The 72089-nt window shown below is 34.5% G+C and overlaps 5 protein-coding genes, 1 long non-coding RNA gene and 2 pseudogenes across 7 annotated transcripts in view; 5 read left to right on the top strand and 3 right to left on the bottom strand.

Moving 5' to 3' along the window:
• LOC120121394 (protein FD-like) overlaps positions 1 to 10349 on the top strand; it is an 11829-nt gene extending 1480 nt beyond the window's left edge. Inside the window, exons 2-4 of the mRNA XM_039140780.1 lie at positions 9340 to 9996; positions 10109 to 10186; positions 10281 to 10349. Coding sequence (XP_038996711.1) covers positions 9340 to 9996; positions 10109 to 10186; positions 10281 to 10349 — 804 coding nt within the window. The remainder of the gene's footprint in view (positions 1 to 9339; positions 9997 to 10108; positions 10187 to 10280) is intronic.
• A 5293-nt stretch (positions 10350 to 15642) lies between these two features.
• LOC120121294 lies at positions 15643 to 28633 on the bottom strand (annotated as a pseudogene).
• Positions 28634 to 36581: 7948 nt separating this feature from the next.
• LOC120126301 (protein FREE1-like) lies at positions 36582 to 46599 on the top strand. 2 transcript variants are annotated; one of them, XM_039144551.1, is made up of 11 exons: positions 36582 to 36594; positions 41461 to 42505; positions 42802 to 42888; positions 43013 to 43144; positions 44346 to 44477; positions 44595 to 44660; positions 44751 to 44861; positions 45389 to 45481; positions 45591 to 45624; positions 46184 to 46254; positions 46342 to 46599. In XM_039144551.1, exons 2-11 carry the CDS (start codon positions 41537 to 41539, stop codon positions 46417 to 46419), a joined length of 1773 nt encoding a protein of 590 aa, XP_039000482.1. In that variant the 5' UTR covers positions 36582 to 36594; positions 41461 to 41536; the 3' UTR covers positions 46420 to 46599. The 2 variants fall into 2 exon arrangements, with proteins under 2 accessions (XP_039000482.1, XP_039000539.1); XM_039144608.1 differs by lacking the exons at positions 36582 to 36594; positions 46184 to 46254; positions 46342 to 46599 and adding an exon at positions 45939 to 45971 and having other exon boundaries at positions 41385 to 42505; positions 45591 to 45644.
• Positions 46600 to 54895: 8296 nt separating this feature from the next.
• Positions 54896 to 56378, bottom strand: LOC120126559. Its single transcript, XR_005516467.1, has 3 exons — positions 56192 to 56378; positions 55115 to 55123; positions 54896 to 54907 (listed from the first exon to the last, which is right to left on the bottom strand). It is a non-coding gene; the product is annotated as an uncharacterized LOC120126559 (long non-coding RNA).
• Positions 55108 to 57739, top strand: LOC120126467 (GDSL esterase/lipase EXL3-like). The gene is made up of 5 exons (XM_039144664.1): positions 55108 to 55375; positions 56676 to 56806; positions 56897 to 57130; positions 57202 to 57457; positions 57540 to 57739. Exons 1-5 carry the CDS (start codon positions 55108 to 55110, stop codon positions 57731 to 57733), a joined length of 1083 nt encoding a protein of 360 aa, XP_039000595.1. The 3' UTR covers positions 57734 to 57739.
• A 2012-nt stretch (positions 57740 to 59751) lies between these two features.
• LOC120121196 (GDSL esterase/lipase At5g63170-like) lies at positions 59752 to 61086 on the top strand. Its single transcript, XM_039140642.1, has 5 exons — positions 59752 to 60019; positions 60093 to 60223; positions 60302 to 60523; positions 60598 to 60853; positions 60926 to 61086. The coding sequence occupies exons 1-5, from the start codon at positions 59752 to 59754 to the stop codon at positions 61084 to 61086; spliced, it is 1038 nt and encodes a 345-aa protein (XP_038996573.1).
• Positions 61087 to 62475: 1389 nt separating this feature from the next.
• On the top strand, positions 62476 to 63096 carry LOC120126201 (SKP1-like protein 1B). The gene is made up of 2 exons (XM_039144478.1): positions 62476 to 62864; positions 62981 to 63096. The coding sequence occupies exons 1-2, from the start codon at positions 62562 to 62564 to the stop codon at positions 62999 to 63001; spliced, it is 324 nt and encodes a 107-aa protein (XP_039000409.1). The 5' UTR covers positions 62476 to 62561; the 3' UTR covers positions 63002 to 63096.
• Positions 63097 to 63242: 146 nt separating this feature from the next.
• Positions 63243 to 66121, bottom strand: LOC120121093 (annotated as a pseudogene).
• Between the last annotated feature and the right edge of the window lie 5968 nt (positions 66122 to 72089).

Below are 72089 nucleotides of genomic sequence, written 5' to 3'. Positions count from 1 at the left end.
TTTTGGATTGAGTGGAATTTGATGTTGTTTGCACAAATTAATGATTGAGGCAGGATTGGGAGTTGATATGCAATTGAATTCCGACTAAAATTTGATGTTTTGAAGTAATGTAGTGATTTAGGGAGAAAAAGATAGAGCACGGTGGTAAAACTAGAGAGGAGAGGGTTTGAAAGAATGAGGTATTTGGAGAGTTTTTAACAGACCCCGTATAGGGTATCGGTACTATCATGGGGGTATCGATACCCATTCAAGGATGGTATCGATACCTATTACAGGGGTATCGATACCTATTCAAAGGGGGAATCGATACCAGTCTTAGGGGTGTCGATACTCTATGCACAAAAATGTCAAAAATTCGTTTTAAACACTCAAAATGTTAAATAAATTAGCTCTAGTGGTATTGACAACTCATATATTGAAAATTAATCATGTTTAATTAATCAAATTAGTCATTAAGCTACATTTGAACATAAATTTAATTTACACCAAAGAACATAAACTCCCCCTAACTAATAGCAAAGAATGCAATAAAAAATTATTATTATAAGCATCTTTCATTTATTCTTAAAAGTGCTAAAAATTATTTTAAACACTAAGTGAAGATAGGTCAGTTAAACCTAATTCTCTACTAAGTGTCCAAAATCTTTCTTTGTCTAAAGGTTTTGTAAAGATATTTGCTAATTGGTGCAAAGTATCAACAAATTCTAGAACTACATCTTCTTTAGCGACATGGTCTCTAATGAAGTGATGCCTTATTTCAATGTGCTTAGTTCTAGAGTGTTGGATGGGATTTTTAGTGAGACAAATAGCACTAGTATTGTCACACTTGATAGGAATGGTACCTATTTCAATTCCATAATCAAAAAGTTGTTGTTTCATCCATAAGACTTGTGCACAACAACTACCAGCTGAAATGTATTCTGCTTCAGTGGTAGATAATGCAACACAATTTTGTTTCTTTGAAAACCAAGAAATCAGCATATTTTCAAGGAATTGGCAAGTACTAGAGGTGCTTTTCCTATCTAATTTGCATCCTCCATAATCCGCATCAGAAAAGGCATGCAAGCTAAAGCTAGAGTCTCTAGGATACCAAAGTCCTAAACTAGAAGTGTCCTTAAGGTATCTAAAGATTCTCTTAACAGCTAGTAAATGTGATCCCTTAGGGCATGATTGAAATCTAGGACATAAGCAAACACTAAACATAATGTCCGGTCTACTTGCAGTTAGATAAAGCAAAGAGCCAATCATTGACCTATATAATTTAACATCCACACATTTACCTCCTTCATCTATGTCAAGCTTTGTTGATGAGCTCATTGGAGTGTCATGAGGTTTCCCATTTTCCAGTCCAAACTTCTTGAGCATGTCTTTGACGTACTTAGCTTGATTGATGAAGATGCCATCTTTTCTTTGCTTGATTTGGAGTCCCAAGAAAAATGAGAGCCCCCCATCATGCTCATCTCGAATTCACTTTGCATTAGCTTAGAAAATTCTTGGCAAAGAACATCATTAGTAGAAACAAATATTATATCATCAACATAAATTTGAACTACTAATAAATCTTTACCTTTATGCTTTAAAAACAATGTAGTGTCAACCTTCCCTTTTGAAAAACCTTTTTCGATTAAAAAATTTGACAATCTTTCATACCAAGCTCTAGGAGCTTGTTTTAAACCATAAAGCACTTTTGTCAATTTAAGAACATGATTTGGAAATTTTAAATCTTCAAAACCTTAAGGTTGTTCCACATACACTTCTTCTTTTATAAAACCATTTAAAAATGCACTTTTAACATCCATTTGATATAATTTAAATTCATGAAAACATGCAAATGCTAATAACATTCTAATTGCTTCCATCCTAGCTATGGGAGCGTATGTTTCATCATAGTCTAAACCCTCTTCTTGAGTATACCCTTGAGCAACAAGTCTAGCCTTGTTTCTCACTATATTACCACTCTCATCAAGCTTATTTCTAAATACCCATCTAGTACCTACAATAGACTTATTACTAGGCCTTTCAACTAATGTCCATACTTTACTCCTCTCAAATTGATTTAACTCTTCTTGCATAGCCATAATTCAATGTTCATCATTTAATGGTTCTTTAATATTCTTAGGCTCTATGCATGAGATAAATGCAACATAATTGCAAATATTTCTAAGAGAGGATCGAGTTGTTACCCCTTTGGATGGATCACCTATAATCTCACCATCCTTGACATAGTTTTACTCTCTTGGATAAGATACTTCCCTTTATTCAATGGTTGGATTCTCGAGAGGATTATGAATTTCCTCATCTTTCGTTTCTTCCTTTGATGATGGTTTATCAACGTCATATCTAACGTCATTTGTATTTATAATACCTACATCATCATTCAAACAAGAATCCTTCCTCGGAAGGAAATTATCATCGAAAACAACATGTATAGACTCTTCTACAACTAAAGTTCTTTTATTAAATACTCGATAAGCTTTAGAATTTAAGGAATAATTTAGAAAAATTCCTTCATCACTTTTAGCATCAAATTTGCCAAGATTGTCTTTACCGTTGTTTAAAACAAAACATTTACATCCAAAAGGATGAAAATAGATAATGTTAGGCTTTTTATTTTTAAAAAGTTCATATGGAGTTTTCTTCAAAATAGGCCTAATCATTACTCGATTAATAATATCACAAGCGGTATTTGTGGCTTCCGCCCAAAAATATTTTGGCAAATTGTTTTCACAAAGCATGGTTCTAGCCATTTCTTCTAAAGTTCGATTTTTTCTCTCAACAACTCCATTTTGTTGAGGGGTTCTAGGTGCTGAAATATTATGGCTAATACCATTTGAATTACAAAAGTCAGTAAATCTAAGATTTTCAAATTCAGTTCCATGATCACTCCTAACACTAGTTATAAAGTAACCTTTTTCGTTTTGGATTACTTTTGAAATATGATGAATTTTTCTAATGCTTCATATTTAGTACTTAAGAATAGAACCCAAGTATATCTAGAATAGTCATCTACCAAAACAAATACATATTGTTTTCCACCCAAGCTAGTAGTTCTAGATGGCCCAAAAAGATCTAAGTGGATCAATTGTAATACTCTACTAGTTGATACATCATTAATGGATTTAAAAGAAACTCGCTTTTATTTTCCTTTAGTACAAGCATCACAAATTTTATTATTATCAAATTTTAGTTTAGGCAACCCTCTTACTAAGTCTCCTTGAATTAGCCGTTGCAAAATACTCATACTAGCATGTCCTAGTCTCCTATGCCATAACCAACTATCATGCTCATCCTTAGCAACTAGTCATAAATTAGTCATATCTATAGAATCTAAATGCACCATGTAAATATTTCCTATTCTATGACCAACAAGCATAATCCTATTAGATGTAATGTCAATGACTTTACAACCATTAGTTTCAAACATGACATTGAATCCCTTATCACATAATTGACTAATACTTAAGTGATTATGTTTTAATCCATTCACATATAAAACATTTTTAATTTGTATGGAAGAGGTATTACCTATGTTACCTATACCTTCGATGTGACCTTTTGAATTATCACCAAAAGTCACTTCTACTCCATTTTTGGCGTTAAGCTCTATGAACCGACTTTTGTCCCTGTCATGTGTCTTGAGCATCCACTATCAAGGTACCATGATTTTGAATTTATTTCCCGTGCCTTGTAGTAATGCTCCTTTTCCTACAAACATAGATTAATTTCTAATTTTTGGTACCCAAATTCTTTTGGGTCCATATTCATTAGTTTTCAAAATCCTAGTCCCCTTAGGTATCCATTTGTGTAGGATATCCTTATCTTTAATAGTAACGAGTCCTTTAGGAACCCATATACTTCTAACGATTTTTCCATTAGAGGTTCTTCGGGGACCTCTATGATTGTAGTTTTTAAAACTTTTTTTAACAAAGTTGGATTTTTAATTTTCTCCAATTTCAAAACGTTTTGTTCCAACTTTATAAAAAGAAGCTTTAAGATCATCAATTCTCTTTTGATGATCATCATTGACCTTTGAAAGTAAATTTTGCAAATCCGAACACTTCCTTGGAAGTCATGAATCTCTTGAGTTCCTTCAAGAGCTTGACCATCTCTTCTTCTTGTTCATCATAATCTTCACCCACCTCATCACTTGAATCTTGATAGCTTTCATTGGTGGATTTGAAGGCAATGCCTAGATCCTCATTCTTCTTCTCCTTCTTCTTCTTTTTCTTGTTTTTCTTCTCTTCTCTTTCTTCATCTTCCTTCATCATCATCTCATGAGTGAGAAGGGAACCAATTAGCTCGTCGAGAGTGAGAGACTTTAAGTTTCTTGCTTCGATAATGGTCGTCTTCTTCGATTGCCACTCCTTTGGAAGATAGTAGATCATCTTCCTCACAAGCTTTTCATTTGGGATTACTTCTCCATATCCCTTGAGACCGTTGACAATCACAGAAAATCTATCCGTCATAGCTTTGATGTCTTCATCGGGTTTCATCTTGAAGTTTTAGTAGCTATGGTTGAGAAGACTTTTCTTTGATTTCCTCACTTCGTCGGTTCCTTCATGAGTGACTTGGAGCTTATCCCAAATCTCTTTGGCACTGGAACAAGATAAGATTCTTTCATATTCATTTGGGCCTAAAGCACATAATAGAATATGTATAGCCTTAGAATTAAGCTGGAAATATTTTTGCTCTTCTCTACTCCAATCGTTGTACTTACCGGGTGGAGAGGAGTAACTGTCCATGATTGAGTTCCAAGCTCCTAGATTGTAGGATTGAATAAAGTACATCATCTTATTCTTCCAATGTGCATAATTTGCTCCATTGAAGAAGGGTGACTTGTTGACCGGTTGTGAATCCATAATAGGATATTCTTCAAGATAATAAGCACCTGAGGAAAATGTCATTTCTTTGTCGATTGCATCGGGAATTGGTAGAGCTTCTTCGATGATCGTCTCAAGGTGGTTAAACCTTCTTAATGAGTTAGGCTTTGATACCAATTGTTGAGTTAATCGATCGATGGAATTGGCCAAGAGGGGGGTGAATTGGCAATTAAAAATTTGGTGGAAGCTTTTGTAGAAAATTAAAAGTAATTGCACAGCGATTTAGAGTGGTTTGACTTTCTCAACCAAAGACTACGTCCACTACCTTAGCTATCCACACTAAGGATTTTCCAACAAATTCACTAATTTGTTCTTTCTTTTAAGGACAAAGAGTAACCTTACAATTCCCTCAAGAATTATACCCCAATTCTTGAGCACACTCTTTTTCAAAGAGAAATACACAAATTTACAAACTTACAAGGAAATCCTCACAAGGTAAGATGTTTGCACAATTCTAGAACAAGAAAAGAACACTAAAAAATAATTACAAATGAGCACAAATGGTGTTCTTGAAAAAAAAATGAATATTGAAAGGAAAATTGGCTTGAATTGCACAAACTTGGTATTTGATGCTTTCTTTCTTGTTTCTCTATGATTTATTATTGATCAAAGGCTTCAGAACTTGTTTAAATACTCTCTCAATTGATTCTGAACGTTGGGGATGATTAGTGGAGTCAATGGAGCCGTTTAAGTATGAAAACAATTAATAAAACAGTTTGGAGCGTAGGGGGTATCGGTACTCCTTCATAGGGTATCGGTACCTGTAGTGTAAAATTTAAATATTTCGACCGTTATATGTCTTAGGGTATCGATACCATATGAGGGGTATCGATACCATTTCATGGGGGTATCGATACCTATGGGGGGTATCGATACCATTCGAGCATTCTGTTATTTCTCGGAACCAAAGTGTTCACAAGGGTATCGGTACCCTATAGGGGGTATCGATACCATACTAAATAATTCTTATTTTTGGCTCTAATATGGCTCGAAATACTTTGTAAAAACTGTTTCAAAAATATTTTAAGATTGAAACTTAATTTTACACTTGAGTAAGGATTGAAATAGACTTTCGAAAACTTAGAGTAATAATTTTCATATTCAAATAATTAAAAATCTTAAAAATGATTAACCATTTAATTTGTTATATCAAAACATCAAAATGTTTTCAACACATTCTAAACCTCAAATTCCAAAATACTTCAATTACATGCCCAACCCCAAATTCATAATCCATTCTCAAAATCTACCATAACAAATTGAACTTAAAGCAACAACCCTAAACTCTCAAAACATAACCCTAAATACTAAATTTCCCCACCAATTAACTCAACATAATCAACAACAATTAGTTCATTTTGGGTCTATAACAATAAGTGATTATGTTGGGTTTAAGATTTAAAAGTTAGATTTAACCAACTATAAGTGAACAGTACTCAATTCGGTTCGAAAAAATTATTTTTCGACTTGAATTGATTCAAAAAATTTGATACAAATTGACTTTGAGTTGTAATTTCATAAACTCAACTTAAAAAAATTTCAAGTTAAAATCGAGTTGTAAAATACAACTCGAATATCTCAAAATTTTTAGTAATTAGTGGATTAATTTTTAAGTTTGAGCCAAGTCTCTTGACTCTATATGATATATGTATACCACATATGAAAAAATATGAAGAAATATATGTATTGTATATGATCAAATAATATTATAGTATTATAAATATTTATAATTAAATTTAAACAGAAACTCGAAAATTCAATTCAAGTCGACTTGATTTAAATTTTATAAACTCAAATCGAAAAAATTTCGAGGCAACTATTTTATAAATTAAATTGAATTAGAATCAAATAATATTATAATATGATAATATTTATAATTAAAATTTAAACAGAAACTCAAAAATTCAATTCAACTTGATTTAAATTTTATAAAATCAATTGAAAAAATTTCAAGTTAACTATTTTATAAACTAAATTGAATTAGAATCAAATAATATTATAATATGATAATATTTATAATTAAATTTAAACAGAAACTCAAAAATTCAATTCAACTTGATTTAAATTTTATAAACTCAATCGAAAAAATTTCAAGTTAACTATTTTAAACTGAATTGAGTATTTAGGTCTAACATAACCTTAAACCCTAAACCCTAAATAATCACTTATTGTTCACTTATTGTTGGTTAAATTTTTTCAAAATGGTTATGTTTTGAGGGTTTAGGGTTACTGCTTTAAGTTTAGTTTGTTATGATAGGTTTTGAGAATGAATTATGAATTTGTGGTTGGGTATGTAATTGAAGTATTTTGGAATTTTAGGTTTAGAATGTAACTGAAGTATTTTAGAATTTAGGGTTTAGAATGTAATTAATAATTATGTTGTAAGTTTTAAAAGTTGGGGGACCTAAATGCAAGCTCTTGAAAAGTTCAGTGACATTTATATAATTTACCCTAACGGTAGTGAAACGTTCGTTACGTCGGGACCATATTGTAAACGAACTAAATGTTTGGTGATTGTATTGCAAGTTTTAAAAGTTAGGAAAACTAATTGCAAGTATTTAAAAAATTCAGTGACCATTTTTATACTTTACCCTAAAAATAAATTTAGTTGATGCTTCCAAGTATGAAAATTCAGTCAAATGTCAAAATCAGCATCAACGCCAGTGTCTTTTATTATAATTTTTTCTGAAAATAAAAATTTTCAAGTTAGGAAATAAATGAGTTAAAGATTGAAAAAAAAAGATTTATATGTACTATCAGTTGTGCATGTGATGACAACAAATTGTGGTCACGCTCGCACGTACAGATATAGTAAAGATACCTTAGTACTAGGTCAGACCTTTTCCACAATATCTTAGTACTAGGTCAGACCTTTTCCACACAGACAAAATAATACACATAAAAGAAAAGATACATCTGTCGAATCAAAGGCTTTTTTAATATTAATTCTCAGGTCTCTTAAATTTCACATTCATTCAACCAAGGACGGAATTAGCTTGAGGGATGAATTTTTTTTTAAAAAAAATTCAATTTTAAAAAGATAAAACATATTATTAATTAAAAATATAAAAAATATATAGAATATATATTAATTTGAAATTTTCAGAAGTCTCTATCCATCTCACTTCAAAAGATCCTTACATTTAACTGAAACTTTTGGTTTTGGAAATCAGATTTGAGCTATTGGATTCCAACTTGATTGTTTGAACTAAATCAAATCAATGGATTGGATTAACCCTTTAGGTGAAAAAGGGGTTGATCCAAGACATCGTGGATGTCTAAGCATATATTATTTTCCCATCTCAAATTATTTACATATAACATTAACCCTCTAAGGGAAAAAAGCTCATTTGTTTTGTTTTTTATTCAAGTTGCTCATATATAAATATACTAGTATATATATGAGTTACACTCTATTATAATTTCATGTATTATACCTAACAATTTATTTCAGTATATATGTTTGAAAATATTAATATACTAGTATATATATTAGTTACAGTCTATTAAAAATATTGTAATTTTATATAAATTTTTAGATTTCGTTTTATTTAAAAATTTATTTAATCAGAGTTGGACATGCGTCATTTTAGTAATAAAAAACCATTAACATTATTTTAAAATTTTCTTATTTACTCACTTTTCAAAATGTACATAGACTAAACTATATATATATATATATTAGAAAAATATTAATTTATTCAATTTTAAAATTACAAGGACTTAAAAAATATTTAAACTAAATATTTATATTTTTAAATATTCTTTTGAATGCTATAAGAAAGTAAAAAAAAACGACGCCTATTGGATCAGGTAGTGATTGAACTAGTAGAGGAAGCTTGATTTCTCCGGCCAAAATTTATATTTATTTAGGTAAAAAATTTAAAATTTCTTTCTTTGTTTCTTGCATCGCTACTCTTCTATTTTTCTAATATATTTTCTCATCTACAATAACGTATTAGTCTTGACTAATCGTCAACCGTTAATTTTTTTTCATTACCTTTTTTATAATGTGAATTATATTCTTTTAATTAATTTTATTCTTGGTCAAATTTTATGTTGACTTATCCATATTATAGATTCTTGAATTTAATATTGATAGACATTCAAGATCACTAAATATTTGTCACGATTGAGTTATGATAATATCAAAAAATTTCACCGTCAATAATTGTGTTTATTTATATATATTATTTGTCCAAATTATTTGATTACATTTTTAATTCTTTATTTGTGTAATTTTTTAATAACTAATTTGTATACTTTAAAAATGTTAAGATAAACATAATTAACTTATATTTTTATATATTATTTATGTATTTTTCAGAAATTTATTCTTTATTTAATAAAATTAACAGCTTAGTTAAAAGAAAACTATATATGATTGAAAAACGGTACACAAGTATGCCTTAAAAGGCTCAGACCATAGGGCAGGCCGGTAGACGTGTCATCTCTTCAGTCTGATTTTCTCATCTCCACATTCTCCGCTCTTTCAATCTCACCAGGTATAAACAACACTAATAGCACCTCATGGGGTCTCTCTACTTCACCTTCTAAATCTTCCTTTTTCCTGCGTACGACACATCACCGTCTCCGATTAGCCATAAGATCCATGGAGGAAGTGTGGAAAGATATTACTCTCCCCTCACTTAAAGACCGCCCTGCTGTCTCCACCACACCCAACAATCCTAACTTTCCCGACATCATCCTTCTAGACCATTTTGCTAGACCCATCAATAATAAACAAACTCCAACCCTAGGAACATTACATGTCTCCAATGACATTTCTCTTTCTCAAGGATCCGCGATTTTAGGCTCCCGACCACCCACTCCCGCCACAATTTTGACCTTGAATTCCTGCTCGGACTTGCGGTACGTCGACATCGGTGGCCCTTTGAGGTCCAGCCCAACACTCAACGCTCCTACCGGTTTTGCTGCAGCTCCATCTTTTGGTTCTTCTCACAACACTAGTGTTCATGGGTTTGATTCTTCGCCAGTTTTCCCTACTTTTGGCAGAAAAAGGGCTCCAGAAATTAATGAAAAATCCAACGATATGAGGCATAAGCGAATGATGAAGAACAGAGAGTCAGCTGCTCGGTCAAGAGCCAGAAAACAGGTGTGAATATCTATTTGACTCTTTTAATCCCACACATTACTATGCTCGGATGTATGTATTATACTTTTTGATGACATGCTTTGTGAGTTCCTTTGATGTTTGAGTATCCAAGGCTTACACAACCGAGTTGGAGCTTGAAGTTGCTCATTTAAAGGAAGAAAATGCTAAGCTTAAAAGGCAGCAAGAGAAGGTGATGTATTAATAAATGTAGAGGCAATTCTAACTCAGCAGATATCCAGTTGGATGATACTATAGTGGGATGGGTTTGGATTCTTGTTTTGCAGTCGTTGTCAGCTCCAGATCAGCCGCCAAAAAAGACTACCCTAAGTAGAACTTTAACAGCTCCTTTTTGAGGAGAGCAGTGGAACTAAGAAGGCAGCCATTTTCCTTTAAGTTTATCAAAGAATGACTTTTCAGTAATTTTAGGATCCGAAGCTGCCAAGCCAATTGAGCCGATTGTGGGTGTTTTGTTGTTCCTTTTTTAATCATATTTAACAATATCCTCTCGAATCCATCCTCTTTGTCTTTTTGCACTTTATGTTTGCTTTCTCTGCGACCAATGAGGTTGAAAAAGGCATTTAGGGGATTTGGTTTTAAAGATTACTTTTCGGAATAATATTATTAAAATGTAAGATTATAGTGTTTAGTTGAAGGAATATAAGATTATTTAGATGTATATTTTACTAAATTATCCTTGTGATATATTTTTTTAAAGTTAAACTTTAATATTAATTTATAAATATTTGAATGAAAATTCATAAAAGTATTTTAATCGTTATATTATATAGCTTTTAAGGAGAAATTACATTTAATATATAATTAATATAATTAGTGTATTAAATTTATATTTTTAAATAATGTTCATAAGTATCATATTATTTATATAAAATATAATATAATATAAAAATAATATTATGGTAGTAAATTATTATTTTAAATAATTACATTTTTCATCCCATAAAATTATAAATAGTAAAATATTGAATATTAAAAATATAAAATATTTTAAATTCTCAAAATTATTAATATTTTAGTAAATCAAAATATTTGTATATTATTATTATTTTTATAATTTTGAGTAAAGTATTAAAACAATAAGAATTTAGAAGGATTATTATAAAAAGAATTCATTAGTCCAAGGGTATTCTTGTCCAAACTGGTGGGAACGTAAGATTACGTAAGAATTTGGAGGTAATGGCATTCTCACAATTTTAACAAAATAATGCTACTATTGGGAAAAGAGTATTCTCAATAATGTAAGATTTCTTGAACCAAACGTGGAAATATAATTTCGAAAAAAAAAACATTCTCCTTGATAATATAAGATTCCGCGAACCAAATGCATCATTAAAGGGAAACAACCTTAGCTCTATATTTATTTTCCTCATTAAGATGCGACATGATTGGCTAAAATTACTTAGCTTTGCCATCATTTTTATTGCCAAATTACATTAAATACTCCTCCAATTATACTAGATATATTTTAGTCTTTTAATTTCTAAAAGTTATAAAATAGTTATTCAAGTTTAAAATAATAAATTGATTGTATTTATAGAAAATTAAGGGTAAATAACATAAAATATAATAAAATCGGAAAATATTAAAATATTATTATTAATTATCACACTATTTCTATTAATTTCTAATCAAATATTTATCATAAATTTCAATTTCGGATTATTCGAAAATTCAAAAAAATTGGGTTTTTAGATTTTAGGTAATCTTTAGCCGGATAAATGAGTAATCTACCAACCCATTAAAACTTTAACCCAATAAAAATTAAGATATTTAATTATTTATTGTGTGTGAATAATTTTATATATAAACTATAGTAACGATATCAAATAAATTAGATTAAGTCACAAAATATAAAGTTTAAAATTAATTCATTTGCCAAATTAAATTTTATATTCAGATTTAAATATCTGATCTTTTGATAAGATATAAATTATTATTTTAGGTATCCAAAATTTTAGATATCCAAATTTTCATATCTAAAGTTAAAACCTATAGCTATATGATTAGCGGGTAACAGTGATTATCATATATCTACTATTTTTCTAACCTTAATCTCCACGAGTCCAATCAAAATTGGCCATACAGAGCGGCACAGAGTAGCTGAGGCCCTGCCCTAGTGCATAAGTGGCTAATAAATACAAGGGGAGTGGGGATCAAAGCTTCACCAATCAGGCTGCTGATTAGGTTTTAGATTTAATATTTGTGACACCTTACTGTGGTTGATATTTTTATTTCTCATCTTTTAGTAAACAATCTCTGTTTGATGACATAATTAGTAATGACCATGAAAAGGATTTTGCCCCAAATGGTTTGGATTGGAATATCACATGCATAAATAATTGGAGGCAGAGGCTGGTCCCATGGCTTTTGATTTCCATACTTAATATTACCTCAGCCACTACGTTGTCTCAGTTATTTTAATTTCGGGTGTATTATAAAAATACTAGAAAGCAAAAATGGTACATTTTCAGTTAGTTTAATTCGGTTAAAAATAAGTTTGATTGTTTTATTTGGTTTTTAAATTTAATAATGAAATACATTTATTCAATTAATAAGATATGAAAAGTGAATCTAACTGAATGCATAACTCTGACCAAATAGTTGCTTACTCGTATTTCTTCATCCTTTTTATGGCCTTTTTGTATGATAATACTCGTTAATGTAACGCTTTGAACCGAGATGTAATAAACACAGTGCGCTAAAATCCCACGAATATGCAAAGTTACATCATATGATGTATTAGGAGTGTTTACCAAATGAAAGTATGGGTGTTGAGAAGAAACAGAGAGAGTAGGGATGGGAGAAAGAGAGACATTACTCTCATCTATTTTATTAACAAAACTTGTAATACCTTCGATTAAGGCAAGTTAATTTATACACTTGGATAGACAATTAGAATCAGTTGAAATGAGTGGTTTCTAACATAACTGATAGGAGATGATAGCGGATTGTAGAACATTTTTGACAAAAAAAAAACTTAGCTAAAATTAGGGTTTTTGACGAAAATCTTTCTGTCATAGAATTGAACAAGAAGATGATAGTTAAAAAGACAATGACAAGCAAATAATAAAAATATAAAAAGATAAATAAAGATGATAAAAGATTGAGTTGAAAATTCTCCCTAATATGTATGAATGTGACATGAACTAGGGTATGTGAGATGAGCTTGGTATGAACCGATGATGATGGTATTGATAGGAATTTGTCATAAGCACTCTCCTAGTCGCAATTAACTATGCAACTGTTATAACAGACTCTAACCGACCCTCTTAACCGTAATGGAAAGGCAACTCGGAGTGTGAAGATCTCCCTCATGTTGAATTAACATAACTTCGTGATGAAGAAAGCTTTGAAGGCACAAGGTAATCAACACTTGCAAAAACGTTTTCACGTTGTATTAATAATCAAGGACAAATTGAGTTACAATAGTGAATGAAGCCTCCTTTACATACTAGAGGAGTTCTAAGGTCTTAAGCAACAAATGAATAAAATAACAATAAACTAAAAATAATGTTTTGATCCTATCCTAGTTCCTAATAAAATAATAATTAACTAAATATAATGTTTTAACTCTATTTTAATTTCTAATAAAATAATAAATCAAATACTAAAAGATAATGTACATCTTATATAAAATTATATTGTAAAATCTCGTATTAATCCCATATGAAAATTTATGTATGTGTTATATTCGCTAAAATGGACAAATCTTAAGTTTCCGACATTAGATGATGTGATATATGTATTCTATTTGTATGCATACTTTATTATCATTATGTTTCGTATCAAGCTATTAACCGATAATTATTTTGAATTTAAACAAAAACTTTAAAACATGATATTATTAGTACTAATGCAATGGATCCATGAGAATTGTTTTATTGTCGAAGTTGTTGGTTTTGGCATTCATTGTCCAAACCTAGCTATTTCCCTGTCTTAATTTTTTTCCACTAACCCTTCGAATTGGAGGGAATTGGAATCTAATTCCACCACTTTTCCACACTTTCCCATGTTTGGTTCAAGTTTTCCGAGGGAATTGGAATCCCTCGTGGCTTCAACTTTCTATCAAATGAGGGAAAGTGAATTTCATCCAAAAATAGATAGAATTCAATTCCCTTGTTGGAGGAAATTGAAATTTGACCATACTACTCTCATCAATCTTTTGGTAACTTATTCATATATTGAATAATTTTTTATTATTATTTCAGGTCGGGTTTCTAATTCATATATTCGGGTCTGGTTGGGTGAAACTTTATTTTGGTCGGGTCAGGTCGATTTTTTTAAGTGTGATATTCGGGTCGGGTCGAGTTCGGGTTTAGGGTGAAAAATACCCAACCCGAAAATATATATAATTTTACCTTATATATTTAGGAATAATTACAATAATACCCCTCTATATATATTTTTTCAATTAAGTCACTATTTTTATTGAATAAAAATAATTTTTATATTATTTCGGGTCGGGTCGGATTTCTAATTCATATATTCGGGTCTGGTCGGGTGAAACTTTATTTTGTTGGGGTCAGGTCGGGTTTTTTAAGTGTGATATTCGGTTCGGTTCGGGTTTTTTTAAGTGTGATATTCGGGTCGGTTTCGGGTTTAGGGTGAAAAAACCCGGACCGACCCGAAAAAAAAATATAATTTTACCTTATATATTTAGGAATAATTACAATAATACCCCTCTATTAATTGTTTTCAATTAAGTCAATATTTTTATTGAATAAAAATAATTTTTTTTATTATTTTGTGTCGTGTCGGGTCAGGTTTATAATTCATATATTGAATAAAAATAGTTTTTGGTATATTTTTTTGTAACTAATTAACATACTCCGATTGAAATGTATCGAAATATTGCTCTATCTTTTGGTAACTTATTAACATATTTTAATTGCGATGATTTTAACTTATTATGTTTATTAGCATGATTTTTATAATTTATTGAAATGAATAATCAATCAATAAAATGAAAATTTAATATTTTTTAATTTTTTATAATATATAACTACATGTAAGTTGTAAAACAAACTAAAAAAAAGTAAAAAAAAAATAAGGGTAATTATGTCATTTTACATTTCTGAAATCAATTTCATCTGACATGTCTGCGAACCAAACATAATATGGAATTGGATTCCAATTCCATTTCCTACCAACCAAATAGAATATGGAATTGGATTTCAATTCCTGACAGATTCCAATTCCTTCACATATTTCAATTCCCTCGTAAACATTCTAACGAACCAAACGCCACCTTACAATTTCCTTGTCTAACATGTTTTCATCCGGTAACTAGACCTAGCTATTTACATACATGTTGCCACGTACTATTTGCATTGAGCTATTTTTTTAAAATGTTTGAAGCTATACTTAGCTTTAAAGCAAAGGAACCAAAGAGGGAAAAAAAGGCATTTTCTCTTAAAAAAAAGAAAAAGAATGGTAGTAGGTCTTCGATTTACTGGGACTAGTTGGTTGCATGGTCGGGGACGCGCATTTTAGCACCCCATTGCCTCTTTCGTTCCGATGCATGTTCAACCCGAATAAGATGGATCCCATGTTTAGATTTTTTCAAGCCTATAGTTGGATACATTCATGGATATTGTTTACGAAAGAGGATGTCCCCACCTTTGTGTTCTAGTTAGTTTTGTAGATAATATACATGAGGATTAATGTCTGCAAGAATGTCCCACAAATCATGCCAAATCAGATTCCCTGCAATAATAAAAATGGAAAGCAATGTGATTTGGAAACCATGAAATTACCTGCACCACAGAATGGCTATGATAGCCGAGAAAAAATCCAAGTGGGAGGCCAACAACGTAATAGCAGAACAAGTTTACATAAGCTACCAGGGCTAGCCGACCTCCTCCCACAGAAACACCTGCAATTGCAACATTCGTCACTCGTTTGGGTGATGTTGGGGTTTCAATTCAACTGCTCAGTTGATATAACGGGCTGAACATTGTTCAAAACCATGGTTATATCAAAAAGATGAGCCAAATTAACGAGTCACGGCCTTTTGCATCTCATCTCTATACTATTCGTAAAGATGACAACAAATTTGTTTCGCGTAGCCAAGACTGCCAGCGCTGAAAGTATTCCTATGAGAAGCAACTGTATTACCGTGATTATCACCGAATATTTCGCGACTCTCGGATGTGCTGATCCGAGCTCATTCGACGCTCTCACACTGAAAAGGACCAATCAAGTTCAACATCAGTTCTCCAAATGGGAAAGGTTTTTTACATCAGAAAGTTGTTGGGTTTTCTTTGTTACCTTATAGCTGCATTTATTCCTAAAAATAACATGCCTTCCCAGCCATTGATGTTCATGCTGAAACATTGAGTTGAAATGAAGCTCAATTAATTAAAAACAAATGAGAGATTTAGTGTAATGATTTTAATATCAGTACCAAATGGAAAGAGAGCCAACTGCAATGACTGGATCACCAAGGTGACCGGTGAGAACAATGATCATCATGAAATACCAAATCTCTAACTAAAGCATCACAGTCGAAGCTATAGAAAGTTTGGTGAAATCCAAAAGATCCTTCAAGGTTAACCACGATAACCCGGTCCAACCAAGCCAAACACATACACAAGTTGAGCCAGGGCAACCAACCAAGCCGAGATGGTGTAAGCCACTGCTGCATCGATGGTACCCAACTTGAACACGATAATGAAGAATTAAATTATCATGATATGTTCAACGAAGGTGGCAAGGTGAATCCAGGCCAAGACCCCATCCTTTCTTTGTGCCTGTAGGAACTTTTGTGTTGAGAAATTGATGGCTAATGAGAACATTTGAGGTACAACTTGCATGGTGAAATCTCTGGCAAGATCTGCAATTTCAGTCTCTTGTTCGAGGAGTTTCAGGAGTAGGGTAGCATATAAGTAGAGTGTTGTGGAATACGATAAGAAAACATGAGTTACAACTTATCTCGATTTAACAAGGAGAAAACAAGAACAATTTTTTCTTGATAAAAGGAGAAAACAACTTAATAGAAACTCTATAAATTTCTCTAGTATACGAGAGAAGAATGGAATGATTTGGGTATGCAGAAATGGCAAATGACTAAGCTATTATAGTTGAGTTTTAGGGACTTAGTTTATAAATATATTAAAATTTAGAGACTAAATGAATGATTTTGCCTTTCTAATAAAATTGATTCCATTACTGCATTTGTTTGAAAACCTTCATTTACACCAAACAATGCATTAATACACTTAAAGTGCTTTTAAGTTTCAACAATCTCTCACTTGAAGATTTGATTGGAATAATCATATATTCACACAATTCTTTCTACCTTGTACCATTCATGTTGCTTACGTCTCTAACAGGCCACAAGAGAATCAACACCAAGCAAACTTATCAGTGTTAATTGTCTTTGTCATAAAATTTGTTATGTTGTCATTGGTATTAATTTTTTGCATATCTACCGTCCCTTCTTCCACTTTCTCACGAATGAAGTGGTATTGGACCCGAATGTGTTTTGTTCTTGAGTGAAAAACAGGATTCCTTACAAGATGCAAGGCGCTTTGACTGTCACAAAACAAATAGACATACTCTTGTTTGCGCCTGAGCTCCTCCAATAGCATTTTCAATCAAATTGTTTCTTTACTAGTTTGTGAAGCTGCTACGTATTCTGCATATGTTGTTGATGCAGTCACAATTGACTGCAGTTTTGAAACCCAGCTTACAGCTCTACCAGCAACTTCGAACACATATCTTGTAGTAGATTTTCTTTTTTTCCAAATCTCATGCATAGTTAGAACCGATATACCCCTTGGGTAAGAAAGTTTGATCCTTCGTAACATAATGCAATATTTGAGGTCTCTTTAATGTACCTCAGGACCTTTTTCATCACATTCCAATATTTTTTCCTGGATTTGCCATGTACCGACTAACCACTCCCATTGCTTGTGTAATGTATGGTCTTCTTCATATCGTACTGAACATTAAACTTCCCACCTCTGATAGATACGATACTCGAGACATCTCCATCCTCTCTTCTTTACTGCTAGGACTCAAACTGGAGGATAGTTTGAAGTTAATATAAAGAGGAGTAGAAATTGGCTTACAATCTTGCATGTTGAATCGTGACAAGATCTTCTTCAAGTAATTATTTTATGAAAGTCAAATCTTCCTATTACTTCTATCTTAGTGAATTTACATCCCTAGAATCTTGTTTGCTAATACCAAGTCATTCATTTCAAATTCCCTAGCCAATCTTGCCTTCAATTCTTCAATATGATCTTTGTTGGGACTTGCAACCAACATGTCATCCACATACAACAACAATATAACAAAATCTTTATCACCAAACCTCTTCAAATAAGTACAAGGGTTTGCATTAAGTCTGTTGTATCCAAGGCACATAATGAAGGAATCAAATCTCTTATACCAACACCTCAGTGCCTGCTTTAAACTATACAAAGATTTGTTCAACCTACAAACCAAGTTTTTCTTTTCTTTTTCTTTAAACCCTTCAGGCTGGAGCATATAAATTTCTTCTTCAAGATCTCCATGAAGAAAAACTATTTTAACATTTAGCTGCTCTAGATGTAAGTTCAATGTAGCATACATTGCCAAGACTACCTAGACTATTGTGACTGCTACTTTGGCCACGTTCTGTTGATCTCATTCTCGTCACTGTTAACGCCTCTACTTGTTGCAGATTCACTTGTCTGTCTTTCTTGCTCTTGCGTCAATTTTCTTCTTGTAGAATAACAGCTGCAACATCATCGAATACTAGACTAGTAACATTACTACTTGTCAAGTTGAAAATGAGTTGATCATACAAATCAGGTAGACTTTGAAGTAGAAGTTCAACACATTATTTTTCTTCTATTATACAACTTAAAGATGTAAGCTTAGAAAATAAAGTATTCAACGCGTTTAAGTGCTCTGTCACTAAAGTAAATTCTGACATCCGAAAAGTGTACAATTTCCTCTTAAGGAAAATTTTATTGTGCAATGATGTGGCCTCATACAATTTGGTGAGATGATCCCAAATCTCCTTGGTCTTTTTCTTCTTCTCAATGCTTAACAATATTTCATCTGCTAATACTAGATGAATGTTTGTCATAGTATTCTTTCCCATCTCATTCAATTTGTTATCATCTGTAAAATTTTTTGGTCTTTCACTGATAGCTGTTAATCAACTATATTTCCTCATGATAGCCTTTATCTTTAATCTACATAGTGAGAAATTTCTTTCATTGAACTTTTCAATATCAAATTTCGTTACCATAACTTTTATCACAGATAACTCCCACTATTTCACTATTTGACATGTATCGTTCTCTGAAACCTTTGAAGAATGTGTAATACCTTTCTAGTTTTTTATATTGGAGTATCTACCTTTTAGTGGCAACCACAAAGACAATAAATATATATTACACACTCAAATCAAGCTCTGATACCAATTGTCACGGAATATAATCGTTGGATAGAGCAAAATCCTAACTAATAATTTGAGAAAATAAAGATAAAGGAAACAAATTTTACATGAAATACTCCTAAATAATATATGATAAAAACCGCGGGCAAATATAAAAGAATTTTACTATAAGAAAATCGGAGTCTTAACTTCTCTCGATGATGAGTATTCAGAATCGTTTATATTTGCTCGATATTTCTTCGATTTTGTGGGTTTATTACTGCTGATTTGGTTGTGTTATGCCTATTTTTTATGTAGGTTCCTACTTTCCAGAATTAGTTACAAAACGGGTGCATTCTGCATTTTTTTATTATTTGATTATGGCTGGAGACATGGGCACGACTCTAGGCACGACACGGACTGACGTGGCGGTTTCTAGAAGGTCCAGTCAGTGACGGTTTCTAAAAGACTTCCTCCGCGCGCCTTCTAGAAGATGGACGAGCAGAGTTGCATTAGGAGACTAGTTTTGAGTTTGAATTTAAATTAAATAATTATCTTTAGGATTATTTTATTTTATTTTCTTTGTTTATCCTTAGGCTTTGAGAGGCTATAAATACCCACTTGAGGTAAGCCTAAACTCATCACTCGAATTACAATATTCTTTTTTCAAGTTATTGACGGTTATAAATACCCACTTAGGCTTTGAGAGGCTATAAATACCCACTTAGGCTTTTGTCAAGTTATCCTTAGGCTTTGAGAGGTTATAAATACCCAAGAAGGAATTGAGATCGAAATTGACGGTTATTGAAGCAACAATCCGAGTCGGTCGCCACGAACTTAAACGGTAGTTGATCTAAGATAATTGATGTTGAAATAATCAATTTTCGAAGCCGGAATCAAAGATTGCCTTGGGTATTCCGTATACAAGATAGAGTCATGGGGATTGCCCTTGTAGATAAAGTAACCAATGTGAACCTCGAAGAAAAAATCTAATTCGATGATCAAAAGGAAATTGAGTCAAAGCGAAGATTGAGGCTATTTTTACCGTATTTATTCACAATCTTTATCCTCTTATTTTTACTTTTATTGCTTTTATTTTATTTAATCATTTTTATTACTATTTAAATCTCATATTACAAACCCCTCATTTTACTATTTTTCGCCTGGTTAAAGCCATTCAAGCATAAATTTATGATTTTCAAAGTCCCTGAGAATTCGACCCTTATTTCTCTATAATATGTATTCCCTTATTGATTAATTGAGAAAAAAGAAATTTGTTTGACATCAAAATAACGGTTGTCAAATTGGCGTCGTTGCCGGGGACTTGGCCAAAGTTACTAATTTTTGTTTGCTTTTGATTTATGACCAGGACTAATCTGGAAGCATTAGTGGAGTACGACCCAGAGATCGAAGCCAAATCTAGGAGACTCTACGCACAGCGCTTCGGGAAAGAAGAAGACAACAAACAAATCCAGAAGAATAATCAAATTCAGGTGATACAAATCCGATGGCTGAACCGACTATCCGGGAGTTAGCCACGACACCCACTGAGCAAGAACCTTTGTGCATTGATTTTCCCCAAGGAGAAACTCCGTATCAGTTGAAAACTGGCCTTATTCATCTCCTCCCTACATTCTGCGGATTGCAAAATGAGAATCCACACGAACATCTCATGGAATTTCATATGGTCTGTTCCAGCATGAAACCACAGGGAGTAACCGAGGATAAAGTCAAACTTAGAGCTTTTCATTTTTCGGAGTGGTTATTTTATCTTCCCCCTAATTCTGTTACTACATGGACTCAAATGACTTGACTTTTTCTTGACAAGTTTTTCCCTGCTGCGAAATTAAGTGAACTACGAAGGAGAATACTTGGAATCAAGCAGCTTGATAGAGAGTCATTCTACAACTACTAGGAGCGGTTTAAGAAGTTATGTTCTAGTTGCCCACAACATGGGTTAACCGAACAAACACTCATTCAATATTTTTTATGAAGGATTATCTCCCCTGGAAATGAAGATGATCGATGCTGCCAACGGTGGAGCCTTGGTGAATATGACTCCTACTGAGGCAAGGGACTTAATATCCCGATGGCCGCAAATTCCTAACAGTTCCGTGCAAATAATGAACCTTCTCGAAGGGTTCATGAGATAAGTTCGTCTTCCTTAAAAAATAAAATAGATAAGTTAACTGAAGTCGTAAACTCTCTTGTTGTAGGAAAGACGAGACAAAACCGATTATGTGGAATATATGCATTACCTGATCATCCGACAGATGGTTGTCCACTGATTCAAGATGACACAACAGCTCAAGTCAATGAAGTCATGAATTTTCTAGGACCTCCTCAAAAAGCTTACAATCCCTACAACAATACATACAACCTAGGGTGGAGGAATCATCTGAACTTCAGTTATGCTCAGAACTCAAGACTGAATCAAGGTTATCAAGTGAGACCACATCCACCACCACAACAGCCGTAGAAGACATCATTAGAGTCAATTGTCGAGAGGTTAGCACTTTCCCAGGAAAAATTCCAGAATCGTACTGAAGCCCACTCACAAGAGATAGACAAGCAGATAAGCCAACTAGCTCAAACCGTAGGCCAATTGGAATCACAAGGTAAGCTTCCATCTCAAACTGAAGTAAACCCAAGGGAGAACGTCAGCGCCATCACTCTTCGGAGCGGTACAATAGTGGTGCCACATGTTCCATCAGACAAAGCAGTCCAAAATGAGAAGAAGACTGATGATTCAGGATCCCAGGAAGAGAATAACGAAGAACAAATATACGAACCTACGCCATCTCCATATGACGTGCCACCACCATTTTCATCGAGGTTAGTTAAAAAGAATAAAAAAGATGAGGAAAAGGAAATATTAGACGTACTTCGGAAGGTGGAAGTTAACATACCTCTCTTTGAGGTTATCCGAAAGGTTCCAAGGTATGCCCGATTTTTGAAAGATCTCTGTACGACTAAAAAGAAGCTTACCAGGATCGAGAAAGTAAACTTAGGAGAGCACGTCTCAGCTATTTTCCAATGGAAGTTACCACCTAAACAAAAAGACCAAGGTATGTTCGCAATCCCTTGTAAAATTGGTAAGTTTGAGATAAAACGAGCAATGTGCGATCTTGGCACATCAATTAATGTAATGCCTCTATCTGTTTATAAAATGGTTACTAACGATCCTTTGAATGATACAAAGATCTCGATACAACATGCCGACATGTCAGTGATCTATCCAGAAGGACTCTTAGAGAATGTATTAATAGAGGTAAACGACTTGATATTTCTCGTCGATTTTTGTACAATCAACTTAGAGAATGATCGCACAAGCACGTCCTCTGATATCCTGCTGGGACGCCTTTTTTTAAGCACTGCACACACGAAAATTGACGTGAGAAGCGGAATCTTAACCATGGAATTTGACGGTGAGATAGTTAAATTTGACGTATATAAGGAAATGAGATATCCTGATGAAGTGGAAAGTTTAAATTCTGTCGATTTAATTGATCATTTGGCTGATGAATTTTTAAGGAGTAATTTTTCCTTTGATCCATGCAGGGAGCTAGATGATCAAGATGAAAACGTGAATTTTGACCATACTGAATTGAATTTGATTTCTTCTAAGCCTAAAGTCTTACCTTCTGTTTTGCAGGCACCCGAAGTCTAGCTAAAACCTTTGTCGGATCACTTGAAATACGCTTTCCTCGAATCAAACAACACTATGCCAGTAATCATATCAAAAGGATTATCCGAGGGGGATGAAAAGGACTTGATCACGGTTTTGCGCCAATACAAGGAGGCTATAGGATGGACCATCATTGACATAAAAGGGTTGAGTCCATCAACTTGTGTACACAAAATTAAAACCGACGTGAGGGTCAACACCGGTTAAATCCACCAATGATAGAAGTGGTAAAAAAGAAGATACAAAACCTCCTAGATGCATATATTATATATCCAATTTCGGATAATAAATGGGTAAGTCCGATACACGTAGTTACTAAAAAAACATGAGTTACTGTGATCAAAAATTCTGAGGGAGAACTTGTACCAACTCGAATTCAGAATGGATGGAGAATCTGCATTAATTACAGGAAGTTGAATTCTTTAACTAGAAAAAAACCATTTTCCTCTTCCATTCATAGATCAGATGATAGAACGATTAACTGGTAAGTCTCACTATTGTTGTCTTGATGGGTTTTCAGGGTTCTTCCAGATTCTAATGGCACTTGAAGATCAAGAAAAGATGACATTCACATGTCCCTTCGGTACCTTTGCTTACCGACGTGTGCCTTCCGGAATTTGCAATGCACCTGCCACATTCCAAAGGTGTATGATTAGTATTTTTATGATTTTATTGAGAAAGGTATTGAAGTCTTCATGGACGACTTCACTGTTTACGGTAATTCATTCAATGAGTGTCTATTAAACTTGAAAAATGTGTTGCGTCGGTGCTTAGAATTTAACCTTGTTTTGAATTATGAAAAGTGTCACTTTATGGTTGATAGAGGTTTAATTCTACGACATATTGTTTCATTGGTAGATAAGGTGAAAACTGATATAATACATTCACTTCCTTACCCCACTACGGTGAGGGAAATTCGTTCTTTCCTTGGTTATGCACATTTTTACCGTAGATTCATTAAGGATTTCTCTAAGGTGGCGCAACCATTGTGTGAGCTATTACAGAAGGATAAAGCACTCAATTTCGACCAACAATGCCAAAAATCATTCGACGTATTAAAGGAAAAGTTAGTTTCGACACCTATAGTCCAACCTCCAAATTGAGACTTTCCCTTCGAAGTTATGTGTAATGCTTTGGATGGAAGTGTTGGAGCTGTGCTAGGACCAAAAACCGTGAAAGAACCTCACGTTATCGCTTATGTGTCCCGTACCTTAAACTCCTCACAACGAAATTATTCAACAACCAAAAAAGAATTATTCGCTATTATTTTTTCATTAGATAAATTTAGATCATATCTTCTTGGTACTAAAGTTGTTGTTTTCTCTGATCATGCAGCCTTGAAGTACTTGCTCAGCAAAAAAGAAGCAAAACCACGACTATTCCGTTGGATCTTACTCATCCATGAGTTTATTTGGAAATCAAGGATAAAAAATGATGTGAAAACATAGTAACCGATCACTTAAGCCGGCTCCCAATCACTACAGTTGATCCCCCCGTTCATAAAGAATTCCCGGAGGAAAGCTTGATGATGGCGCAAACGTCAATACCTTGGTTCACAGATATAGTTAATTACTTAGCTATAGGTAAATTACCATCTGATTTAACGAGAGTCGAAGTAAACCGCATTACGAGAGAATCTCGTTTCTTCATTTGGGATGTTCCATATCTTTGGAAGCATTGTTCAGACAAGGTAATTTGACGATGTGTTCCTGAAAGTGGGGTAAGCTCAATTTTAAATTTATGTCATTCTTATTCGTATGGTGGACACTTTGGACAGGAATGAAGTGCTCATAAAATTCTGGAATGCGGATTCTTTTGGCCTCATATTTTCCGTGATGCTTACTTATTTTGTAAGTCTTGTGATAATTGTCAACATACAAGTAATTTGAGTCGAAGAAATGAAATGCCCCTTAATCCTATACATATATACGAAATATTTGATGTTTGGGGACTTGACTATATGGGTCATTTTGTTTGCTTCTTTTGGAAATTGTTATATAATTCTTGCGGTTGATTATGTTCAAAGTAGGTAGAAGCTAAGGCCACTCGAAACAATGATGCTAAAACTATTGTTCAATTTCTAAAGAATTGCATTTTTTCCAGGTTTGGTACACCAAGAGCGATAATAAGCTACAACGGCACACACTTCATCAATCGGGTAATTGATGTACTTATGAAAAAATATGGAGTGAATCACAGGATTGCCACAGCTTATCATCCACAAATGAACGGACAAGCAGAAATTCCAAACCGTGAAGTAAAGACGATTCTTGAGAAAATAGTCAAGCCAAATCGCAAGGATTGGAGCTTGAAATTAATTGAAGCTTTGTGGGCTTATTGAACTACATATAAAGAGCCTATCGGTACATCACCATATCGCCTTGTATTCGGTAAGCCATACCATTTACCTGTCGAGCTGGAACACAAGGCATATTGGGCCGTAAAACAATGCAATATGGAGTTATAAGCGTTTGGTGAAACACAGAAATTACATATACAGGAACTTGAAGAAATCCGGAGAGTTGATTACGACAACGCTAAAATATATAAGGACAAAACAAAAGAATTTCATTATCGAAAAATTGTTTTTAAATATTTTTCTATCGGACAAAAAGTTCTTCTTTTTAATTCAAAATTAAAACTTTTTGCAAGTAAACTTCGATCAAAGTGGAGCAGACCTTATATGGTAACTAAAATATTTTCTCATGGCGCAGTCGAAATTGAAGATGATTCGGGCACTCGATTTAAAGTCAATGGACACATGATTAAACCGTATTATGCGAATAGCTAAGCTTGCTTAATTGAAGATCTCGACTTAGAAGAACCTGTAGTCTGAATCAGGTCGTCGAGCTAACGACGTTAAACAAAAGCTCTTTATGGGAGGTAACCAATTGTTTTCAATTCTGTTATATTTTTATTTTATTTTTTTATTTTTATTTTTAATTTATTTTTTTTGATCAAGCGTGTTTAATTTAATTTTTATTTTACAGGAACCATATATTTTTATTCAAACTTAAAAGGTGAGAAATTACAAAATCATGATTCGAACAATACTAATTTCGGAGTCTATTGAGCAGTTCACAATCGAACAGAGTAGGGATGAAGGAGTCCCTAGCCGGTGCACATTAGTAAACCCCAAAGTTTCTCTTTCCCCTTTTTTATTATCTTTATGCCGCCCTACCGTACCCTCCCAATCCCTTCTCTTATTCTTTTATTTTACTTTGACCATGGACTCCACCTAATCCCTTTCAATCACCTTTTCAATTTTAAAATCTTCCTTTGTCTAAATAAACAAAAACAAAAGTCCTCATTTACTTCCAATTCGACAACCCATGACAGAAACCAAACTTTGGGTGTTTCTTTACCCCAAACACATTGAGTGATTTGAGTAAATCACGGTAAGGTGTTGAGTTATAAGCATTGAGATTAATGAATGAATGGATATTACGATCACACTTGACTTGTTCCAATTGATGATGTTCAATTGATTGATTTCTTTACTTGAATAGTTATTGTGCTCTCTATCTTGCTTCCTCGAATGTGAAACTTGACAAAGAACAGTAAATGAAATTTTTTGACTGATTTGATTAATCATACTTGAGGACAAGCATGAGATAAGTGAGGGGGAATTTGAGAGTGTTCAGAATCGTTAATATTTGCTCGTTATTTCTTTGATTTTGTGGATTTATTGTTGTTGATTTGGTTGTGTTATGCCTATTTTTTGTGCAGGTCCTTATTGTCCAGAATTAGTGAAAAACGGGAGCATTATGCATTTTTTTATTATTTGGTCACGGCTGGAGACATGGGCACGACACGGACTGACGTGGCGGTTTCTAGAAGGTCCAGTCAGTGACGGTTTCTAGATGACTTCCTCTACGCGCCTTCTGGAAGATGGACGAGCAGAGTTGCATTAGGAGACTAATTTTAAGTTTGAATTTAAATTAAACAATTATCTTTAGGATTATTTTATTTTATTTTCTTTGTTTATCCTTAGGCTTTGAGAGGCTATAAATACCCACTTGGGGTAAGCCTAAACTCATCACTCAAATTACAATCTTCTTTTCTCTATGTTTTTATTAAAGCTTTCTCTTTTTACTTTTCAAGTTTTCATTTTTCTTTTATTTTCAAGTCTTGTTTTTAAATATGCTAAGTATGACTTTTGTCATGCTTAGCTAAATTTTTCATAAGCCGAGAGTTGACGCGATGACTCAATTCCAACGAGAGAATTGAAATAGGCCCTTAATATCTTCGGAATAACTCTCTTAATCTCTGCGCTTATTTTTCAAAATCAAAACAGTTTTCAAAATCAAAGATTGACTTTGGTCAAGAGGTTGTTGCGATTAAATGTGTGGGAGGACGATTCAACTTGTAGAAAGCAAATTTGACTTCCTAGGAACACATTTGGCGAGATGGCTTCGCCAAGAGGGAATTGAGATCAGAATTGACGGTTATTGAAGCAACAATCTGAGTCGGTCGCCACGAACTTAAACGGTAATTGATCTATGAAAATTAATGTTGATATAATCAATTCCCAAAGCCAGAATCAAAGATTGCCTTGGGTATTCGGTATACAAGATAGAGTCACGGGGATTGCCCTTGTAGACAAAGTAACCGACGTGAATCCCGAAGGGAAAATCTAATTCGATGATCAAAAGGAAATTGAGTCAAAGCGAAGCTTGAGGCTATTTTTACCGTATTTATTCACAATCTTTATCCTCTTATTTTTACTTTAATTGTTTTTATTTTATTTAATCATTTTTATTACTATTTAAATCTCATATTACAAACTCCCCATTTTACTATTTTTCGCATGTTTAAAGTCATTCAAGCATAAATTTGTGATTTTCTAAGTCCCTGAGGATTCGACCCTTATTTCTCTATACTACGTATTCCCTTATTTATTAAATGAGAAAAAGGAATTTGTTTGACATCAAAACGACAGTTGTCATTCGATTTAACAAAGAGAAAACAATAACATTTCTCTCTTGATAAAAATGAGAAAACAACTTAATAGAAACTCTCTAAATTTCTCTAGTATATGAGAGAAGAATGAAATGATTTGGATATGTAGAAATGGCAAATGGCTAATGGCTAAGCTATTTGTAGTTGAGTTTTAGGGACCTACTTTGTAAATAGTATAAAGTTTAGGGATTAAATGAATGATTTTTCCTTTCTAATAAAACTGATTTCATTACTTCATTCGTTTGAAAACCTTCATTTACACCAAACAATGCATTAATGCACTTAAAGTGCTTTTAAGTTTCAACATAGAGCGGACGCAACGCAAAACAGGCCCCAAATAAGATTATCCATGATCGCTGCATATATACGCCTAGCATGTCTATTTGTCCCGCACCAAATGCCTGCCCGCATAGCACCTCTAACGCACTAGCCATACCAAGCTGTAGATTTAATGAACAAGTGTTAAGATTTTGCTCTTAATAAACGACAGGCTACGATAGAAAGCTAACCAAGAAGCCAAAAGAGAAGTTTACAACGACAGATAAAGCAATGGTGATAGTCATGAGCTCGATATCACCAAATATTGAATGCATCGATATGCCGAGTTTAATTACATTAATTGAACTTGTAAAAATAAAATGAAGCAATTTAGACTAAATTTGATAAGCATGCCCACCATTCGGAGGCATTTGTTTTTGTTCCTTATTTCAAATGGGTTGTAAAGGAAAAAGGACTGTAAGAGACGAATGGCTTCCATAGTATGCTTTTTGATTTAATTTCAGGTGCAGTGTTGCAAAATGGAAGATAAATCCTTTTGCAGGTAAATGTGACAAATATTTGGTCATTCTTTTTCATTGGACTGATATCATTACTCATATGGGAATGATATTCTCTGTTCCGAAAGTGAAATTTCATAAAAAGCTAAGCGAAGAACTTTAAAGTTGTTTAATTTGTTCAACAGGGTTTTAACTGGGAGTCTCACAAGTATGACTGGTGGAGAGATTTGGAAAGAAGGTTCATGACATTGCAAAATCTGGGTTTACATCTGTATGGTTGCCACCAGCAACTAATTCCTGTTCACCACAAGGTTAGAGAGCAGTTTTCATCAAAGCAAGAGCTAGTTTCTTATCACGTATGCACATGCTGTCGTAACCGTCTTTCGGTTGGGCCCCGGAATTGGGCTTCGACTTGAAAAATGTGATTGGAGTCGCCACCGATTATTTATTTAAAAAAATAAATAGGTTAATCGGATACCTTATATCTTACCTGATCTGCGTCTTACCAAAGATATGTCGGATTCGGGAGTCGATTACGGTCAAGGAAGGATTACCACCCTTGAACCGCCCTTTCGGTACTACGTAATTTCCAGTTGTTTTTAATTAAGAAAATCGAAAGTTAAAATTTAAAGGTAACATATGATCCAAAATTACTTACCTCCGATCAATTTGAAAGAGTACCCTTAAAAAGTCGAGAAACGCGTTAAAGGAAAAAGGAAATAAGAGTAAATGAAATAAAGAAAATAAAAGGAAAAAAAATAAAAAAAATGATGAAAAACTAAAAGAGGAATAAAAACATATAATTATTAAGTGCAAAATAATAATAATGATAATAAGTAGTAAAAATAAAAAACGCAATCACACCAAAAAAGTAAAAAAAGAAAGTCAAGGTTTGGTGAAGTATAACTGTCGGGAAGGAAAAAAACGATAAGGGGTGAAACTGTAGTTAATAAATGAGTGTGATGTATCCCTATAATATAGTAAGAATGAATAAACAAAAACATTATGATATATATATATATATATATATATATATATATATAATAAATATAATAACGAAAAAAAAAATTAATAAAGTAAAATAATAATAATGTAATATAATATAAATACATTAAAACAAAAAAAAATAAAGAAGTATAAAATATAAAAATATAATTAAATGTATATATATGCATATGTTTAAAAAAAGTAAAAATAAAAATAAAATAAATAAAAAATACATATAATGATAATAATAGTAGCAAAAGAGAAAAATATATTTATATACGTTAATAGTAAAATAATAATAAATATAATAGTTATAAATATATATATATATATATATATATATAATAACTTTAAAAAACATTAAAATAATATTAGAATAAAAATAATTAATATATATACTTAATAATACGATTTATCAAAAAGAAATAAATAAAAATATGAAAATAATACATAAGGGACCGTTCATCGGTGACAAATATTTCCTTCGTTTTAAATATCCTAGTATTTTTCCAAAGCAACCTCGGGGTTGTGTAGATCTAAAAGAAAAAGTTTCGAACGACAACCCCTTTTCCTCGGCCAAAACTGTTTTTTTTTCAAGCACAAAGACGAATAACAACACATACAAGTGAAGAAAAGAATGCGAAAGGTAAAAGCTTTCACCTTTTATTGCTCCTGAATTGTTTACAATAGCTTCAAAACAATCTATTTGCTCGTATTTTTTCTGGTAATTTCGTATGCCAATCGTGTGTTACAATAGTGAGCTACAATGGCTATTTATAGTGCTTGTGGATCCTATCTTTAGGAGTTTAAAACATAGCAAAATTCTATCCTATTTTAGGAGTTGAATCCTAGCAGAATTCTATCCTATTTTTGAGAGTTTGAATCCTAGTAGGACGAAAAAGGTGTGTTGACAGCTGCCCCTCTTTGCCCATAGTCGTGTAACGGGGATAGGGCAAAGATTGAAAAACACACTTTTCGTTCGGTGGAGTTGAAAATTTACTCTGATGTTTCAATAACTCCCTGTCAAATTGAGTTACGGATGACTCCTCCGTCCTGAAGTCGAGTTCATCTGGAAGCTTCTGAGCACTATATCCTTCGTCGTGAAGTTGGAATCGAACTCAAAGCTTTTGGCGAGTGGCCTTTGAATCGTCTTCTGGATCAAGATACTTCGTCGTGAAGGTGAAACTTGACTTGAAGACTTCGGTGTTGATGCGTTACAGATGACTCATTCGTCGTGAAGTTGGGTCAATCTGTTTGTGAAATTGGAATCGTACAGGGCCCCTTCGTCGTGAAGTTGAGCCTGAGAATTGGATATCCTTCGCCATGAAGTTGAAATCCAAATATTGTTCCGAGTCCAATATCCTCCGCTGTGAAGTTGAAATTGGTTCTGGAACCGGGAAATTGTTTGTTGACAGTCAGCCGCCCCTTCGCTGTGAAGTTGAGCTTGTGCTGTCTCGAGTCTAATATCCTTCGCTGTGAAGTTGAAATTGACTCTGAACGAAATCTTACTGACAATCAACCGTCCCTTCGTTGTGAAGTTGAACTTGTGTTGTCTCGAGTCCAATATCATTCGCTGTGAAGTTGAAATTGGCTCTGAAATTTGAAAAATGTTTGTTGACAACCAGCTGTCCCTTCGTTGTGAAGTTGAACTTGTGTTGTCTCGAGTGGCACGATATCCTCCGTCGTGGAGTTAAAATCGCGGATGAAACTGAAAAGTTGTTCGTTGACAACCAGCCGTCCCTTCGTTGTGAAGTTGATCTTGTGTTGTCTCGGGTAGCACGATATCCTCCGTCGTGGAGTTGAAATCGGTTCCGAAATTGGGAAATTGTTGTTGGCAACCAGCCGTCCCTTTGTTGTGAAGTTGAACTTGACTATAGCTAAAACCTGAAAAAGTTATGCATATATGTGATGAGATGGATGCAATGCTCTTAGGTATGCCAAAAATGCATATGCAACATATGTTATTTTTGGGCTCAGGAGAGAAATCTCGATCTCCGGTTGTTTTTCTAGAATCTTGGTTCTGGAATCTTCAAGTTTTGATCCCTGGTCTCAAATTCTTCAAATGTTCAAATCTGATGTGCACATTCTAGTTTTTGATTTGAGAAATGCTATCCCAAGTATGTGTCTGAGCTGAGTGTAACGGTTCAGATGATGCTTCAAGAGAAATTGTCTCAAAAGAGACAGAACTCGTTTCAAGAGAAACGATCTTAAGGGAGACAAAATTTTGTTTTAAGAAAAACTGTCTCAAGAGAGACAAAACTTAGTTCCAAAAGAAATTGTCTCACGGGGAGATGAAATTAGTTCCAAGGAAAACATATTCAAAGATGATGCTTTAAGAGAAATTACCTCGAAAGCGACATAATTCGTTTCAAGGGAAACAATTTCAAAGATATCTGTTGTTTCATGAGAAACGAAATTTTGTTTTAAGGGAGATAAATTCAAAGATTTTGTGTTTCAAGAGAAACTGTCTCATGGGAGACAAAATTTGTTTCGAGGGAAACAATCTCAAAGGTTTTGTGTTTCAAGAGAAACTGTCTCAAGGGAGACAAAATTTGTTTCAAGGAAAACTATCTCAAGAGAGACGAAATTCATTTCAAGGGAAATGTTTTCAATGTTTATGTTTCAAGAGAAACTGTCTCAAGGGAGACAAAATTTTGTTTCGAGGGAAACTATCTCAAGAGAGACAAAATTCATTTCAAGGGAAATGTTTTCAATGTTTATGTTTCAAGAGAAACTGTCTCAATGGAGACAAAATTTTGTTTCAAGGGAAACTATCTCAAGAGAGACAAAATTCATTTCAAGGGAAATGTTTCCAATGTTTATGTTTCAAGAGAAACTGTCTCAATGGAGACGGAATTTTGTTTCAAGGGAAACTATCTCAAGAGAGACAAAACTCATTTCAAGGGAAATGTTTTCAATGTTTATGTTTCAAGAGAAACTGTCTCAAGGGAGAAAAAATTTTGTTCCAAGGGAAATGTTTTCAATGTTTATGTTTCAAGAGAAACTGTATCAAGGGAGACAAAATTTTGTTTCAAGGGAAACTATCTCAAGAGAGACAAAATTCATTTCAAGGGAAATGTTTTCAATGTTTATGTTTAAAAAGAAACTGTCTCAAGTGAGATAATCATCTGCATTAAATGAGACTGTCTTAAGCAAGACAATCCCATCTTCTCCTGAAAGATCTGTAAAATGTATCGGGATGTAACTATCATGATGATGGATGTGTGATGTATGCCAAGATGAAATTTATTTACTGTTGAATTTGCCCTCAAGAGAGGGAAAAAAATCAAGGTTTTTATTGCTCATGATGATGAATGCAAAGATGCAAATTTCATACATCATGTATGTACATGTTGATGTATATGTTGAGATGTGAGGGAAATGGTTGCGTGTGTAGTCTTCATTCTATCTCTGACTCAGTTTGTCTTCATTTCCACCAGGGTGTACTCTTGCAGACCTCAAGACAATTTTTTCTTCCCCTATCAAATTTCTTTCCAAAAATGGTTTCCTTTGCCTCATTTTCGATCTTGAGCTTCGGAGCGATTATTTGTTGAATTCCAAGATATGCTTCCAGAGAACTTATCTTGTTTGAAAATGCTTTTCTTCTTTTGAATTTTCAAAATTTTGAAAAATATCAAAAGGAACTTTTTGAAAATGTTACATCTTTCTAGGTTTCACAATTGAAGCAAATCATAAAACATGAGTTCATTGGATATCAAAAGAATCAAACACTCTTTTAATCTTTGATAGCTGCAAATCTTTGACAAATATCAAGATCGAAAAGTTGGTTTAGAGGTGGGTTTGTTTCATCGATTTGGTTATCGTGAAGATCATGGCATACCCCTTTTTCTTGATTTGGTATTTTGATCGGAGGCGAACAAAATGACACAACTAGCATAATCAATGACTAGACCTTTCAGAACACTTTTGTTTCAGTTCTCTGAAATCTTCCATTTGTTCAAGTTTCGTAAGCTCTTCTAACAAAGGTAGTGCAGAAATATCGGTCTAAAAATGAAATTCTTGAGTGCTCGTGTGAATTTGACTATAACAGGTGTTTCTCAGCTCCCTTAGTCTATTATTACCGAAAATTTCTTTTTTAGATAAATTTGATTTATTTTACCATTGTCTGGCTAGCCGAATCCATAAAGTCGGGGCGTTCAACCAATTGCTTTAGAGGGACAGCTTATTATTATAATCATTTTTATCAGGTTTAACTAAAGGGTTCATCTCATCACAAAGTCTTTGGCCTGACAAAAGCAGTGGAGCAAACACCGAATTGCCAAGTGTCCGAGCAATGTCATGGTTTGAATGTAATCTATTCATAAAACCAGGGCTTTCGAGTTTCCTCTATAACCAATTGCCTTAGTGGAATAGCTCAGCTTTAGAGGGACAAATCACTGAAGGGTTCGTCTCATCACAAAGTCTTTGGCCTGACAAAAGCAGTGGAGCAAACACCGAATTGCCAAGTGTCCGAGCAGTGTCATAGTTTGAACATAATCTATTCATAAAGCTAGGGCTTTCGAGTTTCCTCTATAACCAATTGCCTTAGTGGAATAGCTCAGCTTTACGGGTTTAATTTTTTAAGATTGTCAAGAAGAACCTGTTATAGTCTAGATGTTTTTTGAAAGTCAAGGGATCTCATCTTTAGAGTTCAATTTCCAAACAACTGACCTAAACCAGATTTGCTTACTCGACTATTACATCTATGAAGATCATTATCATCACTGAACATCATAAACAAAGGTATAAACCAATTAGTTTTGCAATCTCATGTGTTAGTTGCCCCATTCTGTTCGCTCTTAATACATGTCTGAATGCCAGACCTTGGATGAACTCTTCATGAGAAGAGAAAACTTAGCTTGGTAAGAGAAAAACATGTAATCTGATGTATCTTTTAAATTAGGACCAAGGGGTCTTTGTTTTGCAGGGTTCAATCTTGTCATTTGTCAAAGATTTACAACCTCAATTGTTAAACAGTTTTTAATTAAGGTGATATTCAAGGAATTCAAGATTAAAATTTGCTCATTTCCTAAGAGGGGAGCATTTTGTTTAAACGTCAAGTGACTTAAAAATGTTTACGCATAAGAAGTACGAAAGAAAAACAAGTTCAAACAAGATGATATGCTTGATAATGCAACAAAATTCCTAATGGATGCCCCATATGACTCTCGATCAGAATGCCCCATTACATATTGAAAGTGAAAGCCCCTGAATTGATCAGATCTTGGACCTTACGTTTCAATGCCCCACAATTCTCAGTGGTGTGCCCTGAGCTCCCAATATGATAGTTGCATACGGCGTTAATATCATGGCCTTCAGGATATGGGGCCTCTCTAGGTTTGGATTGGACCGGGGTCACAAGATTTTTCTCAACTAGCGTTGGGAGTAACTCCTCATACGTCATTGGGATTGGACTGATGCAAATCTTTTCTTGCCTTGGTTCCTTCTGAGTTCGTTTAGAAGTACCGGATGGTACAACAGCAGTGGAGACCGTAACACCTTTGTTGGCGTTGTAGGTACTAACATTGTTGATATTCTTCATGGGAGGCTTCTTACTGGAGTCATCTCCCTCAATTTTTCCTTGTTTTATAGCTAGCTCGATCATCTCTCCAGCCATAACTAGATCTGAGAAACTTCCCGATGTGATTGCCACCAGGTGCCCGAAGTAAGGCGCTTTCAGGGTTTGTACGAATAGCTTCCTAGTTTCCTTTTCATCCAAGGGTGGATGAACTTGCACAGCCAGATCCCTCCATCGTTGTGCGTATTGTCGAAAACTTTCATTGTGTTTTTTTCTCTAGGCTTTGTAGCATAACCCGGTCTGGTCTCATATCGTTGATATGCTTGTATTGTTCTAAGAAAGACTTGGCTAAGTCTTTCCATGTCTTGATATGAGTTCGGCTGAGCTGGTTGTACCACCGGATGGCTAAACCGGACAGGCTCTCCTGGAAACAGTGGATCAGGAGTTGGTCGTTCCCTACATATCCTGTCATCTTCCGACAGAACATAGTGATATGGGCTGAAGGGCAGCTGTTCCCATCGAACTTCTCAAACTCAGGGAGTTTAAACTTTGGTGGAAGCACCAGATCTGGAACCAGGCTCAGCTCCATTGCGTCCACTCCATAATAATCATGGTCCCCTTGGACCATCTTCATTTGATCTTCTAACATCTTGATCTTCTCTTCCATCTTCTTTGCCTTATCATCCTCGTCAAAATCTGGGATGTGATTGTCTTCCGGATGAGTGTTGGTCGCGGAAGCTTGTATATTTGCACCAGATATGGCTTTCCCCTTGACAGCATATGAGTCCCCTTGTAATCCGGGTAAGATTTCAGGTGAGACATCCACTTGTGGGGTAGGTGGTATAGTTACCCCTTCCGGTGAACCTGCCCCAGGCGCACTGGTCTGTTGTAGGCCAACTAACTTGGCAACGATCTGATCAACCAGAGATTTTTGGTTCTTCATGATTGTATTCAGAGTACTCAGACTACTCTAGTTTATCTTATTTTCAAGTTTTTTTTGCAATTTCGCCATGTTCTCCTCGATTTGAGCGATTCTGGCCTCCATTTGTCTTTTCTTTTTCAAGCGGGTATTATGCGGATGAGGTGTGTCCAACGCTTGAGGCGGTGTATCCAGTATTTATTCCTTTATTGAGACATTCTTCCGTTAGTTGATGTGAATGCAATGAAAATAACGAAATGCAAAATATGTCTAAATGCATGATGCATGAAATATCCGAGGCATTAATCCAAAAAATGTGTCTGTTATTATGACTAATCCTCATTGGGGAAAAAAGTGTTTTATCTATTAAGAGACAAAAATATTCTGACAGCTTTTGACATGTTGACTAGTCTTCTGTATTCGTATGTCACTGGTTGAATAACATGTCGAACCACTCCGACTTCCTGGATGGGTACTGGCCCAAGAAGTCTTGAATGACTGCATCTCTAGCATCTATCTTTTGTTGAGCTTGTCCCCAACGAATGCGTCATTGGAGCCCTCGATTGTTAGAAAATATGTGAAGTCATTAGTTTGTTCATTGAATTCGTCAGCTATGGTTTCCAATTTCAGCTATCGTTTTGCCATTGTTGTCTCTGAAGGGACTCTTAAGATTAGTAACCTTCATCTTGCCCCTGCAACCTTTGATAGTCAGTTTTTCCAAGATAATCTTTCATTGTGCTTGATGCAGACCCGATTCATTCTGAGTCCTTTATAACGCAGCAAAGTGATATATTCCTTAATTGTGGGCACCACGCATTCAGGATTGAATACGACACATAGTCACCTTGTAGACTGTCCTCTTCATTTTTATCTCTTGTATTACAACCCCTTTGTCCATTAATTCAGATTATTTATGTTTAACAAACACACTTTTGGTGGATCAACACCTCTTTTAAATGATGCAAGTGATGAAAACAAAATAAAAGAGAACAAAAACAAAAAGAGTTAGTGAGGTAAATCAAAATAATAATAAAAATGAAAAATCTTACCCCACATGATATCTACCCCTCATGCTTATTATTCCTACCCGGACATGATCTCTATCCCGTAAGTTGGTTTTGAACAAGTCCTAATCGCATAAATTTCTAGTTCACATGCTTTGAACAGAAAGTAAAGCAGGAAATAATTCCGGCATCCTAGGGTTTGAAATGAGGTTTTAGGGTGGGCCCTAACTCCTTGTACTCTCCGGGTTTAGGTTCTAAAAGAGGTACCCGAGTTCTCCTTGCTGGTGCCCCCTTGGGCTTGCCAAACCCTTAGTCCTAAGCCCATTACAAGCTTATTTGGACTAAGTTAAACTCGAGAGGAAACATTCCCTTATGCCCGCACGGAGAATAAATTCACACGAAGGCATAAGGTATATGTATCCCGAAGGCTACTTGCTAGGCCCACACGGTGAATAAATTCACACGAAAGCGTCGCTTTCACCCCCACTTAAAAGGAATTGGAGCTCGGGTATAGAGCCTTAGATGAAAAAAAAACTTTGAAGGTTGAAATCATGAGAAAACGATTAGTCCAACTATTTACTCGAAAATATAATCAAAAGTAAGTAAAAAGGATCAGAATATTACCTTAAAATTTAAACTTACCCTTTTCGTTAAAAAGACAACTGGAAATTACCTTAGCCTGACTCACTTGCCTGTGTCCCCAGCGGAGTCGCCAAGCTGTCGTAACCGTCTTTCGGTTGAGCCCCGGAATTGGGCTTCGACTTGAAAAATGTGATTGGAGTCGCCACCGATTATTTATTTAAAAAAATAAATAGGTTAATCGGATACCTTATATCTTACCTGATCTGCGTCTTACCAAAGATATGTCGGATTCGGGAGTCGGTTACGGTCAAGGAAGGATTAGCACCCTTGAACCGCCCTTTCGGTACTACGTAATTTCCAGTTGTTTTTAATTAAGAAAATCGAAAGTTAAAATTTAAAGGTAACATATGATCCAAAATTACTTACCTCCGATCAATTTGAAAGAGTACCCTTAAAAAGTCGAGAAACGCGTTAAAGGAAAAAGGAAATAAGAGTAAATGAAATAAAGAAAATAGAAGGAAAAAAAATAAAAAAAATGATGAAAAACTAAAAGAGGAATAAAAACATATAATTATTAAGTGCAAAATAATAATAATGATAATAAGTAGTAAAATAGAAAACGCAATCACACCAAAAAAGTAAAAAAAGAAAGTCAAGGTTTGGTGAAGTATAACAGTCGGGAAGGAAAAAAACGATAAGGGGTGGAACTATAGTTAATAAATGAGTGTGATGTATCCCTATAATATAGTAAGAATGAATAAACAAAAAACATTATGATATAATATATATATATATATATAATAAATATAATAACGAAAAAAAAATTAATAAAGTAAAATAATAATAATGTAATATAATATAAATACATTAAAACAAAAAAAATAAAGAAGTATAAAATATAAAAATATAATTAAATGTATATATATATGCATATGTTTAAAAAAAAGTAAAAATAAAATAAAAATAAAATACAATAAAAAATATACATATAATGATAATAATAGTAGCAAAAGAGAAAAATATATTTATATACGTTAATAGTAAAATAATAATAAATATAATAGTTATAAATATATATATATATATAATAACTTTAAAAAAACATTAAAATAATATTAGAATAAAAATAATTAATATATATATATATATACTTAATAATACGATTTATCAAAAAGAAATAAATAAAATTATGAAAATAATACATAAGGGACCGTTCATCGGTGACAAATCTTTCCTTCGTTTTAAATATCCTAGTATTTTTCCAAAGCGACCTCGGGGTTGTGTAGATCTAAAAGAAAAAGTTTTGAACGACAACCCATTTTCCTCGGCCAAAACTGTTTTTTTTTCCAAGCACAAAGACGAATAACAACACATGCAAGTGAAGAAAAGAATGCGAAAGATAAAAGCTTTCACCTTTTATTGCTCCTGAATTGTTTACAATAGCTTCAAAACAATCTATTTGCTCGTATTTTTTCTGGTAATTTCGTATGCCAATCGTGTGTTACAATAGTGAGCTACAATGGTTATTTATAGTGCTTGTGGATCCTATCTTTAGGAGTTTAAAACATAGCAAAATTCTATCCTATTTTAGGAGTTGAATCCTAGCAGAATTCTATCCTATTTTTGAGAGTTTGAATCCTAGTAGGACGAAAAAAGTGTGTTGACACATGCCTGTTTAGGATATATCCTCATCTTACTACATGGTATCTTCCCCAAAACCTTTATTCACTCAATCTGCATATGGGTCTGGGCAGCTGTTGAAGGCTTTACTCCAGAAGCTAAAGCAGTATAAAGTTAGAGCGATGGCTGACATAGTAATCAATCATCGTATTACTAAAGGACATGGAGGAATGTATAACCGTTATGATGGAATTCCACTTGCATGGAATGAAAATGTCGCCACATCGTGTACTGGTGGATTGGTAACATAACATTCTATATTTGCACTGCCTCTTTGATGCTTTGTGATTGTGAACCTATACTGTAATGCAAGCTTTTTTTTTCATTGGATTTAATTTCAGGATCCTGGATTCGCAAAACGATCTGTGTTCTGTAATAATCGGAGACAAAGTATGAATGAAGATCGGAGATGGTTCATGGTGTCCAACTGGTATGACTGAAGAAGAGATGGGTTGACGTTGTTTTTCGGAAAGAGAAAGATTCCGGAAAGATGAGTTGAATTTGTTAAGTGAAGAGTGGTAGCGGAGGCGGTTGAGAATGGAGGAACTTCCATGATGGCAACAAAAATTTTCATTCTTGGCATATCCTTCTGGTGTATATGCTTATTGAGACGATAAGATGAAGAAGAAATTGATTATGTTTTATTTTTTTAGTTGTAAATTCAGACTTTCGTTAATAGATTAACGGGGTTAATGGTTGTAAACGATCGAAGGATCAAAACCAAACCAACCGATAACGTAAGGAACTAAAATTATTATATTTTGAACCCTTGACTAAAATCAAACGAACTAAAAACATAAAGAATCACCTATATAATTTATCCATATAAAAATTGAGGGCCATTAGTAATAGCTCAGGGTGCTCCTAGAAGAGTCGGTCCTGTCGCTCTTCATCCCTAATACTGTTTCCATCACCAAGCCAGAAAAGATGTGAACATGTGTAAACAGAATTGATCAAGCTTCTTCAATAGCCGAGCTGAATACCGACCAAAGCAAATACATATTTTAAGTATTGTATAAACAGATCAATAAAGCACAATAATCAAAGAAGAGGTAAGCATTATCAGATGGAAGTCAATCCTCTGGAGAGAGCCCCAATTCTTAGATGAATTGTTGTCAATTGAACTTTGAAGTTCAAGAGCAACAAGAAAACATTCAACACACATTAGAAGGCAAGAACCTGACTGATTTCATGGCAATTTTTTTTAATATTAGCTGATGACTGAGCAACATGCTGGATATAATTTACAATCGGCTTATCATAAATAATTTTTTTAAATAATTAAATAAATATAAATTCTAAACTATTTATATAGAATATAATTTGTTATAATATTTATTCAACTTTTGAATTAATTTAATAATAATTTATAAAAAAATATATAAATAGTTATTTAAATACTTTTTATTCTCAAATTAAATTAAAAATAATTTAATTTTTAACTTAACAGTTATGTAAATTAAAAATTAATGCTGATAAAATATGAATAAGTTTTTAGTCTGGTTTGAATACTTATGCGAAAGGTCTTAGATTTAAATTCTAGATTCAACGAAAGTTATTTATTTTTGTGGCGGTAAAATAATATAAATTAAATAAGTTTTTTGATAAAATATTTTTTTTCAAGAAATGGTATTGCATTACATGCCTTCACTTTTAAATTCGTGAATGATTTTTTTTCTCTCAAGAATTCAGTTCAAACAAGTTGAGAGCAAGCATTTAGGCTTCAGTAATTAGCAGCTTGATGATTAGCTAGCCCAAACAGCCCAATATTGTCTGCATCTTATGATCCAACGGCTGGCCACCGACTCACACAGCAAGGATCCTTCCACGAGTCTAGCATATACTCGTATTTAAACACATCGATGCGCATCTAATTTCCCCACTTCTCCGCTCCGACTCGCTTCCACTTTGACTCTGCAACCAATACAAGACAGGAATCGGAAAAAAGCAAAAGCAAAATAAAAGCCTAGGCAAATTAGTCGTCGCAATTCTCTATCGGCAAACACAGAAGAATTTTCGTTAGATTAGCGATGCAACAAGGAGATTTTAGCTCTTATTATCAATATCCTTACCATTTAAACCCTAATCCCAATCCTAACCCGAACCTCAATACAACACCAACCGAATTTCACCCACCATCTTACGCTTCTGCACCACCTTTTAACTCCGGCTACGCCTCCTCCGATTACTCCGGTTATCCTTCAAATTACCCTCCATATTCCCAAAATATTGATGCTGTCCCTCCCGCTGCTTCCTCTTATACACATCCACCGTCAGCCTCAACGGTTCCACTGGTTCCGGCAATAACCCCACAATCGTCTTTTAATCAACAACCCCCTGCGCCACCATCGGCGACCGCAGCTCCTTCTTTCCCGTCTTATGATTCACATGTTCCCTATCCGTCACCGACTTCCCAGCCTTATGATCAGCATCAGACGGCTTCCAGCTATGGCCCTGCTACGCCAAACCCTAGACCCGTGCCTGATCCACCTTACTATTCAAATCCGTATGGCCAAGTAGGATCTTCGGTATCGTCTGTTCCTCCCGCATATGAAAACACATTCAATAATTCAATGAGATATGACATCGGCGGTGGCAGTTATTTCGAAAATAAATTTGGTGGAGGTTATAACCCCGGGAAATCCGATTTTGGATCCGATGTCTATGGTAAGCAATCGGATAGCTATTCACGATATGATGATGGTGGTGGTTACGGTGATGAGGTTTATGCTTACCAAGGAGGAAAGGTGGAGCCTTATGGGGCACGTGGCACTGCTCCAAAATCGTCTACTTGGGTTCAATTTGATGATTATGGGAGGTCTATTAATTTCCCTTCTGGGAAGGACTCGTCTGGTGGGTCAGGTTCTTCTGCCGGTAAGATTTTGAGGGCGGTACCTAAGGCTGAGACCAAGCAAGATGAAAATAGTGGTGTCCAGAAGTTTCGTGTTAAGTTGTTTTCTGAAAGTGGAGCACATGGCCCCATGGATGTACTATGCCAGGTAACTTCTAATTAAATATCATCGGTATTGATTTACATTTGGTTGCAGGGATGAAGTTCTTGGGCATTTGGGTCATCTATGCTGTTTATATTGTTGAATTATATGGGGATTTAAACTGGATGGCTAAAACGCTTTGTAAGGTTCTTCAAAATTTAGTCCGACACGTCATATGGTTCTGTATGATTTATCAACATTGTACGTCATATCAATAGTACTAATGGATAATTGTGTTTGCTAGCCCTATTATTTATTTATTTATTTATACTGCTCATGATATAGCTTATTTTTTGTGTCAGATTGGCTTAGATGGTATTCGAATGCTTGAGCCTAGCAGCGGTCGGATATTGAAAATATATCCTCTTGAGAACATCACAAGATGTGAAGTGAGTTCCCTAGTACTTTATTTTCTTCCTCCCTCCTGCTCCCACCCCAATGTTTTTCTTTGTGGTTTCTTTCTTTGAATGATGTGTGCATTGTGATAAAGAGGTATGTTTTCTTCTAATGTAGGTGTTGGACTCATCTACCTTGGCTTTCTGGTCCAAGAGCTCTGTTGACATTGAACCAAGGCGAATCAGGTTGCAAGCAAGCAGTTACACTACAAACACCCTTCTGGATATTATAACAGCTGCAACTGTACAGGTTAGTCTCAGATAGTTGTAATTTTCTTATTTTCTCGTTAGAATTAACTGTTTAATTTGTATGACTTCATACGGTCATTGTTGTCTACTTTTTTCTGTTCTTGTGGCTAGTAGATTCTTGACCCATTCCTAAAATATTTTAACTCTTACGTTCAAAGAGTTGTTGCTCTATATCGTGGAGTTGTTTTTATGTTTCTTAGTGTGGTCTGTTGTCATACCTTGACGGATTCAACATATGTGCACAAAATACATATACTTAAAGACTCAGTGCAGACTTGGTTATTAATTCAATTATTTGTAGAAAGACACATACCCATATAAGTGCAAAATCAGGTAATCTGTGTTCAGTGATCAGGCTGTTTTATTTTTCACTTCACTGATTTATACTTTTGTTTCACTTTTTAATTTCCATATTTATAGTAAACTTGTCCATAGCTTTCCATCTGTCATTTTAAAGTCCGTTTGTTTGATATTTAGGAGGGTTTGAAAGAGGAACTTAGGGGCTGTTTGTTTGGCTCTGAATGGAACCATTCAGCGTTGAATGCTGAACCGTTCAGCATTCAGCGTGTTTGTTTTTCACCTCTCAATGATTCAGTGCTGATTGATTCAGCAAAACAGTGCTGAATGATTCAGCATCAAAGTACATTCTGAATCATTCAGAGCTATTATCAAACATCATGTCACATTCAGAGCTAATTCATACAGAGCCTCTGAATCATTCAGCATTTGAATCATTCAGTGCTTAATCATTCTGAAGTAAACAAACAACCCCTTAGTGAAGTACCATTGAGCATCATTTGTTATAGCTTAAGATAAAATAAACTGGAAGAAAAAAATGTCTTTGTTAATATAGCCATTACGATTGAAGTGCCTTCAGAAGAGAGTGCAATGACAAGATATGTATTTTGTCTGGAGCACTCAATTTTTTTAAATAATAAGCCTCTTTATTCATTCAAAAGATACAGAAGCTTGTCATTCTGCTGTTATCAGGTTTCTGTTGGCTGTAAGCATATGTGCATTTAGTGTGTTTAATACTCATTTTTTTCTTCTGAGACTTCGTTGGTGAATTACCTCAACCTTGTACACGCATGAATTGATTATTTTTCTTTTTCTTGTCCTCTTATTGGTACATCAAACGTGTGTATAACTTTGTGTATGTATGTGTGTCTTGATGACTTTACTCTTTCACCTTTTCATTGCAGATCAAGGAGATGGGTTGGAAAAGTCGGCCTTCTGCACCTCTAAAGGCTACTGAACAACCTGCAGAAAAGAAGAGAGAATTTGCTGATTGGATTAACATTAGAAAGCCTGGTGTCGAGGAGAAAGATCATTGGGTAAAAATTAGAGTTCAAAAGATGTTTTTTCCCCTTCACCTGGATATTGCAGGTCAAATAAAAGAATATTTAAGAAAGATAATAGGTGGCTTATCTCTATATTCTTTTTCTTGCTAGGTCCCTGATGAAGCTGTTTCAAAGTGCATTGCATGTGCAACAGATTTTGGGGCCTTTGTGCGGAAGGTATGTCAGCCCCTCTGTTTTTGGAAAAGATCCCCTGCTTGTGTTCTTTCACAATTTAAGCTCAACATTTCCTTCTCTTTTTTGTTTCAGCACCACTGCAGGAACTGTGGGGATATTTTCTGTGACAAGTGTACCCAAGGTCGAACTGCTCTAACTGCTGATGAAAATGCCCAACCAGTTAGGGTTTGTGATCGATGCATGGTAGGCTTATCGATCAGTTTCTCACCTCTATTATTTCATGGCAAAATAGTTTCTGTGGATATTTCTCATGTTTATGGTTTTTATGTTTTCGCAACTTAGCATGACAACTAGGCATTGGTGTGATAAGAATCCTGGATGAAAAGAATGTATTATACAGATTGTAAGCGAACTTGGTTTAACATGTTGAATATTTGTATTTCAATAGTGTCCTTGTTTTGAAGTCTAGATTTAGGTACTGACCAATTGAAGAGTCATGAAGGATGTCTAGGATCTGTTTCTTGCGGTTTAACCTTGAAATGTTATTTTCTTCCTTGAAAGCTTTACTTTGAAGTGATTAGACAACTGAATTTGATTAGACAGTTCGAGGGAAGGTTGACGCAGGGAAGAATGAACATATTGTTCATTGTTGTTTGCTGAACAATGAAAGAACTTTCAATTGTTCATAGTTCCTTTCATTTTTTTTTCTTAGGAAAGGATCGTTAATTGTAGAATACCCATCAGTCTTGGATCTTTTTGTTCTGTTGTAGGCTGAAGTGACTCGGAGGCTGAGTAATGCTAAGGAAGCAGCAAGTAAATCTACTGGATTTCAGAGTCATGAGGATCTTGCTAGGAAGCTTCAGGTATGCATCAATTAGGGACTGTATGATTTTAATATTAATCGTAAATTAACTTGTGATAATCTATCTGAAGTACTTATGTGAATCATCCTATGGTGATGACTTATGACAGGAGGAGATGGGAAAAAGTCGCAGTGCGTTATCAGGTAATTTCTTGTACCCTGATGTCACGTTTGGTACTCTCTTTGGTACATAAGTAGTAGCATAAGGAAAAAGCTCAACTATTACACAAGTTTTGAAATATTCTGTTACATATAAAAGAAGAATTAGCACAAATCTAAGCTTTAAGTTATAAAAAGACGAGTAAAAAATACCTATTCAAATTAAGTAATAATATATACTCATTCTTTTTGTTAAATCTAAGTTATGTGAGTGGCTAAAAATTAAGTGAAATTAGTTTATTACTAATTCAAGCACTAAAGCATAAGGAATAAATAACACTAACTAAACGTAGCATGAGTGTTGTATGATACTGTGAAAGTTCTTGCACATACATGCGCATTATCAGATTAGTAAAATAAAATGGGAGACCTTATAAATGTGTCAAGCTCAGGGTGTTGCTTGAATAATAGAAACACAGATTTAACTCCCATGACTGATGTGGCAGGGTGAAAAGTTAGGGAAGGATATTTTGTAGGACACATGTAAAAAATAGGGAAATGTGAAATTATGTTGACCTTTGTTTAAACGGTTTCATTTTGGTAGGCTCCAAGTCTGATGGATCTGGTAGGCGGATGAAGGAAGTTGCCTGTCCCACCTGCACCGTTCATTTGCAGGTCTGTAGTCCATCTGCCACACCATTTCAGGATTGCAGGGTTATTGTCAGTTGTTATAGTTTGGCTGAATTTGAGTATGTTTTACAGGTACAAGTTCCCAGCTCAGGTTCTGAGACCATTGAATGTGGGGTGTGCCAGCATCCTTTCCTTGTTAGTGCCCATTGATCGTGGGCATTTGTCACCAGCAGAGGCTCTTAATTTTCTCAATTAATATCTTGTTGAGGTTGTGATGATATTGGAACTAATATGGATTAGCTTTACTAAGTTTTCATTTATTTGTTCAAAAACCTGGCGGACCCATTGGTCTTCTGTGCAAGTCATTGTGCATATGAAGTTGCTTGTTAATCTTGAATCATGTTTGTTTATAAAATTTACAAGTGTGCTTCCTGGTGAGACGGTTGCGCTTTGTTTTTCAGTTTTGTACTTTGGCAATTGTTTTTGGGTAAATTAAAAATTTCATCACCCAACTTTATCCCCACTCTTATTTTGGTCATAGAAGTTTAATTTTTTTAGATTTAATCACTAAATTTCTGAATTGTTCCTTTTTTCAATCAAGGAAACATAACATTAAAACGGTGTAGTATTGAAAAAGTTTAATTTATATTAGAACAACATCGTTTTGTGTCTTTGTAAAGAAAACTTCTGTCAAGACTTCGATTCTTGTTTGTTGTGATCGACAATTTTGACGGCCGCGTCGATAAAATTAAAAATTCTCACTCAACTTTTTTTTTATTTTTCTAAATGAAAATTTAATGTTTATTCAATTGAAAAATATTTGAAACTTTTCAAATTTAATAGAAAAGCAACAGAAAATCGTTACTAAAATTGTGTTTCCATCAAAGTTGAAGACTTGAAGTTCAAGCTTTCAGGGTGTGTACTTTTGTTAATTTACTTTTGGGTAAAATAGTTTTCTGTTGGTTAATATTTAGAAAGTTTTATACTTCCTATCCATGATTTCTTGTTTATGGAAAACTCTTTTCTCTGTTAAAACTTCATTAATCCTTAAAACATTTGAACATTATTCGAAAATTATACTAGTTTTACTATCAAATAGATACTGCATTTCAACAATTGCAGCCAATCTATTAGTTGTAATGCAACTAATAATAGTTGCATAATGCATAATTAGTTGCATAATGCATAATAATGGTTCATAATGCATTGTAAGTTGGCAACAATTATGGTTCATAGTTGGCACTAATAATGGTTCAAAAGTGACATGGAAAAATTACATATTTTAGTCATTATACTTTAAGGTATTTACAAGATTAGTCCTTAAGCTTCAACTATAAATACCCTATCTCATTTAGCTTCAAAATCATCCAAAAGCATTCTAGCTTTCGTCCAATACTAGAGAGAATTTAGAGAGTTTCTTGAGAGTTGTTTTCTTCTTTTTATCAAGAGAGAATTATCATTGTTTTCTCCTTGGTAGATCGAGAGAGCTTGTAATTCATATTTTCTCATAGTGAAATTCTTCTACCGTTGCCCGTGGTTTTTACCCTATATTATTTAGGGGTTTTCCACGTAAATTTTGTGTCTTCTTTATCTTCATTTTTATTTTCTCAAATTATCAGTTGCGATTTTATTCTATCTGATAGCCGTCTTCCGCAACAATTGGTATCAGAGCCAGATTAGAGTGTGTAATATCTGCTTATTGTCTTTGTGATTGCCACCAAATGGTGAATCCTCTAATATAAGAAAGTAAGAAGTTATTACTCATTCTTTGAAGGTTCTAGAGAACTATTTACGATAGTGAAATAGTGGGAGCTATCCGTAAAAGAAGTTATGGCAATGAAATTTGATATTGAAAAATTCAATGGGATAAATTTCTCATTGTGGAAATTGAAGATGAAGGCCATCCTGAGGAAAGACGGTTGTCTAGCAGCTATCAGTGAAAGGCCGGTAAATTTCACAGATGACAACAAATGGATCGAAATGGACGGAAATGCTATGACAAACTTTCATCTAGCATTAGTAGATGAAGTATTGTCAAGCATCAAGGAGAAGTAGACAGCTAAGGAGATATGGGATCATCTCACTAAACTGTACGAGGCCACATCGCTGCACAATAAAATTTTCCTTAAGAGAAAATTATTCACTCTCCGTATGCCAGAATCTACTGACGGAGTACTTAAATACACTGAACACTTTATTTTCTCAGCTTACATCCTTAAGCTGTAAAATAGGAGAACAAGAACGTGCTGAACTTCTACTTCAAAGTCTATCGGATTCGTATGATCAACTCATCATCAACTTAACAAACAGTAATGTCACCAGTCTAGTTTTCGATGACATTGCAGCTGCTGTTCTACAAGAAGAAAATTGGCACAAGAACAAGGAAAAAAGATAAGTAAATCTGCAATAGACAGAAGCGTTGACAACGACGAGAGGGAGATCAACAGAACGTGGCCAAAACATCAATCACAAACATGGTAGATCGAAGTCGAGGAGAAAGAAGAATTTAAAGTGCTACAACTGTGGAAAGAAGTGTCACTTGAAGAAGGATTGTTGGAGTCTAAATAAAAACTCCAATCCACAAGGCAATACTACAAACACTTCAGATGATGGAGATGCTCTATGTTGTGAAGCGTCAACCACCGTGGAAGGTAGAAAAAGATTTGCAGATATATGGCTCATTGATTCAGGAGCAACATATCACATGACCTCAAGAAGAGAATGGTTCCATCATTATGAACCTGTCTCAAGAGGATCTGTGTATGGTTGCAATGATCATGCCTTAGAGATCATTGGCGTGGGAACCATCAAATTGAAGATGTATGATGGAATAATTAAAGTTGTTCGAGATGTGCGGCACGTGAAAGGCATGAAGAAAAAAATAGTATCCTACAGATTGTTGGATAATAATGCAAGCAAGATTGAAACACAGAAAGGAATCATGAAGGTGTTCCATGGAGCGTTTGTGGTGCTGAAAGGTGAAAATATAGCTACTTGGACATCAGAAATTCAACAAACTTGGACACATGTAGTTCAGATTCTGCAATGTTATGACATCAGAAACTTGGACACATGTCAGAACAAGGAATGAAAATCCTTGTGGAGCAAAAGCTACTTTCAGGCTTAACAAAGGTAACATTTCCTTTGTGTGAGCATTGCATAACAAGTAAGCAGCACCGATTGAAATTCAACAAATCAAATTCTAGAGGCAAAAGTGTTCTAGAATTGGTTCACTCTGACGTATGGTAAGAACCAGTTACATCCCTAGGTGGAGCAAAATACTTTGTTTTATTTATTGATGACACGTGTTTTCAACTTTCAAAAACTTCAAGGCGTGGGTGGAACTTGATTATGGAAATAAGATCAAGTGTTTCAGAACAGATAATGGAGGAGAATACACAAGTGAAGAATTTGATGACTTTTGCAGGAAAGAAGGAATCAAAAGACAGTTCACAGTGGCGAATACTCCTCAGCAAAATGGAGTGGCAGAGCGGATGAACATAACATTATTAGAAAGAATAAGAGCAATGTTGAGGGATGCAAGCCTAGAAAAATCATTTTAGGCAGAAGCAATCAATATCGCCTGTTATTTGGTGAATCGAGCTCCATCAACTACAATAGAGCTGAAGACACCAATGAAGATGTGGACTGGTAAATCAGCTGATTATTCAAACCTCCATGTATTTGGAAGTATTGTGTACGTGATGTACAACTCCCAAGAAATCTCAAAACTGGATCCAAAATCCAAGAACTGCAAATTCTTGGGGTATGCTGATGGTGTAAAGGGGTATCGCTTATGGGATCTCACTTCCCGCAAAGTGATCATCAGCAAAGATGTTATCTTTGTAGAAGATAAACTACAAAGAAAAGAAGAAGATGGTAGCGCTGAAAAGTCAAAGACTACACAGATACATGTAGAAAAGGATGTTGAACAAGGAGATTCTTCTGAAATAGAACCAGCACATGATGAACAAGAACCAGAGAGTTTTGAAGCTCCAACAACTCGTCAATCAGATCATGTGAGAAGACATCCCAATTGGCACTCAGATTATGTTATATAAGGAAATATTACATACTGGCTTTTAATAGAGGACAATGAGCCATCAACATACCAGGAGGCAATAAACAGCTCAGATGCTTCACTATGGATGATGGCGATGCAAGAAGAAATTGAAGCCCTTCATAAAAATAATACATGGGACCTTGTACCACTACCACAAGGAAAGAAGCCAATTGGTAACAAATGGGTCTTCAAAATCAAGCGAAATGGTGACGATCAAGTTGAGAGGTATCGTGCAAGACTGGTGGTCAAAGGATATGCTCAAAAATAAGATATTGATTTCAATGAAATTTTTCTCCTGTGGTTCGACTGACAACAGTTCGAGTAGTTTTGGCAATGTGTGCTACATTGAACTTACATCTAGAGCAGCTATATGTTAAAACAGCTTTTCTTCATGGAAATCTTGAAGAAGAGATTTACATACTCCAGCCTGAAGGTTTTGAAGAAAAAGAAAAGAAGAATTTGGTTTGCAGGTTGAACAAATCTCTGTACGGTCTAAAGCAGGCGCCGAGGTGTTGGTATAAGAGATTTGATTCCTTCATTATGTGCCTTGGATACAACAGACTTAATGCAGACCCTTGTGCTTATTTCAAGAGGTCTGGTGATAACGATTTTGTTATTTTGCTGTTGTATGTGGATGACATGTTGGTTGCAGGACCCAACAAAGATCATATCAAAGAATTGAAGGCACAACTGGCTAGGGAATTTGAAATGAAAGACTTGGGATCAACAAACAAGATTCTAGGGATGCAAATTCACCGAGACAGAAGTAATATGAAGATTTGGGTTTCACAAAAGAATTACTTGAAGAAGATCTTGTCACGATTCAGCATGCAAGATTGTAAGCCAATTTCTACCCCTCTTCCTATTAACTTCAAATTATCTTCCAATATGAGTCCTAGCAGTGAAAAAGAGAGGATGGAGATGTCTCGAGTACCGTATGCATCAGTAGTGGGAAGTTTAATATTCGCTATGATATGCACAATACCAGACATTGCACAAGCAGTGAGAGTGGTTAGTCGATACATGGCGAATCCAGGCAAAGAGCATTGGAATACAGTAAAGAGGATCCTAAGATACATCAAAGGGACCTCAAATGTTGCATTATGTTACGGAGGATCAAACTTACTTATCAATGGGTATGTCGATTATGACTATGGAGGGGATTTGGATAAAAGCAAATCTATTACAGGATATGTGTTCAAAGTTGCTGGTGGAGCTGTAAGTTGGGTTTCAAAATTGCAGTCAGTTGTGGCTACATCCACAACAGAGGCAGAATATGTAGCAGCTACACAAGCCAGTAAAGAAGCAATCTGGTTGAAAATGCTATTGGAGGAGCTTGGGCACAATCAAGAGTATGTCTCTTTGTTTTGTGACAGTCAAAGCGCCTTGCATTTAGCAAGGAATCCATCATTTCATTCTAGGACAAAGCACATACGATTTCAGTACCATTTCATTCGTGAAAAGATAGAAGAAGGGACAGTAGATATGCAGAAGATCCATACCAAAGACAACATAGCATATTTCATGACGAAAGCGATCAATGCTGATAAATTTACTTGGTGTTGATCCTCTTGTGGTTTGTCAGAGACGTAAGCAACATGATGGTACAAGGTAGAAAGAATGGTGTGAAGATATGATTATTCCAATCAAATCTTCAAGTGGGAGATTATTAGTTGTCATGCAACTAATAATAGTTACATAATGCATAATAATGGTTCATAATGCATTGTAAGTTGGCAACAATAATGGTTCATAGTTGGCACTAATAATGGTTGAAAAGTGACATGGAAAAATTATACATTTTAGTCATTGTACTTTAGGGTATTTATAAGATTAGTCCTTAAGCTTCAACTATAAATACCCTAGCTCATTTAGCTTCAAAATCATCCCAAAGCATTCTAGCTTTCTTCCAATACTAGAGAGAATTTAGAGAGTTTCTTGAGAGTTGTTTTCTTGTTTTTATCAAGAGAGAATTATCATCATTTTCTCTATGGTAGATCAAGAGAGGTTGTAATTCTTATTTTCTCATAGTGAAATTCTTCTACCGTTGCCCGTAGTTTTTACCCTATATTATTTAGGGGGTTTTCACGTAAAGTTTGTGTCTTCTTTTTCTTCATTTTTATTTTCTCAAATTATCAGTTGTGATTTTGCTCTATCCAATAGCCGTCTTCCGCAGCACAATCAACAACATTAGGTTACGGTCTCTTAATAAATTCACGTGGATTGTCATTAAAATCTGTGTAATATCCCAAATATCGGGTTGGTGACCACAATGAAATAATTTAAAATTTGGTGGGTTAAATTGAGTAAATTGAAAAGTATAGGGAATGATTTAAGAAATTGTGTTTAAGACTAAGAATGGATAAATGGAGGGGCAACTTAGTCTTTTAGAAGGAATGAATTTAATATTCATTCTTTATGAGGATATTTAATAAGGTTGGAAAGAGGAAATGGTAAAAAAACTCGCGATTTGGTTCTTTTCTCCTTCTTCCTGTCGTCCTCGTTCTCCCTATAATTAAGGTAAAATTTTCTTCAAGTTGGTTTTTCCTTTCATTTTTGGGTTGATTTTGAAGCTTTAAGTGATATAGAGGCTTAAGAAAAGTTCAAGGAGGATTAAAACTAAGAGATGAATGATTTATTTAAGATTTAATAAAATAAGTTTTTAAATGCTATGATCAGTTATTGAAGTTTAAAGGCATTTTTGACTTATCAAGGAAGGAAATAAGAGATTTGGAGCCTTAAACAAGTTTGAAAAATTGGTTTGATTCTTAGTTGACTAGACATTTCAATATTGTATGTATTAGTGCCGAGCAACTTGTTCTAGTTGAAAGTTGATTGGCATTGCCGCATGCAAAATACCTGTATGCTGCATGTGGCTGTGGATTCTCTAAAATACCACCTCCTTTCAACTTCCACTCCACGTCATATCTTTAGGTAATTCAAAGATTTCTCCATGACCTACATTAACTTCCATCTTCCTTCACCAAATTGTTTGGTTGACCAGTATCATAAAGATGACCAGGTGGCAGATTTCAACTACGATTTGTTGGTTACATCCGAATCTACTATATTAATTCTCTTCAATTTTATAAGCATTTGCAGAATTGAATTCCCTCTTCACCATTAATGGCCATGGACTGTTGCATACACCAAAGGCTGGTTTGATGATCAGATTCATAGTTTAGTTTGAGATAAATTATTTAAGCAACCTCTTGTAATGCTACAACCAATCTCAAACAGATTCTGTTCGTCTAAAAGCAGATAAATAAAATTTGTCTTTTCGTGCTTTCCTCACGAGATCTTCATCAAGCCCTACCTCTCTTTCCAACTTTTACATTCGCTTTATATATAGCAATCTCTCCTTCTGTCACAAAAACGTTGGCAAAATTCCTTTTCTGGCTTCACGACTTCATATTATTATAAATAAAATTTTAGGAATAAAAATAGATTATCAATAATAAAAATAAAAAATATTTAAAATGTATGAGAATTTAAAATTTTCAACGGCCTCCATTTTGTTCCGTGTTTGACGTTTGGGATGTACGTTAGGTGGGGATGAGAATGAGATCTCAAGCGTGAGCGAGGCTGGGTAATTATACTAATTATGACAGTTAGAGGTTGTGACTGCGAACTTAGTTTGCCTTATCCGGGGGCTGTGGCTACTGGCTATCGGACCATTAAATATGTACGCCTGGCTTGATTTGAGTGATCAAATTAACAGTCAAATTGAATGGAAATTTAAACCAAAATTTTGGGTGTATAATAAATACTAATTAATTTATAAATTTGAATATAAAGGTTCCCTGCAGGAATTCACTTGATGGTTTTAACAAATATAGGTAACTCAAAGTCTACATATACGTGCTCGTCTTTGCAGGGACCAAAACAAGATTTTTGTATAAGGTTGAGATAAAAGGACATTTAATTATAAATATTGTTCTTTATGGGACAACAGCCTTTGAGGAATCATGGGTTTTACCTTTAGATTCATGTACAAAAAAAAGGAACAGCCTCTAGAGAAAACTAGGTAAAGTGATTCAGCTTTAAACTGAAACGTGTACCTTAGGTAGGTTAGGATAAATTTAATTTACGTGATACCATGCATGTATGTGTCCGTTCTTTATTAATTGATGAAAATCACTATCTTTCTATATAATATTTCATCCGTCGCCACCCAAACTATAATAATTAATTATAGACTTTTTCACAACTCATTTTTTTATACAATATATCTTTGTTTTATAGCAATCAACCTATATATAATATTTAAACAAATCAATTTTTACTTTTTCAATAAATTAAAAGATATTTTAATGTTATTAATTAAATTCTTCCCATAATTTTTAAAAATTCTCATCAAACATCGTAAAATTTCAAAAAAGTTAATTAGATCCTAATTTTTTTCCAAAAAAATTTAAACTAAACTCGTCAATTTTTTTTTTCAAATTTTAATTTAAACTTATAAATATTTTAAAATTTTAAGTTGATCCTTCCAAAATCTATTATTAAGTTCCACCACTGAACCCATATAATACAATAGTTTTATGTATGTTATAATTATAACAATGTTAACTTAATTAAGATTCAGTTAATAAATATAGAATATATTATATTACAGTGTAAATTTACATAGTACTAATATATTTTTTCCCTGGGCTTTACGAAATGGAATCCTTCCTCTTTTTCACGTTTCAGCCTGGCATTCACTGAAATTCTATCATTTGCATGTATAAATAAGCCAAGAAAGTAGAGTGGGAACACAAACCATATTTCATCAAAGTTCAATTAATACCTATAAAAATATTTCCTGAAATAAGCAAAGTTGGTTGAATATCATGGAACTGGTATTTTCTTCAGTTTGGCTGTCTCGTCTTCTGGTAATATTTTCAGTTTTGGTGTGCAGAACCAAGGCGTTGGTAAAGCTACCACCAAATGAAACGGTTCCTGCTGTGATCGTGTTTGGGGATTCCATTGTTGACGCTGGAAACAACAACCATCTCCAGACTCTTATCAGGTGCAACTTTCTCCCCTATGGCCAAGATTTTGATGGCGGTATTCCCACAGGAAGGTTTTGCAACGGAAAAATCCCTTCGGATTTAGTAGGTAGTAGTTAACCAAATCTCTCTCCTTTTTCACATACACTGCTTCACTTTCTCTTTTAAATTTGTATTCTTCTTCTTGTTTTTTCCTTCTCTTTTGCATGTCAGTGAAAATCAAACTGAAAAATCATCTGGTGTTGGAAAACTACATATATTTGCTTCTCTTCTAGTACTTCAATGAGACGGAAAACAAAATTACTTTTCATACACTAACTTTAATGGTTGTTTGAAAATGTACAATATAGAACACGGATTTTTATTTTAACTCATTTTTTATAAACTATTAGCATGCAATGGTGTGATATTATTTAAATTTATTTTTACGTACTCTTTTACTTATGGAAACAATTCACTAGATTTAAGAGTAGAAGTGCTCTTACAAGTAATAGTTTATCTAGTAGACACTGTTGAAAAGGATGCATGAGTAGTTAATTAAATGAACTGGAAAAGGTGGAGTGGGTGGTGGGTGAGTGGAAACGATGAGTTGAATATCGTTATCATAATTGATTCCTTTTCAATATCACTATACATCTTATTAATTATTTCTTGTATATACATATGCCACTAGCTTGCAGCATATATTAATAATGTATTCATGCAAATGTATGCATATAATTAAATATAAAGTAAAAATTTAAAGTAATGGTTAAGCGAGCACACTAGAGAGATTCAGTAAACAATTTGATAGCCAAATTTTCAGTCTTAATGATAAACCCATCGCATTAGGTGTTCCAGTTAATGCATATTAGTCTTTTAGCTTCAAAATCTTGATGATTATAGCCATAGGGCTTTAATTAATATATTTGAATAATAATTACACTTTCTTTAATTTTTATGCTTTAATATATGTTAGAAACGGCAATGTCTTGTGAGTTCACGTTCCTTCTTGAAGAAAAGCATGTCTTCTCCAGTCTTCACATGCATGATTAAAGTATACAATTTCCGAAGTTGACTTAAAATACTGCAAATGAATTTTCATTGTATGTCGAATATATAGAATTCGATCAGTCAATTATGTATATATTGTATTTAACAGCTAGGAAACTAAAAACCTACAGATGGCATAATTAGGTCAGACTCGCTTTTCTCTTCTTTAATTTATAATGGACACGATTACTGGTCCTCCTATAGTCCTATTAATGGCCGTAAACCTGATTTATAAATAGGGGTCAGAGATGGATTGAAAGGATCTTAAGATACAGTCGTATTTTTTGAAAAATTTTGTATAATATCCACCACAGTTTATACCTTAATTCTCAGTGAAAATTGGTGAATTTTTATTTTTCTGTTTAAATATTTTTCAGCTGAAGAATTGGGAATAAAAGATATACTGCCAGCGTATCTGGACCCAAATTTGAAACCCCAAGATCTGATAACAGGAGTAACCTTTGCGTCGGGTGGCACTGGATACGATCCTTTGACTCCCCAACTAGCGGTACATAATATTTCTTCCTTACTAAAATTTACCTTTCTCGCTTTTACTTCTTACCGATGTTTTACCTTAAAATTTGCCCGAAAACATCAGTCCGTTATATCGATGTCGGCCCAGTTAGATCTGTTTAAAGAATACACAGCGAAGCTGAAACAACTTGTTGGAGAAGAGAGAGCAAACTTCATCTTATCCAAGAGTTTATACCTTGTTGTAGCCGGTAGCGATGACATTGCCAATACCTATTTTGCTCTCCGTGCCAGGAAATTGCAGTACGACATTCCTGCCTACACTGATTTAATGCTTAACTCGGCTACTCTCTTTTTAAAGGTATTTAAATATCCATGGTGAACAAGATTTTCAGTCATTATATATTTATTTTTAATGAATAATATTGGAAGGAACTATATGGTTTGGGAGCAAGAAGAATAGGAGTTTTCAGTACACCACCAATCGGCTGTGTGCCATCACAAAGAACATTGGCAGGAGGAATTAAAAGGGAATGCGCAAATGACTATAACGTGGCAGCTAGATTGTTCAATGCAAAGCTATCCGCAGCGTTGAATTCACTTGAAAGAAGCATGGCCTATGGGAAATTTGTGTACGTAGATGTCTACAATCCCCTGCTTGATCTCATTAAAACCCCTCAAAAATATGGTAATTAAAAGCTTACCCTTTAGACCCTAATTTTGTATGTTCTTTTCTTGGAAAATAACCTTTTAATGGGTGGAATTTTCAGGCTTTGAAGTTGCAAACAAAGGGTGCTGTGGAACAGGGAACATTGAGGTGGCAGTTTTGTGTAATAAATTGAGTCCATCTACCTGTCCAGATGTCTCCAAGTATATATTTTGGGACAGTTATCATCCAACTGAGAAGGCATACAGAGCCCTACTTATCCCACTCCTACAAAAGTATGTGACCAAATTCTTGTGAGCCAAAATGGTCTTCGATGATTTGCAACCATGTACGCTCTGCAATATGTAATCTTCACTCTCTATATTGAGAAAATGCTATAATTTATATATTTTGCAATTTTCTAGGTAACTGAAAACTTAAAACCAAAGCAAGTTATTTGCCCATTCAAAAAGGAAAAAGGCAGACCAAGTAAGACATTGTTGCTTTCATGATTCTTGTTCCCATCCATCAAATAAACACTTGCATTATTATTTCAACATCTAAGACAGATGTCATGAACATGCAATTATTATTTGAAAATGGAAAATGGACCGTCAAGAAAATTATTTTGTCCTATTCGTTATAAACAAATCCACGTAACTATCGGTACTGCTTCCGTTGCATTTCATAGTCTAATATGATTTATAGTGCCAACACTAAAAAGGAATAGAAGTAGAAAAAGGAAAAGGAAAAGGAAAAGGCAAATCAATTTGATTTTGGATAGGCATCCATTACTATTTCACCAGCTGACTGTCCTTGATCATAATGGACTCAATCATGCATTTATTATTATTTTATAATTTAAAGATAATAGGATTTATTTATTTATTTTTGCAATTTGTTAATATATATATATATGTAAAAGCATTACTTTTTATGATAAGATTATTATTACATTTTGAAAAATCTTTAATGTTTGAGAATATGGAGTTGAAATTTTGATTTCTTATGTTATTTCCTTATACCATTACAACATTGCTAGAACGTGCTTGTTTTTCATTAATGTATCTAAAAGTATTTATGATGCTTTTGGGAACATTCGTGTGTGAGTTACATATGTAGTTATCTTAGTGAAAAGAATCTGTATTTACTTATCTTAATGTGGGATATGATCCATTTAACTTCAAATTTGCAGGTCTGGACACTTTTTATTTCCCCAAAACAAAGCTATTGTTCTTTGAACCTTTGACATTTCACCTCTCTTTATCTGCGGTGAAATCAGTTAGTTTCATCGATGTAATCAGTTACTGCAATTCAGAGAATACATGGAGAAGTTGAAAGCAATTGCTGGAGAAGAAGGAACCAATTCCATGTTGGCTAAAAGTCTTTTATAGTTGTATCAGTAATGACCTTGCAAACACCTATTTTAACAGCAAATGTTGCACTAGGTTGTAGCATCATTTTGATTGACGTTTTAACTGATAAATCCCATGTTTCTTTATGATTTTGTGAAGGAACTACATGGATTAGGAGCAAGGAAGATTGAAGTTCTAAATGTACCACCAATTGGGTGCGTGTCATCATCAAGAATCATGGGTGGTGGAGGCACAAGCGAATTATGTTTGGAGAATTACAATGAAGCAGCCCAACTATTCAACTCTAAATTGTATGCAGAGCTGGATTCCTTGAACAGATATTTGCCCCTGGCCAAGGTGGTTTACCTGGATGTTTACAGCCCTTTGCTTGATCTCCTTCAAAACCCATAATAAACATTGTAAAATTATCTCTTGCACTTCTCCTCGTCTTCTGTTAATTTTGAACCATGTATTTTTGTTTGACTTGCTCCAAATTTAAACTCACCATATTTCAGGGTTTGAAATTGTGGACAGAGGGTGCCGCAGCACCGATACGGTGGAGGTGTCAGTATTATGTAATCAAATGGACATGGGGACGTGCACCAACGCCAGTAATTATATCTTCTGGAACAGCTACCATCTCACCGAGAGAGCATGCAGGCTGTTGGTCCATAATCTCTTCAACAATAATACCAACAGCTTTTTCTAAGAACTTTTTGTTTGTTAACAAGTATTGGTTAATAGTAATTTTAAGTTTATTTTGTTAGATTCAAGAACTAATAGTGGCTGCATCTAGCTATTCAGTTTTGGGTAGCTTTCATAACCGATTATGAACTTTCAGGCCTCCCCGGCCATATAAACTATTGTGCCAAACCCAGAATCTCAAATGCAAAAAACTGTTCAAAAGTAACATCATAAGTCATCAGAAACTGAAGTTTCTTTCTTTTTTCTCCTTTTGGTTATTGGTTTATTTGTGTGGAAATGCCTTGTGCTGCCTCAAATATTCTGCTTGCATTATGTGTTATTCTTGCTTTATATAGCACAAGAGGTGGCGTAGTCTCTGCTGCCCCTGGCCTTCCTGGATCATATCCGGCTATTTTAGCATTCGGAGACTCAATTCTGGATACGGGAAACAACAATCTTTTAGGTACCTCAACAAAATGTAATTACCCTCCTTATGGAAGAGACTTTCCTGGAGGAATACCGACAGGTAGATTCGGAAATGGAAAAGTTTTCTCCGACTTGATAGGTACTTCGATATGTTAAAAGAATTGGAAATCGGGACAATTTTGACTTGCTTTTATCCGTATTGCTTTGTACAGCCGAACGTTCGGGAATTAAAGCTATACTGCCAGCATTTCTAGACCCAAATCTTAATGACGAAGATCTTGCGACAGGCGTATGCTTTGCTTCAGGTGGTTCTGGATTGGACCAACAAACAGCCAACTTACAGGTTACGCATACAGTTTCCCTGGAAATATATTTGATTTCGTTTCGGTCTCTACGTATTAATTATAGTGTAGCATATCAGAATGTATTATCAATCACGGCTCAGCTCAATCTCTTCAAACAATACGTCGGAAAGCTAGAAGGGTATGTTGGAACGGAGAAAGCCCAAGATATCATATCCCAAAGCTTGTACCTCGTGTCATCCGGCAACAACGACATCGCCATCACCTATTTTTCAACTCTGAGGAACGACATCGATGTATACACAACACAACTGGTTCAACGGGCTTCCGCTTTCATTCAAGTAAAGAGAATACTCTGTCCAATTCTTTTTCTGTAAAATCATATGAACTGTTGGTTTTTCAAATGATGTTTAAGGATATGTATGGATTGGGAGCAAGGAAGTTCGCATATCTAACAACTCTGCCCTTGGGGTGCCTGCCATCAGCCAGAATTACGGCGGGAGGACTACTAGGAAATTGTTTTGAAATGGCAAATGAAGCAGCAGCTTTGTTCAATTCAAAGCTGGAAGCTGAAATAACCAATCTTAACAATAACCTTCCTGGAGCTAACATTTTCTTACTAGACGTCTACAGCCCTCTGCTTGAAATCATTCAGAATCCCAACAAACATGGTAGACCCTGAATCGTGTAAAACATGTAATTGAAGTTAGTATTTGTACTGAATCATTCTTCTGTGATTTTAGGATTCTTTGATTCCACACATGGCTGCTGTGCGTCGGTAACATTAATATGCACTTATATGGATCCATTGACATGTCCGGTTACTTCTACCCATGTGTTTTGGGACGCTGCTCATCCTTCAGAAAAAGCATACCGAGCTATCATCTCACAACTCCTTGGATAGAATTCCGCACCAGCTTTTGGTTTTGCGGCGGCTTTACTATTGTTACCACTAATCTACACCTTTTGTTAGTTTCATATAATACTTTTTCAACTCTGTTTCGATTATTTTGTCATTACCTCACTTAATGAATGTAATAAGGTTAAAATGATCAAATATAAATTGATCCTCTTTCTCTCTCTATTAAAATTACACACTTATTAGTTTTCTCTCGTAGTTTTCTCTTATTGATAAGTCGTTCATTTATTTTTCTTTTTATCTTTGTTAATCAACGATGACACCAACTTTAATGTTGGTCGCCGACCATAGGTATTATTTATTGTCCTTTTATTTTTTTATATTACATTTTTATTTTTTTTATTTTTAATAAATTTGTATGTACGACACGTTTTCATATACCTTCATGACACGTTTTCTTCTGCCTGTTGACACGTTTTTTATCGTTTAGTCGTTGTTTTCACTTATATTTTTCTAAGGGTTGATTTGACATCACCACAACTGATCAATATGACTCTTATTTATTATATTGGTGATATTCCCTGCTTTGGACCTTCAGATTGGATTTGGATACTCTTTATGCATTCATAGATAGTTTTTCAAGTCACTCAAGTTTGATTTACGGTTTGTCGGTGGTCTTTCAATCGCTTGATCCTCTTTTGTGGTTCGTTTGTCGATGTGATCAGATTTGTTTATTATATTAGTGATCTTCCATGCTTTGGACAATCGGATTGGATTTGGATCTCCTTTATTCGTTCATTGATAGTTTTTCACGTCGCTCAAGTCTGATTTACGATTTGCCGGTGGTCTTTCAATAGCTTGATCCCTTTTTGTGGTTCGTTTGTCGATGCGATCAGATTTGTTTGTATCTATCTTTATTCGAGTTTTCTTGATTTATGTGATCTTAAGTTACAGTTTTGTTTCAATGATTATAGAAAATTATCATAATTATATGTTTAATTTACAATTATGATCGTAAATTTTTATTATAATTTAATATATTTTTATTTAAAATAAAATTAGTAATTTCTTTCGAAAGTAAATTACACACTTAACCCATAAAATGACCTCAATCATTAAAATATATATAGTATGAGTACGTATTACAAATGACTAAAAACAAATTTTAACAATACACACTTTAAAAACAAATAAAAGATCTAAAAACTTATATTTCCGAGAGAAAAAACTATTTATATATATAAGATGGAGCTCTGGTAACAGATAATGGTAAAGCTATCGTATCTAATGCCTCGTTGTCTCGTATGAGCAGAGAAACGACATGACATTGAGATCACCTATTTTATTGTCTGAAATCACTCAAGTTTGACTGTTTTTAAAGTTTTACAAATTTCGTTTTCCAACTGTTATATTTTTTTAGTAAGATCGGGTCAATCTCTGCTTTCTTCTCTTCCTTTTTCACCTTTCATGTATAGGATTTTCGAAACCTTCCAATTGGATGCGTCATCATCATCATCATCATGTCGTCGATGGGTAGGATAATCACGTTGAGGAGCTCGGACGGCGAAAACTTCGAGGTGGACGAGGCTGTGGCACTCGAATCGCAAACGACCAAGCACATGATCGAGGACGATTGCGTTGGAAACGGCATTCCTTTACCCAACGTCACCAGCAAGATCTTCTCTAAAGTTATCGAGTACTGCAAGAAACACGTGGAAGCAGCTAACTCCGACGATCGTTCTTCCTCCATCGACGATGAGCTCAAGTCTTGGGACGCCGATTTCGTCAAGGTCTATCAAGCCACCCTCTTCGATCTAATCCTGGTATGCATGCCTTTCTTTGATAACTTTCATAGGGATATTTTAAAGTTTAACTTCAAATTTATTTATATTTAAGGGTTTTTTAATGGAAAGGCTGCTAATTATTTGAACATCAACAGCTTGTGTACCTGACGCGCTAAACAGTGGCTGACATGATAAAGGGCAAAACACCGGAGGAGATCCGTAAGACGTTTAATATTAAGAACGATTTTACTCCGGAAGAAGAAGAAGAATCGTCGCGATAATCAGTGGGCCTTTGAGTGAAGGATCTTAACCAATGACCCTAATTTTTTTAAATGTGTTTGAGAACATGGGGTAGTTGTTTTTCTTTGTTTTTTTACTTGCTTTTAACTGCCACGTTTCGATCATTCTAATGTAAATATATGTCGTTCTTCATTAATCATCACTATCAGCCTGTTTTCGGGATTCGCTTTTGGTACGTTGAAGTGGAACTGAGAGGAAAACAAAAATGATTCTGCTAATATCAGGTTAAAAAGCTTCGATTCATGATTATTACATTGGAATTTACAATTTAGAACTTGTGGATCCTGCTATTTTGGTATAGATGTTCTACACCTTACTCTAATGCTAAGCTACCATTTTACTGCTTATGGCAAATGGACTTCTGACTTTGTATTTTCCATTAGACCATGTTATGGATCCAAGTACATCTTTTTTGATCGGATTTCCGATTGAGAAGCTCACTTGATACGATGGCTTGAACATAAAGACTTGTAGGTGCATCAACGCTTACGTTATACATGTTTTTGCATCTCCTGCAACATTTGTAAGGGTTCTGATCACTTTCCTGCCTGCTTTCTCATCAAAATAGGAAATCGATATTGATGGATAATTGATGTTGGATATAAGATCAATGCTCGACCCCTTTGGGCATGTAAACCCATCTGGGATAGTGCAGGCCATACTTTTTAATGTAGATGTATTATAACCATGGTAGCATAGGAAATTTAAGTAGTCAATGGTAGTAGTCTCATAAACCAGGCCAGGTTGCAATGGTCCTGTGGTGCTTACTTCTCCGGCACCGAAATCATAAGGCGTAGCTGCTGTACTTTTCTGAGTCATAATTAGGGCTTTCTTATTATTTATTTGAGCAGCTGTAAATTGTTTGGAAGCAGTCACAGGTTGGTTAAAAGTTCCAGACTGAACCATGTAAATTGCAAGTGTAGATTTGCGTTTTAGTTCTTCAACTGTTGTCATGATGGCTGTCCTGATTGCGGAGGGACTCCATTCAGGGTTTCTTGATTTGAACGTGGCAGCAATACCGGAGACATGTGGACATGACATGGAAGTTCCCGAGAGCACATTATATAGTGGCGGCTCCTTGCCTTCTGGAGTTTCAGCTGTATCGTTCCCTATCCATGCTCCAAGAATGTTCACTCCGGGTGCTGCCATATCAGGCTGCAACACATTCAATATAGGTTTACTATGTTAGCCTTGGAAGAAACTAAGTTCTATGAAACAAAATAGAAGAGTATTTTCCTTGAGAATGTTCTTTGGGATGGTTGAAGGGCCTCTAGATGAGAAATATGGTATAGTAGGTGCTGGTTTAGAATTTGTCGACGATGGCAAGATTACGGTAACTGGATTTCTACAAATCTCAAAACAGATAAATGGTAAGTATTTTCGAACATTGAATTAATTAAGAATCTTGAGTTACATTTGGGCTGTATTACTTTATTGAGTTGATGTAGGAGAGAACCTTTACACCATCTTCTGAATTAATCACACTCATGGAAAATGCACCAAAATTGAATTCAACCTCTCCTAGTTCATCATCGATCAGGATTACCCCAATACCTCCAAGTTTCTTTACTTCATTTTGCTTATTTTTATTTGGAAACAATGAATCTTCATTGTCACAGACAACAGTCTTTCCTTTGATAAGTTCTTGTTCCATGGAATCTGGCCTGCAGTTCCTGAACAACAGAAATCATGGAATAACTGATCATTTATGGTGTATATTGCCACAATTTACTTATTAAGCACCTTGTTGCATTTTCTTCTACTCCACTTTTCTTGGCTGATTTTGCATACATAATTGGGTACACAGGAGATGCTTTAATGTTGACGAAATTAATACTTGCACCCTGCATATCAGTTAGAAGACAGTGAGAAAATCTGATAAGAAGATCGGAAAAGTGTCAAAGGAGAGCATCATTACCTTAATTACTTAATAATACCCCAGGATAACATTTGATTCAAACTCTCGGTCGATCGTGCTAGCGGCGACAGTCAAAATCCAAGGTGCTGAGTTCTCAACCGAACCAGGGTTTGGTCCATCATTTCCTGCGGAACAAACCACAGTAATATTATTCTGCACAGCATGAAATGCCCCATGGGCAATGGGATCTTTTATAAATTCTTGTTGTAGAAATGATGATGATCCGAGGGACAGCGACAGTGCATCAACCCTATCGGCAATCACATCATCAAATGGTGCTAATACAGTGGATCCACGGCCTCTGTTTTGAGAGGAAAACACGTCATATATAGCTAATCTAGACCCTGGCGCTCCACCCTAGGCGGTCCCTGATGCCAGCCCGTAGTAAGATACATCATGGACCTCAGCCCCAGCTGCGGTTGACGCCACATGAGTGCCTTTCCCAATCACGTCCCTCTGTAAGCTTTCGCCATACGATCTTGCCCCAATTATCTTTCTGTTGCAAAACAAAGCTTACTACTTATTTACGAGATCAATAAAACAGGAATTAAATATTAATCATATCGGTAAGAGGTAGGGATACTTGTTGCAATTGAGGATACTTGTTGCAATTGAAGGTGTTGGAATTCCGTCCTTTTGCGCAAATACCTCTCCATGTTTTAGGAATTTCACGCATTCCCTTGTCGTTAACACTCTCCAACTCTGGCCAAACCCCTATGTCCTCGAATTCGGAAACAAAATATAAATAGCCATTCAAATTGCATGATATAGTTACAGAAAATATAATGAGAAAAAGACATTGTGACGTGATTCTATATATCGGTGCATAAGTTTCACCTGAATCTATGATGCCAATGATGACATCTGAATCATGATTTGTTAAGTTTCAATCTGAGCTGGGATTTGATTCCATCGTCCCTATAGTTTCATACTTTAAGAAATCCCATGATCGGGTAGTGTGGAGTTCCAACACAGGGTCGGGGAAGACTGACACAACTCCAGGACTCTCAGCAATTGAATTAGCCTCTTCAGCAGATAAAAGCACTGCAAACCTAGAGAAGCCTTTGTACCAGGGCATATTTTTTCCTGACAACGTCAAAATTTTCAACTTGACAATAGATTTCTCTATGAATTGAAGCATCAAAGGAAAAGGGCATGGGATTCGTAACCAACTCAAATATAAAGTGGAAAAAATTAAAGGTGTATTCACTGTTTTAACAAAGAATCTAGAAGTTGAGTATGATCAGTCCTTAATGAACCCTTACTCGAAGCCGGTGCACCCATGTAAACAATATAAACACCATCCTCATCTGCAGCAACTCTTCCAGGTTTCAGAACAGTGAGACGAGGAAGAAAAAGGACGTAAAACTGAAAATAAAGGTAACAAGGGCCTGCATGGCGTTAACAGAGACTCTGAAAAGTGCTTCAAATGGCTTTGATTAAAGCAAGCTTCCAGTGTACTAAATGATGTATTCGTAGAAGAGTGGATCAGATCAGCAGAGATTTTTATATACAGCCAGAGTGCGGTTATACCAAATGGCTGAGCTATGATTTGATTGATTGAGAGTAAATATTATTCCGACTCATCTGACGCTAGATGCAAAAGTACGATAGTGAACGTGTTGTTTGTATATGGAAGTTCTATGGTAGAGTGTCGTGGGGTAACATCTTTCTTTATTAGTCTTTTCCATGTCTACTTTATATGAAATCCATAATGAATTGATAAGCCATTTGTTTCATCCGAATCGAATTGGCCAGCAGGTATTTTCGTTGCACTGCTGACCTTTCTTTTTCTCTCTTTCCTTAAGGGAATTGTTGAGGTATGAAGGCAAGTGTTTAGCGGTAGTGCTCACTTGTACTGATTAATTTAAGCCTTGAGTGTAGATTAGTTAAGTGTAGGTTCTTGAATGTTCTGCACCATGGTTGTTAGTAACGGTTAGAGTTAAAATAGAAGTTGTCGTAACGTCATTTTCTATTTTAAAAGTTTTTACGTTTTAAAACAAAATTCAATTACGACTTATTTCTTTCAAAATATTCATTTTAAATTAATTTGATTATTTGACTTGGAGTCTCTATCGGCCTTTGAATTAGGTAGGTCGAGTACCTAAAAAACGTATATTAAGCGAATTTAAAAAACATTTAAAAGACATAAAACTGGTCTACGTTTACCATAAATTTATTTAAATGGATTCGGGGATTACGCGTATGGAACAAAAATTACTACCACAACGCCCAAAATTGGTACTTATTCGCTTATACTTTGTTGTGGCAATGAAATTAAGAATTTGAATATAAAATTGGAACATGATACATTTATTGAAGTTTAATTAATTTGCTTCGAATTATTTATTAGGGAAAAATATTTAATTTAAAAAGAAATCTCGGGATTTGTACATCCTCCAATGAAAATGATATATCATCTATTTCTCGTCTATAAAATAATATTCTCTCCTCATAATATTAAAAAAGACATTAATTGAATGAAAAATTAATATTAACGAATGGCGTAAAATAACCCATTATTAAAAAAAATGCATTACCAACACTTAAATCAAAACAGAAAGGACAAATTAGTTATTATTATATTTTAAAAAAAATACACTCAATTTGTTTCGAGTTCACATCTCGTTCGAATGTCGTCTTGAATCGCACTATCTCTCTAAGGTGGTGCTTTTTACGGTCATTCTACAACGAGTGTTCTCGGAAGTGGATTCGAGTATAAAATTTAATAGATTATCAATGTCAAAAATTTTAGGGTGTTTGGCAAATCTAGCGTCTATATTGTAAACTTACTAATCAAAGTTTGCATCAATATTAAAACATCCCTTAAGGAAATATATATAACATATTAACATGCAATAATAAAAACATAGATTAAAATAAAAAAAAACATAATAGTGTAGGGACCAAGCAGCAAATATATCTTAAAATAAGGACCAAATCAAAATTTATAAAAACAGACAGGGCTAATCTAAAAACAAATTAAACCTAAACAGTGGCAATAATGTAAACATGGCAAAATGGGGACCTAAAGCATGAAGAAAGCCAAATTTTATATATAACAGAAGCAAGGACCAAAATAAAATGAAATAAAAAAATAATAGGCCTAAATAAGCATATAACCTAAAACAAACAGTAGGCAAAGACAGTGATCAAAAAATAAGATTTGTGAATATCATAGCCTAAATCAAATATCAGCACAAAACATAAAAATAACTTAGAATAGTGACTGAAACATAAAATTTGTGAATATCTTATCCAAAGTCAAACATCAATAAAAATATAGCAACAGACAATAAGGTTACCAAAATATAAATGTAAGAAAGTAAATGCTCGAAATAAAAGGATTGATATTTCGTATTCAATGACCCTCTTCCAAATGACACGATTGTAAGCGTGATATATAACCAAAAAATATAGGCCAAATCGGCCATAACTCTTCATTTGCACCATTTTCATTTTTTACCCAAAAAGGAAAACCCAAAAATGCTCTCACTCTCTTAACCCTTTCTTCCTGTTCCAATCGTGGAATGCTCCAAAACCTTCTGGCCACCGTAAATCAATGGCTCAGACGGAGACTTAAAGCCCAAAAAAGATCCATTTTTCTCCCTTTTTCTTTCTAATCTCCCAAAAATCTCACCACCCGAGCCCCTCGAAGCCCCAAACCGAACACCCTTAGAAATTTAAGCACCCAAACAAAAAAATTAAAGCTTTTTACTTCTATGGGACTTTTCCTCTACTCCGATGAAGTCAACGGTTGCGGTTACAAGGAAATGTAAAGGTTTTCGTTTTGCTTTTTAGGTTTCTCTGGTGGTATTCGAATGGTAGTCGTGTGTTGTCAAAATGATTCGGTCTTTTTGGTTTTATATGCCTCATTTTCTCTCTGTTAAAAAGGAAACAAATACTATTTTAAATCATGATGTTTGTTTTCTTGTTATTTTCATGTATGAGAGGCGTTTTTTTCCTATCATTTGTACGAGGAGGGTTGAGGTCGTGGCAGCTGGTACAGGCGTTCGTGCCTCAGGTAAGGTTGAGGTGTCATCTGATGGGAGTGTTTAGAGACGTGTAAGGACCAGATGGGCTCGTCAAGGACCTCGAGGCTCGTGCGTGTATCAAACATGATAGACTGATGGTTGGACTGGATCAGAGGCGACAGTGCATGATATTAGGGGAAAATCCTAATTTTTCACTTCTGATATGGATCGTTGGATGGATCCATATCATGTGGCTCTAAATGACGACAGCGTTGAAAGGGTTTGGAAACCTAAATAGTCATCTTGTTTGGACCATTGGATCTAGATCAGATCCAACGGCTATAGATGATCGACGCTGATGGCTAAGGGTGAGAAAACCTAGCCGCTTGGGCTCGCATGCAGGCATGCTCTGCTAGCTGGATCTCGCGAGTAGGCTTCACTCCTGCTAGGTCTCAATTAAGGATGGGCATGGGTCGGGTTTCGACCAACTTGACCCAACCAAAAAATTTAACATCCTTCACTCGATCTAACCCGACCCGAAAAATATATACCCTCCAACTGACTCAAACCCGACCCGACTTTTTGAGATAAATCTGAACCTGATCCGACCCGAAATAATAAAAATATTTTTATTCAATAAAAATAGTGATTTAATTGAAAAAAATATATAAAGTAATTATTTTCACCCTAAAATTGAATCCGACCCAACCCAAATATCACCTTTAAAAAACTCGACCCGACCCAAACCTAAATTTTAAAAAAAATCCTGACCAGATGGGTTTGGGTCTCATGTCTGTAACATCACGAAATCTGGGTTAATGACTAAAATGAGAATTTTTGGAATTTGGGGATTAATTTATAAAAATTGAAAAGGTTAAGGACTTAAATAGGAATATTTTAGTATTGGATTAAATTGTAATTAAGGAAAGATTGAAAGGGTATTATGGTCTTTGTCTTTCAAAAGATATTTTCCCCCTTAAATATGAGTGAAACACGTGGGAGGGGGAAGAGTTGTCTGGAAGCTCTTCTTCTTGTTTTCTTCTTCCCGTGTGTTCAAGCTCAAGTCTATAAGGTAAGTTTGATTCATTTGGTTAATTTCCTGAATGTATAAGTTGGGTTGGAGTATTTGAGTGTTATATAAGCTTAAGGTAAGCTTATATAAGCTTAAAACATTAAGAATGAAGAATTAGAAAGGAAATTTGATTAAGGGTTTAGAAATGAAATTTCGATATAAAGAGGTTTTTGAAGTTCTAATGATGAATTTGACTTGTCAAGGGTTTAATTAAGAAGTTAGAGATAATATGAATGAATTTAGAACACATGGAAAATTTGATGAAATTCTTTGATTCAATAATTTTGGCTAATTGTGAAAGATGATAAAGTGTTATAGTGTTCTAAGAGGGTTTATATGTGTATAGATAAGTTTTAAGGCACAAGAAAAAGTTAACAAGTAGAATTTGGAGACAAAGTGTTAAATTTTTGGGCTTAAAAATAAATTATGGGTAAGGGGGTATCAGTACCTGTTGAGAGGGTACCGATACTTCAAGACCATTTACGAGGATAGGATGCAAGGGGTATCGGTACATGTATAAACAGTATTGATACCCTATGGTAGAGGTATCGATACCTATGTGGAGGGTATCGATACATGGGGAACATCGAAGTTAATGTTGGTATCAATACCTAGATAGGGTATCAGTACCCTACCACTTAAGTGGGAAAGTTGAAAGTGGAGTTTAATTAGTTTATATTGATATGAATCTTATAAAATAGCTCGAATCTCGTCATTTATTAAATTGTGTATTTGTGTATATATCGATCGAAAGCAAAGTTCGGATAGATCGTCAGAGTAAGATTCTCAAGAGAACAAGAATTTGGTAGTGTCTATTGAGACCCAAGTGAGCACATGATGATAAGAGTACGATATATTATGGAATTAAGACTTGTGATAAGTCTAATTCCGATATTAGGATTTATACAGACGTGAATATAAGCATATAGAAATATAATGTTAGATGTACCTGAATCCATATGTATGTTTAGAGGTAAGTGTATTTATATATATGATTTATATGAATGTATGTATGTGTGATAAATGATGTGACTCCCTTAGTATGTTACATGATATGCAATATCTGTTAAATGAGTTATGTGAATACATGTTGGTGTAATAAGCTATATTAAATGAAATATATTGTAATTATGTGATTATATAAGAAATGACGTGAATTGTATGGGAACATGTATATGTGAATAAACGATTATGAGATAAGACACATAATTATGAGCTATGTGAAAAAGAATACAAGTAAATGTGAAAAGCTATGTGATACTTGAAGTGAATTACATGAAAATGTGCTACGTGAAATTAAACTATGTGCCTATGCGAATATGGGAAATGATATTAAAGTTAATGCCCATGTTATGTGTTATGAGAGCTATAGGTATAGTTGGCATGCCAAGAGTCGAGGGTTCTACGTGGTCTTTCGGGACATATATGATATGTGATATGTAGTCCTTCGGGACAAATTCTACGCGCCCCTAGTGGGATTTATACGAGCTGTGGTGATAGCATTGTGTAACACCCGAACCCGTATCCAACCCGAATACGAGTCTGAGATGTCACAATGACTTTTCAAAACCTTTTTCTTACAAAATATCAAGATATTTGAACTCTTTTTAAGAAAATACGATAATATATTGTTGAATTATGTTTGTTATAACCAATTTAAGAAAGTGAAAATAACCTCAGTGACCGAAAATGCCTTATAATATACGAATTTAACCAACTTTTTTTGGATTTGCCAAAATGACCAACAAATTCGCAACGCGATCTCAAATTCACAACGCGAACTCCAATTTCGCAACCCATTTTCCAATTTTGCAACGCGAATATGTAAATCGCATTGCAATTTTCCAAATTCGCAACGCAAATCTGTAAATCGCAACGCGAATTTGTAAATCGCAACATAGAAGTCAAATTCGCAACACGATAGTCAAATTTGCAATGCGATAGTCAAATATTTTTACGCGAAACACAATATTAATTTCGCAACACAAATGTAAATAGTA

Source organism: Hibiscus syriacus, unplaced genomic scaffold, assembly GCF_006381635.1.
Source record: "Hibiscus syriacus cultivar Baekdansim isolate YM2019G1 unplaced genomic scaffold, ASM638163v2 tig00000132_pilon, whole genome shotgun sequence".
Taxonomy (NCBI): Eukaryota; Viridiplantae; Streptophyta; class Magnoliopsida; order Malvales; family Malvaceae; genus Hibiscus; species Hibiscus syriacus.
The sequence above is the reverse complement of the archived record's forward strand: the minus strand, read 5'-3'. Positions and strand labels throughout refer to the sequence as shown.

Excerpts from the sequence above, each read along its gene's own strand:
- LOC120126301 (XM_039144551.1), top strand. The coding sequence starts at position 41,537 with ATGCAACAAGGAGATTTTAGCTCTTATTATCAATATCCTTACCATTTA. Across the intron at positions 42,889-43,012 it reads AGAACATCACAAGATGTGAA|GTGTTGGACTCATCTACCTT; the intron begins GTGAGTTCCCTA and ends CTTCTAATGTAG. Across the intron at positions 44,661-44,750 it reads TTGGGGCCTTTGTGCGGAAG|CACCACTGCAGGAACTGTGG; the intron begins GTATGTCAGCCC and ends TTTTTGTTTCAG.
- LOC120126467 (XM_039144664.1), top strand. The coding sequence starts at position 55,108 with ATGGAACTGGTATTTTCTTCAGTTTGGCTGTCTCGTCTTCTGGTAATA. Across the intron at positions 56,807-56,896 it reads CTTTGACTCCCCAACTAGCG|TCCGTTATATCGATGTCGGC; the intron begins GTACATAATATT and ends CGAAAACATCAG. Across the intron at positions 57,131-57,201 it reads CGGCTACTCTCTTTTTAAAG|GAACTATATGGTTTGGGAGC; the intron begins GTATTTAAATAT and ends TAATATTGGAAG.
- LOC120121196 (XM_039140642.1), top strand. The coding sequence starts at position 59,752 with ATGCCTTGTGCTGCCTCAAATATTCTGCTTGCATTATGTGTTATTCTT. Across the intron at positions 60,020-60,092 it reads AGTTTTCTCCGACTTGATAG|CCGAACGTTCGGGAATTAAA; the intron begins GTACTTCGATAT and ends TGCTTTGTACAG. Across the intron at positions 60,224-60,301 it reads AACAAACAGCCAACTTACAG|AATGTATTATCAATCACGGC; the intron begins GTTACGCATACA and ends GTAGCATATCAG.
- LOC120126201 (XM_039144478.1), top strand. The coding sequence starts at position 62,562 with ATGTCGTCGATGGGTAGGATAATCACGTTGAGGAGCTCGGACGGCGAA. Across the intron at positions 62,865-62,980 it reads CCCTCTTCGATCTAATCCTG|CTTGTGTACCTGACGCGCTA; the intron begins GTATGCATGCCT and ends GAACATCAACAG.